At 43.6% G+C, this 72,089-nt stretch overlaps 1 long non-coding RNA gene across 2 annotated transcripts; it reads right to left on the bottom strand.

The window, feature by feature from the left end:
- Positions 1-23,811: 23,811 nt before the first annotated feature.
- On the bottom strand, positions 23,812-41,597 carry LOC137334252 (uncharacterized). Of its 2 annotated transcripts, XR_010966116.1 has the most exons (4): positions 41,529-41,597; positions 37,360-37,470; positions 28,770-28,864; positions 23,812-23,932 (listed from the first exon to the last, which is right to left on the bottom strand). It is a non-coding gene; the product is annotated as an uncharacterized lncRNA (long non-coding RNA). The 2 variants fall into 2 exon arrangements; XR_010966117.1 differs by lacking the exons at positions 37,360-37,470; positions 41,529-41,597 and adding an exon at positions 30,625-31,011.
- Between the last annotated feature and the right edge of the window lie 30,492 nt (positions 41,598-72,089).

Raw genomic sequence — 72,089 nt, forward strand, 5'->3', positions numbered from 1 at the left:
GTTGAAGCAATTTAACTTAAGGGTCATTATTACCGATGCTTGAAGGGTGGGAGAGGTTTTAAAAGGGTCTGCACTTGACTCTTAAACGGGAATTCCCCTTGGGGTGCCAGGGAACATGACAGTACCTCAAGGTATTCCTGTATTTGGCATTTCTTGAAGGGGAGGAAGAGGATTGGTGGGACCAGAAAAATCCAACTGCATCAAAGGAAACTGAGGAGGGTAAGGAGTTATCCAGCCACTAAACTGTACAGAGCAGTACATGAGGAGACTCAGATTCCCAAAAGATGCAGTCCATAAGATATGCAGGATCCTGACCTGAAGCCACCTTCAAGGAATGCCACTGCTTTGCCAATGGAGGAGAAGGTTTCCACTGCATTAACATTTTATGGATCCTTCCAGACTAGTACAGGGGATCTCCACGATATTTCACAGCCAGCAGTCCACTGTTGCATCAGGCAAGTGTTCACTAGAGCTGTCCAGTTCATTTCCTTTCCCATGGATGTGGCTTCTCAATATGAGACGGCATTGAGCTTTTTCAGTGTGGTAGGCTTCCCAAGGGTGAAAAGAATTGTGGACTGCACTCAGGAGGCTATCATTACATCAACAGAAAGGGATACCATTCCTTAAACACGCAGCTTATATCCGACCACAGGTATAAAGATCCTGCATATCTACACGAGGTACCCTGGCAGTTGCCATGATGCATTTATCATGAGGAAGTCTTCTACTTTATTACAAAGCTCTCTTGTCTTTTACCTGTTAGCCTCCTGCCATGCTGTCTTACTTTGGCAGTCTGCAAGCCTTATTAGGTGTCTGGTCTTACCTTGAGTCTTGCCATACTATCCGATGCTTTCTTAATATTGGGACTGAACTGGTTTCCATTGGCTGCCTGCCTCATGCCTTTTTATTTACTCAAGGCTTATCTTGTCCCTACATTACATGTTTGTCAAAGCACATTTACCTTAGTACTCGCCTGTTCCTACGTGACAGCCAACCTGATTGGCAATGCCTTTAAACCTCAAGACTGCCTGTTTCTTGTGGTACCATCTTGTCAAAACTTATTGAATTAATTACCCTCCCATTCTTAATGCTCCTATAAATCTGCTCCCTGTAAATGATTGCCTCATTAATCAGCTTCCCACAAGTAACTCTTCAATAAATCAGATTCCTGTTGTACAACTTTAAAATAGTTTGCCTTTCAATAAATAATTTTGAAATCATTTAAGTTCAAGAAATAAAGTCACATTAAGCTAACTATTCAGGGCAATCAGTTCTTCACCAAAACATACCTAGTTATATCCTCTCAACAAATTGATCCACTTCCAATATTCCTAATAAATTAGAGTCATAGAGTTATACAGCACGGATAGAGGCCCTTCGGCCCATCGTGTCCGCGCTGGCCATCAAGCCCAGTCTAATCTAATCCCATATTCCAGCATTTGGTCCGTAGCCTTGTATGCTATGGCATTTCAAGTGCTCATCCAAATGCTTCTTGAATGTTGTGAGGGTTCCTGCCTCCACAACCCTCTCAGGCAGTGAGTTCCAGACTCCAACCACCCTCTGGGTGAAAAAGTTCTTTCTCAAATCCCCTCTAAACCTCCCGCCTTTTACCTTGAATCTATGCCCCCTTGTTATAGAACCCTCAACGAAGGGAAAAAGCTCCTTAGTATCCATCCTATCTGTGCCCCTCATAATTTTGTAAACCTCAATCATGTCCCCCCTCAGCCTCCTCTGCTCCAAGGAAAACAAACCCAATCTTCCCAGTCTCTCTTCATAGCTGAAGCGCTCCAGCCCTGGTAACATCCTGGTGAATCTCCTCTGCACCCTCTCCAAAGCGATCACATCCTTCCTGTAGTGCGGCGACCAGAACTGCACACAGTACTCCAGCTGTGGCCTAACCAGTGTTTTATACAGCTCCATCATAACCTCCTTGTTCTTATATTCTATGCCTCGGCTAATAAAGGCAAGTATCCCATATGCCTTCTTTACCACCTTATCTACCTGTTCCGCCGCCTTCAGGGATCTGTGAACTTGCACACCAAGATCCCTCTGACCCTCTGTCTTGCCTAGGGTCCTCCCATTCATTGTGTATTCCCTTGCCTTGTTAGTCCCTCCAAAGTGCATCACCTCGCACTTTTCCGGGTTAAATTCCATTTGCCACTGTTCCGCCCATCTGACCAACCCATCTATATCGTCCTGCAGACTGAGGCTATCCTCCTCGCTATTTACCACCCTACCAATTTTTGTATCATCAGCGAACTTACTGATCATACCTTTTACATTCATATCCAAGTCGTTAATGTAGACCACAAACAGCAAGGGCCCCAGCACAGATCCCTGTGGTACCCCACTGGCCACAGGCTTCCAGTCACAAAAACAACCTTCGACCATCACCCTCTGCCTTCCTAACTCCCTTCCTAACAGCATTGTGGGAGAACCGTCACCACACGGACTGCAGCGGTTCAAGAAGGCGGCTCACCACCACCTTCTCGAGGGCAATTAGGGATGGGCAATAAATGCCGGCCTTGCCAGCGACGCCCACATCCCGTGAATGAATAAAAAAAAACAGTAGCCTGGGATACATTTCGTCCGGGCCTGGGGATTTATCCATTTTTAGGCTGCTAAAACCGCCAATACCTCCTCCCGCTCGATGTTAATATGTTCGAGTATATCACAGTCCCCCTGTTGTATTTCTCTGTCTACGTCGTCCTTCTCCATAGTGAAAACAGATGCAAAAAATTCATTTAGAACCCCTCCTACATCTTCCGGCTCCACACACAGATTGCCATTTTTGTCCCTAATGGGCCCTATTTTTTCCCTAGTTATCCTCTTACCCTTAATATACTTATAAAACATCTTAGGATTTTCCTTTATTTTGCTCGCCAGAGTTTTTTCATGGCCCCTCCTTGATCTCCTAATTTCCTTTTTAAGTATCCCCCTGCACTTTTTGTACTCCTCTAGGGCTTCCTCCGTCCTTAGCCTTTTGTATCTGCCAAAAGCCCTCCTTTTTTTCCTAATCCATTCTCGTATATCCCCTGACATCCAAGGTTCCCTGGAGTTCTTGGAACCACCCTTGACCTTTACGGGAACATGTTGCCATTGTATGGTCTCAATCTCCCTTCTGAAAGACTCCCATTGCTCCGATGCGGATTTTCCTACAAGCAGCTGATCCCAGTCCATTTTGCCCAGATCCTGCCTTATCCTATTAAAATCGGCCTTCCCCCAATTTAGAACCTTTATTTCCGGCCCCTCCCTGTCCTTTTCCATGACCACCTTAAATCTCACTGAATTATGGTCACTGTCACCAAAGTGCTCACCTACTAGCACTTCTTCCACTTGGCCGGACTCATTCCCTAGAATTAGGTCCAGTACCGCCCCCTCTCTTGTAGGACTTTCTACATGCTGGCTCAAAAAGCTCTCCTGGATGCACGTTAAGAATTTTGTACCCTCTAAGCCTTTTACACTCTGAGTATCCCAGTTAATATTGGGGAAGTTGAAATCCCCCACTATTATTACCCTATTATTTGCACAATTTTCTGAGATTTGCCTACATATCTGTTCCTCTATCTCCCCCTGACTGTTTGGGGGCCTATAGTACACTCCCATCAAAGTGCTTGCCCCCTTTTTGTTTTTAAGCTCCACTCATATGGCCTCATTTGAGGAACCTGCTAATATATCATCCCTCCTTATGGCAGTAATTGATTCTTTAATTAATATTGCGACCCCCCCCTCCTCTTATACCTCCCCCTCTGTCTCGCCTGAAGATTCTGTACCCCAGAATATTGAGCTGCCAGTCTTGCCCCTCCCTCAACCATGTCTCTGTGACAGCAACAATATCATACTCCCATGTGTTTATCAACACCTTCAGTTCATCCACCTTATTCGCAAGACTCCTTGCATTAAAATAGATGCCATCCAGCCTTGCTCTTACATATTTGCCCTGTCTTCCAAGCTGACTTGTTTTTTTCTCAATATTTGGCTGCACATCACCCCCTATTGTAGCTCCACTCTGTATCCCATCCCCCTGCCAAGTTAGTTTAAACCCCCCCCAACAGTGCTAGCAAACCTCCCCGCAAGGATATTTGTCCCGCTCTGGTTCAGATGCAACCCGTCCGACTTGTACAAGTTCCACCTTCCCCAGAAGCAGGCCCAGTGATCCAGGAAACTGAAACCCTCCCTCCTGCACCAACTCTTTAGCCACGCATTCATCTGTTCTATCCTCCTATTTCTATACTCACTAGCCTGTGGCACTGGGAGTAATCCAGAGATTACAACCTTTGAGGTCCTGCTCTTTAATCTGCTACCTAGCTCCCTAAATTCTTGATGCAGGACCTCATCTCCCTTCCTACCTATGTCGTTGGTCCCAATGTGGACCACGACCTCTGCCTGCTCACCCTCCCCCTTGAGAATGCCCTGAAGCCGCTCAGTGACATCCATGACCCTGGCACCAGGGAAGCAACAAACCATCCTGGAGCCACGTTTACGGCCACAGAAACGCCTGTCTGTTCCCCTTACGATAGAATCCCCTACCACTATAGCTCTTCCACTCTTTTTCCTCCCAGCCTGTGCAGCAGAGCTACCCCTGGTGCCAGGAAGTTGGCTGCTGCTGCCTTCCCCTGATAAGTCATCCCCCTCAACAATATCCAAAGCGGTATATTTGTTTGAGAGGGGGACGGCCACAGAGGACCCCTGCACTGCCTGCCTGCTCCTCTTACTCTGCCTGGAGGTCACCCACTTACTTCCTGCCTGTACAACCTTTACCTGCGGTGTGACCATCTCACTAAACGTGCTGTCCACGTCGTTTTCAGCATCGCGAATGCTCCATAATGAATCCATCCGCATGTCTATAAATTAACTCTCTGAATACATACACAATAAACTGCGTTTCAATAAATTGGTTTAGAAAATTAAAAAGGTTGCAATAAATCAACCAGACATTTGATGCTTTAAAGACTTATTTTATCCTTTTGTCCCATTCGAGCTCCATCCTCTCAAGATTGCTTAATCTTATTGCTGATCTTTCCTTTAAGCCTATCTTTACTTCATTGCTGTTTCTGATCATTGTTTGGTCACTTGATTGCCTGGTCACTTGGATGCTCGTGTCCACATCTCTCCTGTTTCCTCAACGCTTGCTGTCCTTGCTCCAGGGATTCACCTTACAACCCCACTGCATGCTTGCTTCAGGCTGTGTGTCATGTTTGCCCCATTTTCCTGAGATTGTCCCCAGTCGTGGTTCCCCTGGCTCGTCTTTATCAAGTTTTGTTGCATGGTCTTTTCCAAAGTGTGACCCTTTGTTCTCTCTTACAATCCTTCGTTTTAAGACCACTGCATTTCCTGAATGCTTTATTTTAGTGCTTTTCATTTTTGGTGGCGTTGTTTGCACTATTTTTTTTTGCATCTGTTTTCTATTCAATTTACTATTATGCTCTAGACTCTGCATTTCTTTGTGTTTATTACTATTATTATTTTTGCCCTTTAGCCATCTCCCTGTTACTTTACAGGTCTGCCCACAGCCCTTTTTCTTACATTCTGTTATTTGTTTTCCCAGTTCTTTCCCTAACAAGCCACCAAACCCCTTCACACAAATAATCACTCATCAATCAATCAGGTTATTGGGGGAAAACCAGTCTAAACAAATCAAACCTACACTTTCCATAGATTTAAGCACTGCAAGCAGACAATGGCTTCTTTAGCTGTGTTATTAAGTGGCAGGAATATTTCAAGTGAGTGGAGCTATCCTTTTAGTTGTTGGCACTGTGCATGATCAAAGAGGGAACAGGGGAAGGTGGACAGCGAATGATGAAGAATTATCCTTCTGAGAGAATTTACAGGCCAAGAACAATTTGACATTGACAGAGAAGCAACGTCTTTGTTTTTTTCACCTCAGCAAAGATGTATTCACTAACATATGCAAGGTTCATTACATGGTGACCTGGAGCCACTCTCTTTGATAACAAATGCATTACATGCAGCCATGAGCTCCTGCACTATGGGCTCCTTTCAGGCACCAGAGAATAATTACTCTGTATTTCACAGCCCAGAATGCCAAACTGCATCTAAGAGGTCATAGGTCCACTACAAGTGAAGGCTTCAAGATTCATGCACTTTTCTGTAGGTGAGGAGCATACTCTGTGGGCATTTGTCCTTTTTTCCTCTTTTCACCCCATAGGTTCACTTATACCTTCTGTTTTCAGATGCTTCCTCTTCTTCACTAGCAAAGGAATAATTCTGCATTTATGTCTCCTTCTTTTCATTTTCTCTTTTCCTAAAACGTGTGGCCGAGGATAGAAATGTATCCATTCACATCTGAGTTACAATATAAAGCATCATTTACACATACAATATCCAATTAACAACCTGCCCTTTCTTAAGTTATGAGGACAACTGTTATCAGAATCATATTATGGATCTATATTGTGTCCTGTGTGCTAAATGATCTTATGTTCTAATACTAAAATAATGCCACAATATGAACCTCACCTATTTATACATCTGTTTACCGCCTGTGCATATTGTACACAAAAATAAAATGTTAAAGGAATGATGAGTGGCAACTGGTAATGTACACAGCAGTACTTCAATTGAAGTGTATTGTTTACATGAGTTTTGGATCTGGTGGACTTCATGCGCATTGCATTACATGTACAGAAATACAGGAGTCACTGGGATCACTCTGTGAGGTCCAAATCCTGTGCCAGCAGAGTAATAAGCTAACCTTGCTGATGCTGCGTGGCCAGTTCATGAGTTTTGAGCAGCAGCCATTTAAAAGGATCCTGCCACCTAAATGTAAGTGAGTACATATACAGGGATAAAATATTGGATCTTTTTAATGGCTCAAAAATGGTTCACACAAGTTTTCAGTCTTTGTATGGGGACCACAAAATGACAAACAAAGCCAAAAGGATGGACAACCCAAAGTGGAGGAATGAAATAGAGTCTGTGTGTGAATGGCAGAGCAGCGCTGTCTCTGATTCCCCTTTTCATGGCTGGCGAAATGGACATTCTGCTGCATGTGGGCATGCTCCCCAGAGGATGGCAGTGCACAATGCCTTCAAGGAGCTGGTGGAGCTGTCTGTAGTACCTGCATGACCTGAGAGCAGATGTAGGAGAAGACTTTAAGGAATATGGAAAGGAAAGACGAGCCAACAGTATCATGTGCCGAGCAGATGGCAGATGTCACAAAGTATTGCTCGTCAATCTGTTCTAGATTTACTGCTTGCCCATTCCAAGTCATCACACAACCTTACAGCTCTTTCATTGCAGCTCATGTGGAACTGTACCTAGGCAGAGAATACTGTCACGATGCCATGTACAACTGAAAGCTTTGCCAAACTCACATCTTCCAAGGGCTTCACACATTAAACCATTCTAACAGATCACATACTGACAACAACAAGAACAGCAACTTGCATTTGTATGTGTCTTTAACATAGATAAATGACCCAAGATGCTTCACAGAGGAATATGGAAAACTGAGGCCAAACCAAAGAAGGAGAGGGAGAAAATAGGAGGGGTGACCAAATGCTTAGTCAAATAGGTGGATTTTAAGCAGGGTTCTAAAGGAGGAAAGGGAGGTGGAGAGGCGGAGAGATTTAGAGAAGTAACTCAGGAAAGTGGGATGTTGGAGCAAAGGGAGTGGGGCAGGCAGAGTCAGAGAAATGGAGAGTTTGGCATGGGGGTTGTTGTAGGGCTGGAGGAGATTACAGAAATAGGGAGGGGTGAGGCTATCAATGGATTTAAACACATTTGAGGTATTGGGGTACTGGGATCCATTGTAGGTCAGCAAGGATGGGTGAGTGTAACTTGGTATGAGTTAGGACACAGGATGGAAAAGGATGGAAGAGCATTGGAATAGATGAGTGTGGAAGTAACAAAGGCATCAACGAGGGTTTCGGGGGCAGACAGGCTGTGTTAGGGATGGAGGCAGGTGTTGTGACAGAGGTGGAAGTAGGTGGTCTTTGTTGTGGAGAGGATATGAGGTCCAAAACTCAGCTTGGGGTTGAACATTAAGGATGTGAACAATCTTTTTCAGCCTGAGGCAGTGGCTATTGCAGGAGAATGGAGTCGGTGGTAATGGTATGGAGTTTGTAGTGGGGCTGAAGAGGACTTCAGTCTTACCTATCTTTAGCTGGAGGAAATTACGGCTCTTCTGACTAGATGGCGGACAAGTAGTCTGATAACACTGAGGGAGTAGAGAGATTGGTGGAGGGTAGAGCTGGGTGTTATCACCATTCATGTGGAAGCTGACCCCATGTCAGTCGATGATGTCGCCTCAACCAAAAGCAGTAAGACAGACTACATGATCATTACCTCATTGCTGTTGTGAGACTTGCTGTACGCAAACTTCTTTCTTTCTTTCCACATTAGTTGATATTGCAATGCTAGCCAGGAATGAGCCACAGACATAATTATTGAGGGCAGTGGTGATCTTGCCAAATACCAGCAATACCATCCACATGTTGCATGTTGGCTACAGGTGTCCTTGCCAATGTAGTTGGAAAAGCTCTATCCTGCTGAGGCTCGGTCATTGAAAGATACATGTGCCAAGGTCTGCAGGTGTATGGGGCCTGCTGTCTCCTTGGCACGCCATCCTTTATCTTGTACCACTTCAGCCATGAGATAGTAGGGTAGATTTTCTCCTACCCTGTACTTGTGAAATCAGCATTCTCCAGGCCAGGACAGAAGAAAATTTCCCCCATAGACTCCATAAACATTGTTCCTCATACATACACAAGTAAGTCTGATATTTCATATATATGCAGTTGAGAGAGCAATGGTGGGAATAAACAAGCCTTCTATGGCATAACCTCTGTTCCCTCCTCCTTTTTGTTTTCCTCCAAATAGAAAGCGATTCCCTTAGGGACACCGACTGTCCCAAGAAGCAGCTGTAACCAAAAGTGGATGCATCAAAAACAATGGGACAAATCTTAATCACAGGGTTAGCAAAAAAAAGTTCAGAAAACAGCAAAAAGTATCAAAAACAACTTTGAAAATGCAATTGTGAGTTGCAGGCTGTCTCCGAAAATAATTTTATATTCAAAGGTGTAGCCTAGCGACCTAAATGCCCAATTCATATGGCAAAGTTAGAAAGCAGTTTACTGCTGGTGAAAAGGTTAGAAAATGGTATCTATATTTAAATGATTCATAGAATCATAGAAAGGTTACAGCACAGAAGGAGGCCATTCGGCCCATCGAGTCCGTGCCAGCTCTATGCAAGAGCAATCCAGCTAGTCCCACTCCCCCGCCCTATCCCCGGAGCCATGCAAATTTTTTCCTTTCAAGTAGTTATCCAGTTCCCTTTTGAAGGCCACGATTGAATCTGCCTCCACCACTCCCTCGGGCAGTGCATTCCAGATCCTAACCACTCGCTGTGTAAAAAAGTTTTTCCTCATGTCATCTTTGGTCCTTTTGCCAATCACCTTAAATCTATGTCCTCTGGTTCTTGACCCTTCTGCCAATGGGAACAGTTTCTCTCTATCTATTCTATCTAGACCCTTCATGATTTTAAATACCTCCATCAAATCTCCTCTCAATCTTCTCTGTTCCAAGGAGAACAACCCCAGCTTCTCCAGTCTATCCACGTAACTAAAGTCCCTCATCCCTGGAATTATTCTAGTAAATCTCTTCTGCACCCTCTCTAAGGCTTTCACATCTTTCCTAAAGTGCGGCGCCCAGAACTGGACACAATACTTCAGCTGTGGTCGAACCAGTGTTTTTTAAAGGTTCATCATGACTTCCTTCCTTTTATACTCTATGCCTCTATTTATAAAGCCCAGGATCCCGTATGCTTTCTTAACCGTTTTCTCAACCTGCTCTGCCACCTTCATCGATTTGTGCACATATATCCACCGATCTCTCTGTTCCTGTATCCCTTTTAGAATTGTGCCTTCTAGTTTATATTGCCTCTCCTCGTTCTTCCTTCCGAAATGTAACACTTTGCATTTTTCTGCGTTAAATTTTATCTCCCACATGTCCGCCCATTCCACCAGCTTGTCTATAGGTGACTGTCAGGATGTGACTAGTGGAGTCCTGCAGGGATCTGTCTTGGGGCCTCAATTATTCACAATATTTATTAATGACTTGATGAAGGTATAGAAAGTCTTATATCTAAGTTTGCCGATGACACAAAGATTGGTGGCATTGTAAGCAGTGTCGATGAAAACATAGAATTACAAAGCGATATTGATAGATTAGGTGAATGGGCAAAACTGTGGCAAATGGAATTCAATGTAGACAAATGTGAGGTTATCCACTTTGGATCAAAAAAGGATAGAACAGGGTACTTTCTAAATGGTAAAAAGTTAAAAACAGTGGATGTCCAAAGGGACTTAGGGGTTCAGGTACATAGATCATTGAAGTGTCATGAACAAGTGCAGAAATTAATCAATAAGGCTAATGGAATGCTGGCCTTTATATCTAGAGGACTGGAGTACAAGGGGGCAGAAGTTATGCTGCAGCTATACAAAACCCTGGTTAGACCGCACCTGGAGTACTGTGAGCAGTTCTGGGCACCGCACCTTCGGAAGGACATATTGGCCTTGGAGTGAGTGCAGCGCAGGTTTAGTAGAATGATACCCGGACTTCAAGGGTTAAGTTACGAGGAGAGATTACACAAATGTAATCTCTCCTCGGAATCCAGGGTGCCTTGGCACTTTGGATACAAAACTGGCTTAGTGGCAGAAGGCAGAGGGTGATGGTCGAAGGTTGTTTTTGTGACTGGAAGCCTGTGGCCAGTGGGGTACCACAGGGATCGGTGCTGGGTCCCTTGCTGTTTGTGGTCTACATTAATGACTTGGATATGAATGTAAAAGGTATGATCAGTAAGTTCGCTGATGACACAAAAATTGGTAGGGTGGTAAATAGCGAGGAGGATAGCCTCAGTCTGCAGGACGATATAGATGGGTTGGTCAGATGGGCGGAACAGTGGCAAATAGAATTTAACCCGGAAAAGTGCGAGGTGATGCACTTTGGAGGGACTAACAAGGCAAGGGAATACACAATGAATGGGAGGACCCTAGGCAAGACAGAGGGTCAGAGGGATCTTGGTGTGCAAGTTCACAGATCCCTGAAGGCGGCGGAACAGGTAGAGAAGGTGGTAAAGAAGGCATATGGGATACTTGCCTTTATTAGCCGAGGCATAGAATATAAGAGCAAGGAGGTTATGATGGAGCTGTATAAAACACTGGTTAGGCCACAGCTGGAGTACTGTGTGCAGTTCTGGTCGCCACACTACAGGAAGGATGTGATCGCTTTGGAGAGGGTGCAGAGGAGATTCACCAGGATGTTACCAGGGCTGGAGCGCTTCAGCTATGAAGAGAGACTGGGAAGATTGGGTTTGTTTTCCTTGGAGCAGAGGAGGCTGAGGGGGGACATGATTGAGGTGTACAAAATTATGAGGGGCACAGATAGGATGGATACTAAGGAGCTTTTTCCCTTCGTTGAGGGTTCTATAACAAGGGGGCATAGATTCAAGGTAAAAGACGGGAGGTTTAGAGGGGATTTACATAAGAACATAAGAACATAAGAAATTGGAGCAGGAGTAGGCCAATCGGCCCCTCGAGCCTGCTCCGCCATTTAATAAGATCATGGCTGATCTGATCCCAACCACAAATCTAAAGAACACAAGAAGTCGGAGCAGGACCCGGCCACATAGCCCCTGGGCCCTCTCCGCCACCCACAGGGCATTGACCGATCCGAACTCAGCTTCATGTCCAATTTCCTGCCCGCTCCCCATAACCCCTAATTCCCTTTACTTCGAGGAAACTGTCTATTTCTGTTTTAAATTTATCTAATGATGTAGCTTCCACAGCTTCCTGGGGCAGCATATTCCACAGACCTACCACCCTCTGAGTGAAGAAGTTTCTCCTCATCTCAGTTTTGAAAGAGCAGCCCCTTATTCTAAGATTATGCCCCCTAGTTCTAGTTTCACCCATCTTTGGGAACATCCTTACTGCATCCACCCGATCAAGACCCCTCACAATCTTATATGTTTCAATAAGATCGCCTCTCATTCTTCTGAACTCCAATGAGTAGAGTCCCAATCTACTCAACCTCTCCTCATATGTGCGCCCCCTCATCCCCGGGATTAACCGAGTGAACCTTCTTTGTACTGCCTCGAGAGCAAGTATGTCTTTTCTTAAGTATGGAGACCAAAACTGTATGCAGTATTCCAGGTGCGGTCTCACCAATACCTTATATAACTGCAGCAATACCTCCCTGTTTTTATATTCTATCCCCCTAGCAATAAAAGCCAACATTCCGTTGGCTTTCTTGATCACCTGCTGCACCTGCATACCAACTTTTTGATTTTCTTGCACTAGGACCCCCAGATCCCTTTGTACTGCAGTACTTTCCAGTCTCTCGCCATTAAGAAAATAACTTGCTCTCTGCTTTTTCCTGCCAAAGTGCATAACCTCACATTTTCCAATATTATATTGCATCTGCCAAATCTCCGCCCACTCACCCAGCCTGTCTATATCCCCTTGCAGGTTTTTTATGTCCTCCTCACTCTCTACTTTCCCTCCCATCTTTGTATCATCTGCAAATTTTGATATGTTGCACTCGGTCCCCTCCTCCAAATCGTTAATATAGATTGTAAAGAGTTGGGGACCCAGCACCGACCCCTGTGGAACACCACTGGTTACTGGTTGCCAGTCCGAAAATGAACCATTTGAGAAAGAACTTTTTCACCCAGAGGGTGGTTGGAGTCTGGAACTCACTGCCTGAAAGGGTTGTGGAGGCAGGAACCCTCACAACATTCAAGAAGCATTTGGATGAGCACTTGAAATGCCATAGCATACAAGGCTACGGACCAAATGCTGGAATATGGGATTAGATTAGACAGGGCTTGATGGCCGGCGCGGACACTATGGGCCGAAGGGCCTCTATCCGTGCTGTATAACTCTATGACTCTCTATGACTCTAAATTGGGGTTGTATTCCCTAGAGTTTAGAAGGTTAAGGGGTGATCTGATCGAAGTTTATAAGATATTAAGGGAAACAGATAGGGTGGATAGAGAGAAACTATTTCCACTGGTTGGGGATTCTAGGAGCAGGGGGCACAGTCTAAAAATTAGAGCCAGACCTTTCAGGAGTGAGATTAGAAAACATTTCGACACACAAATGGTGGTAGAAGTTTGGAACTCTCTTCCGCAAACGGCAATTGATACTAGCTCAATTGCTAAATTTAAATGTGAGATATATAGCTTTTTGGCAACCAATGGTATTAAGGGATATGGGCCAATGGCAGGTATATGGAGTTAGATCACAGATCAGCCATGATCTTATCAAATGGCGGAGCAGGCACGAGAGGCTGAATGGCCTACTCCTGTTCCTATGTTCCTATATTCTCTTGAAGTCTATCACTCTCCTCCTCACTGTTTACTACACCTCCAAGTTTTGTGTCATCTGCAAATTTGGAAATTGTGCCCTGTACACCCAAGTCCAAGTCATTAACATATATCAAGAAAAGCAGTGGTCCTATTACCGACCCCTGGGAAACACCATTGTACACCTCCCTCCAGTCCAAAAAACAACAGTTCACCACTACTCTCTGCTTCCTGTTACTGAGCCAATTTTGTATCCATGCTGCTACTGCCCCTTTATTCCATGGGCTTCAATCTTGATGACAAGCCTATTATGCGACACTTTATCAAACATCTTTTGAGAGTCCATATATACCACATCAACTGCATTGCCCTCATCTACCCTCTCTGTTACCTCATCAAAAAACTCTATCAAGTTAGTTAAACATGATTTGCCTTTAACAAATCCATGCTGGCTTTCCCTAATCAATCCACAGTTGTCCAAGTGACTGCTAATTCTGTCCCGGATCACTGTTTCTAAAAGTTTCCCCACCACTGAGGTTAAACTGACTGGCCTATAGTTGCTGGGTTTATCCTTACACCCTTTTTTGAACAAGGGTGTAACATTCGCAATTCTCCAGTCCTCTGGCACCACCCCCATATCTAAGGTTGTTTGGATGATTATGGCCAGTACCTCCACAATTTCTACCCTTACTTCCCTCAGCAACCTAGGATGCATCCCATCCGAACCGGGTGACTTATCTACTTTTGGTACAGCCAGCCTTTCTAGTACCTCCTCTTTATCAATTTTTAACCCATCCAGTATCTCAGCTACATCTTCCTTTACTGAGACTCTGGCAACATCTTCTTCCTTGGTAAAAAAGATGCGAAGTACTCATTTAGTACCTCGGCCATGCCCTCTGCCTCCATGAGTCGATCTCTTTTTTGGTCCCTGATCAGCCCCACCCCTCCTCTTATTACCCGTTTACTGTTTACATGCCTATAGAAGACTTTTGGATTCCCTTTCATGTTTGCTGCCAGTCTATTCTCACTCTCTCTTTGCCCCTCTTATTTCCTTTTTCATTTCCCCTCTGAACTTTCTATATTCAGTCTGGTTCTCACTTGTGTTATCAATCTGACATCTGTCATACGCCCCTTTTTCTGCTTCATCTTACTCTCTGTCTCTTTTGTCATCCAGGGAGCTCTGGCTTTAGTTGCCCTTCCTTTCTCCCACGTGGGAATGTACCTAGACTGTACCTGAACCATCTCCTCCTTAAAGGCTGCCCATTATTCAATTACAGTTTTGCCTGCCAACCTCCAATTTACCCGGGCCAGATCTGTTCTCATCCCACTGAAATTGGCCCTCCTCCAATTGAGTATTTTTACTTTAGTGGCCCATGTCTTTTTCCATAGCTATTCTAAACCTTATGATATTATGATCACTGTTCCCTAAATGTTCCCCCACTGACACTTGCTCCACTTGGCCTACCTCATTCCCTAGAACCAAGTCCAGCAATGCCTCCTTCCTCGTTGGGCCGGAAACGTACTGGTCAAGGAAGTTCTCCTGAACACACTTCAAAAATTCCTCCCCCTCTTTGCTCCTTATATTATTACTATCCCAGTCTATATTAGGATAGTTGAAGTCCCCTGTTATCACAATTCTATGGCTTTTGAACCCCTCTGTTCTTTCCCTGCAAATTTGTTCCTCTATCTCCTTCCCACTAGTTGGTGGCCTATAGAATACACCCAGTAATGACACCTCTATTGTTTCTTAACTCCAACTAAATAGATTCTGCCCTTGACCCCTCCAGGACATCCTCTCTCTCCAGCACTGCAATATTCTTCTTAATCAACACTGCCACCCCCTCCTTTCTTCCCTTCCCTATCTTTCCTGAACACCTTGTATCCAGGAATATTTAGTACCCAACCCTGCCCTTTTTTTGAGCCAGGTCTCCGTTATCGCCACCACATCAAATACCCATGTGGCTAATTGCGCCTGCAGCTCTCCAGCCTTGTTTACTAAGCTTCGTGCATTTACACACATGCACTGCAAATCTATTTTAGACTTTCTTGTATTCTCTCTTAGTCTGGTCCCATCTACTACCGTACTATTTCTTGCTCTAGTGCTATCTTTCTCTCCCAATCCTTTGTGCACCTTGTTTCTCCTTTCCAATGCCACATCCTGGTGCCCATCCCCCTGCCAAATTAGTTTAACCCCCCCCCCCCCCACCACCAAACCACAGCACTAGCAAACCTCCCTGCAAGGTTTAATTTTAATTAATCTCTTTAATTCATGAGGCATTAAAGAGATGAAAATCATTTCCGATGACTAAATTTGATTTTTGTTTCTTCCGATTGTATCTGATAACAAAAACTAGTTAAAAGAACACGTTTAGATCCTTGAGCTGCTTAGGAAGAAAATTTTAACTTCAACTATTTCTTATTGTTGTGCTGACTTCACTTCTTGCCTGATTACTCCTAAATTGATTGCAATTTGTTGTCTTCTGAAAAGAATAACTAACATCAAAAGTTCCTTTTAAGTTAGATCTTTCCAACTGTCTTTAAACCTATGGAGCAACCTACTGGCTTTCAAACTTCAAAGCCTATGACTGCTTTGAAAATTCCATCTTAAATTTTATAACATATAATGAAAAATTTGTATGACCCAATACCGCAAGCATTTATATATTTATTCACTATACTGGTCTCATGTTATCCATGAAGAGCATTAAACATCTGTTTGTTAAATGTATTATTTAATTTTATCATTTAACATAGGAAATAGCAATATGAATAGGCCATTCAGCCCATCAAGCCTGTTCTGCCATTCTATTAGATCCTGGCTGATATATACCTCAACTCCATTTATTCACCAGTGCTCCCTATCCCTTTTTACCCTTACCTAACAAAAATCTATCTATCTGTCTTGAAAATTTCAACTGACCCAGCACTCACAGCCTTTTGGTGAAAGAATTCCAGATTTCTACTACATTTTGCATGGAAAAATGCTTCCTGATTTTGAAGATCTGGATTCTTTCCCCTCAGTCTGGTTCAGTAAAATCTGAAGTCGAGTACATTTTAAAGTTCATCACAACTTTAATAGCAGGGTTCTTAGTTTGCAGCATTGATTTGGACTCCTGATAGAGTCCCTCTATGCTGGCAGAGCAAGAACAAAAACATACAGAAATCCACACGTTTTTATACAAATCAATACGGTTGGAACATACTTAACGAGGGTCAACACCAATCATAAGCCGGGCATAGGTTGCCATGCGAGGTTACATTATTTCCGGCCAATCATAAATCGTCCATGTGCTGATCATGCTGCTGTTAGACATCAAAGGGGATACTTCCTCACCTTCCAACTTGGAATGTTCTTCCCTGTTCCTTCTGTTCCTTATCTCCCAACCTGGAATGTCTTTCAACTTTGGCTAAGTTCGTTACCTATATTGATCTGCCATAAACATGGAGACATTCAGACCAGTCCTTGAATCACATCAAAGACTCTACATTGATAAGACAATGCAAACCTGCTGACTACGCAAACATATGGCCCAGCAGGAGGCCAGGCCACCTGTACCAATCTCAGTTACTAACTAATTAACCCTTTCTAACCATTTTGCATTCTGCTTCTTTGCCACGTAGGCATTTTAATATTTTACCGAAAACTGACCACGTAGGGATTCTCAATTTCACTCCTAACTGGCCTAGGTCTAATTTTAATATTGTGCCCCCTTGTTCTGGATTCCCCCACCAGTGAAATTGTTTTTCTGTATCTACCTTATTGAACAAGGGGAATGGAATATAAAAGTAGAGATGTTTTGCTACAGTTGTACAGGGCATTGGTGAGACCACATCTAGAATACTGTGTGCAGTTTTGGTCTCCTTATTTAAGAAAAGACATAATTGCTTTAGAGGCGGTTCAGAGAGGGTTCACTCGACTGATTCCTGGGATGAGGGGATTATCTTATGAGGAAAGGTTGGACAAGTTGGGCCTGTATACACTGGAGTTTAGAAGAATGAGAGGTGATCTTATTGAAACATGTAAGATCCTGAGGGGACTTGAAGGGGTAGATGCTGAGCGGATGTTTCCCCTTGTGAGAGAGACTAGAACTAGGGGCCACAGTTTTAAAATAAGGGGTCTCCCATTTAAGACGGAGACGAGGAGAAATTTTTTCTCTCATGGGGTCGTGAGTCTGTGGAACGCCCTTCCCCAGAGAGCGGTGGAGGCAGGGTCATTGAATATTTTTAAGGCTGAGTTAGATAGATTCCTGATTAACAAGGGAGTCAAAGGTTATAGTAGGAAGACAGGAAAGTAGGGTTGAGGTCACAATCAGATCAGCCAAGATCTTATCAAATGGCAGAGCAGGCTTGAGGGGCCGAATGGCCTACTCCTGCTCTTAATTCATATGTTCGTATGAACCCTTGATCACGTTAAAAACCTCAATTAGATCACCCCTCATCCTTCTAAACTTAAGGGAATGCAAACTGTTTATGCAACCTGTCCTCATAATTTAACTCTTTAAGCCCTGGTATCATTCTGTTGAATCCCCTCCAAGGTCAATATATCCTTCCTGAGGTCTGATGCCCAAAACTGAACACAGTGCTCCAGATGGGGTCTGACCAAGGCTGTAGCCTGACATATATGTGGACTGCCATATTGTAAGTAGCCACTCATGCCAATCAAAGTCGGTTACAGGAGCCCAACACGTCTGCTTGAATACCTTAGTAAACTTACATTGATTCAGTAATCTGTTGCAGAAGCAACACAAAGCTAGTTGGTGGTGAACAGGATTGATAACTAATACAACTGGCCAGAAATGGTCTCAGTCAGCTCTCATTCTGGAGACAAGGCACTTTGCAATAAACTACAATATAAAGCTTTAAAACTATACTTTGCAGCACAAAATATCCATTGGTACGATGTATATTTTTCTTTACATACAAAAGAGCATGGAAGCAGGTAGACGAAGTACGGGGGTGGGGGAAGGAGTCTCGGCGGGCAAAACACTCACCCTCTTAAAAAAAAACTATAATGATAGTCATCAGATGGCGATATTACAAGCTGGAAGAAAGGAACACTTTCTTGCTTGGTACTGTCTCATGTATTCTTTGTGCAACCACAACATAGCAAAATTCGTGCATGTACTTATCATGTGCAGGCGGATGTGAGGGTTAAAGAGTGATCGGCTGCTGCTGAACAGAGGCTCATTATCACAAAGGTCCCGTCGAGTCGCTTTGTAATTCAAAACCTCGCAGGGCCACATAGGACATAAAAGCTACTTCAGGCGCACAAATGGGCGCACTAGTCATTTGCCTCAGCAAGCAGAGGAAGGATGTAAGCGGTTGGTATGCAATCAAGGAATGTCTTGCAGCAAAGGTTCTCTGCTCCATAGCTTGCCCTTGATTAGCATTCAAAATCAGTGCACTTGCAGGGGAGAGCTCAGGCCTGTAGGTGGTAAGATGGTTGCAGCACCCCCTGTGAATACTCTCACTGACGCTCCACAGTCCAAGATACGAAAGGCACTTGGAAGCACAGGAGGGCCAGCCGTTGGGTAGCAGTTTGTGTTGGAGCACATCAGTTGTTGATAATGAGGACTCAGCCTCCAGTAGGGGCATGCTGGCAGAAACACAGGTGAGAGGCTCTCAAACTGCTGCCAGTCACTTGTCTGTAGCTGCCCCTTGAGGTCCTTAAGTACAAGCAGGCCTTCGCAGTCAAAATAAGACAGACTATTGACATGTAGAGGACCATCAGAGTCTGCAACACATAGAGGTAGGCAGCCAGCTGAATCACGAGCATGTCCTCAGCAGACCTCTCAGGAAACCTACAAGCATAATATTTCCAACAATGTACCACATAGGAGTAAAGTAGAATAACCATGTAGGTGTTGTATATGCACCACAAAGGATAAACACAGTGGCACATCACATTAAACACACACTACACCTTCACCATTATTTTCTATTAAGATAAAAGACATCACCATATATTTTGAAATCATTGTTTTCTTTTCAAATTTACATTTTCCATATAAGCTGCAGTAAAAACAAAAGGCCATTTGCGTCCTGGTCCTCATGGCTTGTTGCTGATCCTCAACTATAAAAAGGCACACCGCCTTTCCACATCTATATTGTGCAACACGCAGCACACCACTACTATTCTGCCAATACTGTGTACATTTTGTAATACACCCGCCCAGTAAAATCCAAACACTGGAATAGTTATTTTAGCATGCCAAAAATGTGCTTGATAAGGTCCCTGCCTCTTACCTTTGTTTTATTGCTGGCTGTTTGCTGTGGGTTTCATGAATTTAAGCTATGTTTTTTTGATCAGTTAACCTATATCTCTGAGGAACCAACTGTACAATCTGTTGTCCTCCTGGAATCAGTGGGGTATCCAGTAATTTCTTAAGATAACATTGGCCCTGGAGCGCACATTGGCAGTCAAACGTTGAAATCCGGAAATTGCTGTACCATTTGCCCTGCTCGTTTGAATGCTTCATTTTAAAGAGATCTCGCCGACTGAATGAATGGAACAGCGCGAACTTGCTGCACTGCTCAGCTGGAAATGAACTAATCTCTCCATAAAAAAGGTATCTGGGTTTTTTAGATTTAAACTAACTTTTAACAGCGTGGTAAATATTATTAATGACTGCGAAACAACCTCTCTGGCACTGAAAATTAACATTTAAAAATGTGGAGTCTCATTACTCCCGATATCAATTGTTCCTGGGAACATTTAAAACAAAATTAAATTTTAAATTTTTATTTTTTTACTTATTCTTTCTGTCTCTTTTATTGCTGATTTTTCATCTTACCCTCGCTTTATTTCACTTTCTCTAACTGATTTTATAGTGAATTTACTAATCTATCTGACACTTGCTGGTTCTTAGTCTGCGTGGCTTGTGAAGGATGCTTTCACTTCCTGGTTCTGACACTGCAGCTTCTGAAGGATACTTCCAGCTGATTGGATGAGGGGAGAGAACGAGATCCTTTCCTCGCTCTCATAGCCCAGAGAAGCCCTGGAAAGAACGCTGCACTTCTTGCGGGTCTCTATTGAAGCAAGTTGGCACCTAGAAGCCCACGAAAAGTTTGTGGGTTAGTTACTTACGAGCGGCAGGCGATGTTTGTTCATCACTCAGTGTAATTTCCGGGCCAATGTATTGTGGACAACTCCTTAGAAACTTTGAGACATACAGATGATCACAGACCATTTAGATACTCATGCAGTACTTTCCTTTGCTTTAGATGTTGCACAGATGCTTGAATGGCAGGTGGTTGCAGTCATGGTGCTTTGTACCTTAGGAAACATAGAAAATAGGAGCAGGAGTAGGCCATTCGGCCCTTCGAGCCTGCTCCACCATTCAATATGATCATGGTTGATCCTCTTTCTCAATACCATATTCCTGCTCTCTCCCCATACTCCTTGATGCCTTTTGTGTCGAGAAATCTATCTAGCTCCTTCTTAAATATATTCAATGACTTGGCCTCCACAGCCTTTTGTGGTAGAGAATTCCACAGGTTCACCACCCTCTGAGTGAAGAAATTTCTCCTCATCTCAGTCCTAACTGTCCTACCCTGTATCCTGAGACTGTGACCCCTCGTTCTGGACCGCTCAGCCAGGGGAAACATCCTCCCTGCATCCAGTCCGTCTAGCCCTGTTAGAATTTTATATGTTTCAATGAGATCCCCACTCATTCTTCTAAACTCGAGTGAATACAGGCCGAGTTGACCCAATCTCTCCTCACATGACGGTCCTGCCATCCCAGGGATCAGTCTGGTGAACCTTCGCTGCACTCCCTCTATGGCAAGTATATCCTTTCTTAGGTAAGAAGACCAAAACTGCACACAATACTCCAGGTGTGGTCTCACCAAGACCCTGTATAACTGCAGTAAGGCATCCTTGCTCCTATACTCAAATCCTCTTGCAATGAAGGCCAACATACCATTTGCCTTCCTAACTGCTTGCTGCACCTGCATGTTTGCTTTCAGTGACTCGTGTACAAGGACACCCAGGTCCCTTTGTACATTAACATTCTCCAATCTATCACCATTTAAATAATACTCTGCCTTTCTGTTTTTCCTTCCGAAGTGGATAACTTCACATTTATCCACATCTTACTGCTTCTGCCATGTATTTGCCCACTCATTCAACTTGTCTAAATTGCCTTGAAGCCTCTTTGCATCCTCCTCACAACTCATGATCTCACCTAGTTTTGTGTCGTCAGCAAACTTGGAAATATTACATTTGGTTCCCTCATCCAAATCATTGATATGTATTGTGAATAGCTGGGGCCCAAGCACTGATTCCTGCGGTACTCACTAGTCACTGCCTGCCACCCCGAAAAGAACCATTTATTCCTACTCTCTGTTTCCTGTCTGTTAATCAATTTTCAATCCATGCCAGTATATTATCCCCAATCCCATGTGCTTTAATTTTGCACACTAACCTTTTATGTGGGACTTTATCAAAGGCCTTCTGAAAATCCAAATAAACCACATCCACTGGTTCTCCCTTATCTATTCTACCAGTTACATCCTCAAAAAACTTTAGTAGGTTTGTCAAACACAATTTCCCTTTCATAAATCCATTGTCTAATCCCGTTGATATTTTCTATGTGGCCTGTTATCACATCCTTTATAATAGACTCTAGCATTTACCCTACTACTGATGTTAGGCTAACCGGTCTGTAGTTCCCTGTTTTCTCTCTCCTTTTTTAAATAGTGGGGTTACATTTGCCACCCTCCAATCTGCAGGAACTGTTCCATAATCTATAGAATTTTGGAAGATGACAACTAACGCATCCACTATTTCTGTGGCTACCTCTTTTAGTACTCTGGGATGCAGATTATCAGGTCCTGGGGATTTATTGGCTTTCAGTCCCATTAATTTCTCCAGCGCTTTTTTCACTAATATAATTTCCTTTAATTCCTCCTTCTCACTAGTCCCTTGGTTCCCTAGCATTTCTGGGTAGTTATTTATGTCCTCTTCCATGAAGACAGAACCAAGTATTTGTTTAATTGCTCTGCCATTTCCCTGTTCCCCATTATAAATTCTCCCGTTTCTGACTGTAAGGGACCTACATTTGTCTTCACTAATCTTTTTCTTTTTACATACTTGTAGAAGCTTTTACAGTCCACTTTTATGTTCCTTGCAAGTTTACTCTCATACTCTATTTTTCCCCTCTCAATCAATCTCTTGGTCCATTTTTGCTGAATTCTAAACTGCTCCCAATCCTCAGGTTTGCTACTTTTTCTGGCAACTTTATATGACTCCTCTTTGGATCTAATACTATCCTTAATTTCTTTTGTTAGCCATGGTTGGGCTGCTTTTCCTTTTGTGTTTTTGCACCAGAAAGGAATGTATAATTGTTGCAATTCATGCATTTGTTCCTTAAATGTTAGCCATTGCCTATCCACCATCATGCCTTTTAATGAAGCTTCCCAGTCTATCATAGCCAACTTACTCCTCATACCTTCGTAGTTTCCTTTGTTTAGATTTAGGACCCTAGTTTCGGATTGGACTACTTCACTTTCCATCTTAATGAAGAATTCTATCATGTTATGGTCACTTTTCCCTAAAGGACCCTGCACAACAAGATTATTAATTAACCTCTTCTCATTGCACAATACCCAATCTAGGATAGCCTGTTCCCTGGTTGGCTCCTCAACATACTGGTCTAAAAAAAATCTCGTACACATTCCAGGAATTCATCCTCCACAGTATTATTGCTAATTTGGTTTGGCCAGTCTATATGTAGATTAAAGTCTCCCATGATTACTGTAGTACCCTCGTTATATGCATCTCTAATTTCCTGTTTGATCCCATCCCCTACATTACCACTACTGTTTGGAGGCCTATAGACAACTCCCACCAGTATTTTCTGCCCCTTGGTGCTTCTTAACTCCACCCAGACTGATTCTACATCTTGATTTTCTGAGCCAATATCCTTTCTCACTATTGCTTGATTTCATCCTTTATTAACAACGCCACCCCACCTCCTTTTCCTTTTTGTCTGTCCTTCCTAAATATCGAATACCCTTGGATATTCAGCTCCCAGCCTTGGTCTCCCTGCAGCCATGTCTCTGTAATTGCTATTATATCATATCCATTTACATCTTTTTGCGCTGTTAATTCATCTACCTTATTACGAATGCTTTGTGCATTCAGATACAGTGCTTTTAGTTTTGTCTTTTTAACATTTTTAGACATCTAGGAATGCCACATCTTTCAAAAAACCCTGCAAACCTCTCTGGTCCTGCTGCATCCTGATGCTGAATTTAACGTAATGTAATGTTCGTAATGTAGGTAATGTAAAATAAAGAAGTTGCAATATATCTCCCCATATCACATCCACAGGACATTCCAACATGCTTCACAATGAATAGATTACTTTTGAAGTATAGTTACTATTATTATGTCGGCAAACACCACAGTCAATTTGTACACAAAGAGGTTCCATAAACAGTAAATAAGATGAATGACCATTTAATGGTGATGGTTAGGGGAGGACAGTAGGAGAACTACCAGGACAGTAGGAGAACTCCCTCATCTTCTTTGAATAGTTCCATGGAATTTTTTTCATGCACCTGTGTAGGTAGATGGCTCCTCACCTTTTGATGTCTCATCTGAAAGAAGACAACACAAAAATCCTTCTGAGCTGCACTAAGGTGTCAACCAAGAATACATACCCAAGTCCATAGTGGTGCTTCTTACCAATTGAACCAAGCTAACAATGCAGTCACAGAATGCTGAAACAGAGCATTGATCAAGATTATGCCAATTAGTAAACCACAAACAGGTTCCCTCCCGTTTGCCTCCCCTCCTCCCAGGCCTTACTTGCGGGCCGGCTCTGCTTTGGAACCAGCCGAATTTTCCAGGACGCCAACCGGTTTCCAGAACGAGAAAATTTCCCCAGCCTATGTGGGCAAGTAAGAGCAAATTTGCAAGTTCATCTTTAATTGGTGCTTAACATGCCAAAAATTGATAACACCATGTACGTGTATTTGATGTGCATTAATCTGGATTACTCCCTGACAAAATTCTAATAGCATGGGCAAAAATGGGTTAAATTAATAAATGTTAACACACCAAATTCTTACAAATTCATGCACACTTAGTGTTCGCTTTAGCTCTAATGTACAGAGAATTCCCCCCCCCCCCCCGACTAATCTTAAATCTGGAATGGTCTTGATAAAAGTCAATCGATGTGGTGTTAAAACAGGGAGGAGCTTTACCAAATGTAGCTACAGACATAACATTGGCCTGTTGAGTAAACCTGTCCTTGGTGTTGCAAGGGTTAACTTCTTAATTCTCTGTATTGGTTCACTGAGTGATTCAGTGACACTGTAATCTAAAGCACATGCATCATTGTCATTTTCTAAGGGTTGAAGGGCAGATTTAAAACAGACTGCACGCTTACAAAAGCGATTGCAGCTGGAGTGTTTCCTGAAGATGGGCTGAAAAGTTGTATCCCATCCATATTAGCTAAAGAGATAAAGTTCGCTGAGAGTAAACTTTGGATGTTTCTTCAATGATATCTTTTTTCTGTTGTTAGAGACCTATGAATATAAATGCTGGAAATGCACAATATCTGAAAAGAGAAAAATGTTTTTTGCTTCAGACCCTTCCTCAGAACTGGAAGATAAGCTGCCCTGTTATCGGACTGGACAAAATAAAGGGGGGAGGGGGAAACAACAGGTAAAGGTTAAGCATTAGGATTGCTGAGTCCTATCAGAGAGAGGCAATTTATTGATTAAAAGGTGAGGAAACAGGTTATAATTTTTTTAAAAGATGGAAAGAAGCAAACTAAAAATAGAAAATGCTGGAAGCACTCAGCAGGTCAGGCAGCATCTGTGGAGAGAGAAACAGCTCTGTAATATGTCTCCCCTCCATCCTGATTCTAATGGCTGGGGGACTCGAAAATTGACCGCAGCTCAGCCCGGATAGGCACAATACACTTCAGGTTCCCTGCACCCATCCAGTGCCAGGGTAGAGGGGCCAGGAAAATTGGCTCCTTAGATTTTTTTCCTTTTAACTGCACAATGGAACAATTTCACACGGTGTCAGTGGTGGCTCAGTGGTAGCACACTCGCCTCTGAGTCAGAAAGTTGTGGCTTCAAGTCCACACTCCTGATACTTGAGTTCAAAATCTAGGCTGACACTCCAGTACTGAGGGTGTGCTGCACTGTCAGAGGTGCCGTCTTTCGGGATGAGACGTTGAGCCAAGGTGGACGTAAAAGATCCCATGGTACTATTTCGAAGAAGAGTGGGGGAGTTCTCCCTGGTGACCTGGCCAAAATCCCTCAACCAACATCACTAAAACAGATTATCTGGTCATTCTCACATTGCTGTTTGTGGGACTTCGCTGTGCGTAAATTGGCTGCTGCATTTCCTACATTACAACAGTGACTACGCTTCAAAAGTACTTAATCAGCTGTAAAGCACTGTAAGAATACAGTTTAAAATTAGGAATAGTCAAGTATACCGGCTCGCATAGCACCAGAACATTTTAGCAAGAGGGTGAAAGTTAAAGGAGGGGCGGAGTTCAGCTTCTCTGTGAGAACAAGGACAGCTTACACAGCAGAACATCAGGGAGGCCATAGAATAGATAACATTAACGTTAGAAGGTGGTTTACAACAACAATTTGCATTTATATAGTGCCTTTAATGTAGTAAACATCCCAGGGTGCTTCATAGGAGCATTATCAAACAAAATTTGACACCGAGCCACATAAGGAGATTTTAGGACAGGTGACCAAAAGCTTGGTCAAAGAAGTAGGTTTTAAGGAGTGTCTTAAAGGAGGAGAGGTAGACAGGCGGAGAGGTTTAGGGAGTGGATTCCAGAGCTTAGGGCCTAGGCAGCTCAAGGCATGGCCGCCAATGGTGGAGCAGTTAAAACCGGGGATGTGCAAGAGGAAAGAATTGGAGGAGCACAGAGATCTCGGAGGGTTGTAGGGTTGGAGGAGGCGAGGCCATGGAGGGATTTGAAAACAAGGATAAGAATTTTTAAATTGAGGCGTTCCCGGACCGGGAGCCAATGTAGATCAATGAGCACAGGGGTGATGGGAGAACGGGACTTGGTGCGAGTTAGGATACGGGCAGCAGAGTTTTGGATGAGCTCAAGTGTATAGAGAGTTGAAGATGGGAGGCCAGCTAGGAGAGCATTGGAATAGTCCAGTCCAGAGGTAACAAAGGCATGGATGAGGGTTTCAGCTGCAGATGAGTTGAGGCAGGGGCGGAGACGGGCGATGTTACGGAGGCGGAAGTAGGCGGTCCTGGTGATGGAGCATATATGCGGTCGGAAGCTCATCTCAGGGTCAAATAGGACGTCAAGGTTGCGAACAGTCTGCTTCAGCCACGGACAGTGGCCAGGGAGAGGGTTGGAGTCGATGGCTTACACCAAAACAAGAGATGTGGTTGCTATGAAACCGCCATTGGTGGGGCCGTGCAAGGCCGAATAGGGAGGCTGTACTCAGAGAAGAAAGGCCACGCATTCCTCAAAGGAACAAACATCTTGTAAATAAAGATGAGGGTTGAGGTCATTAGCTACGTTATGTAAAACAGCTTATCTTGAGTTGCTAACGTGGTGTCAGCACAGTGAGATGACCTACGACTAGGAGATAAGACCAGAGATCCTTACGTACAGAACATAGCAGCTGAATAGCATAAAGATAGGGCATGCTCCCTCCGAATGATTAGAGCTCTCAAGAGGACAGTCGGAAGTCCACGGAGGTCCGATCTGATCAATCTGAGTCCGTGGGCAAACCAGGTTGCATTAATTGCTTGTCATTTGATATAATCTAAAGACAGTTGTATTGTGAGTCAATCTATTAAAGCTTGTTGTTTAATAACCACTTGGGCCAAAATCAAGCGGAAGTTATTGTTGAAGGATTAGAAACCCTTTTGTTGTGACGGTAATGGAAAATCCACTATCAAGCACTTTGAAATGCCCTGAGGTTATGAAAGGTGCTATATAAATGCAAGTCTTTCTTTCTTTCCTTTCTAATTCTTCTCCTATTACTGCTTGGTGTCTGTTTCCCATCTGTGAAGCGCCTTGGGATAATTACTACATTAAAGGCGCTGCATAAAGGTAAGTTGTTGTTGTTTAAGGTGCTGACTCATGCTATGTTGTGGCTCTTTATCCTATGATACATCACCCAAGGTGTCACTCTTTATGTGTGAGCCCAGACATTGTATGTTGACAGGCTGTTCAGGAGGCATCACATCGGAGCTGGATCCTGTTTTACCCAATGTCCACACACTGTGCAGTTTCTGGCAGGAGTCACTGCATAATGATCATGACTAGGAGCTCCAGATGATTTCTGTCCTCCCTCCCCAGAAATGTTGAGGCCTAGCACCACCCTGCTGATATCAACTAACTCAAAAACAGACCGGGGATCAAACCTCGGACCTTTCTGGTCTGTATGGCTCAGTTCCACATTGGGCAGTACATTTATTTACTGAGCCACTGGGAACAGAGGTCTGGGTATCAATGTGTCAACTTTGGGAACAGTATGAATAATAAGCAAAGGAAGGGCACTTATCTATGTCTAGGATTGCTTATTTAAACGAATTCTTGGTCAAAGTTTTCCTTTTCAGTGCATATGTGTAACAAATAGAACATTTCACTTTTTTGGAGGTTCATGTATGTTTTTAGTGTATTCTAAATGGTTACAGCAGTTGAACTTTCCATGTCTATTTATGCATAACAGAAAAAGAACTTTAAAACAACTAGCAGAGAAAGAGTTAATATAAGGAGCGGGTGAATCTGGAAACACAGAATCATATACGTTTGAAGGTAGATTCTGAAATTCCTGAATTTAAACATGTTTATTTAAGCAAAACTTTTTAGTAAGACTAACTACTGCTGCAGAGAAATTTGGTAAAGGAGGAAAGTTGCAAATTGTTTTCATCTGTTCTTAAGTTTTATCATTCTTGGTCCTCCTTATAAAAACCCACATCCTAAACAGAAGAGACAGTCTGCCCATTTGATCTTGTACCTGAGAGCTTTGGCCTTCTCTTGATGAAACCACCTGTATTGTTGAATAAAAGAAGTGTTTTAACTACACCCCGAATGACTCGGTGCCTGAGGGAGAGGGCGAGGCAGAGAGAGAAAGAGGAAAAAAAGGAAGGTGATAAAACGGCTGCAGGAACGCAATACAAAATATTCACCTGGAAATGCTTAGTTTGCTGTAGAAAGTGGAAGTGCCTTCTCTTTCCTGTGACACTTGCACACCTGAATGTTTGTAGATTCACTGTTTATTAGGAGTTCTGACTCAGCTGACAGCAATTTGATTTCTTGTGTAACCACTATAATTTGATGAATGCTGCGATAGATATGAGTGGATACTTCCATTACTACCAGGTTCAGAGGAAAATTTCAATTGTCATTGCAAATAGTTTTGCAGCCAGAGAGGTCACATGACCCCTATCAGGGAAATAACTGAGATAAATCCTGCTTACCTAGCCATCAATCAGCCATTTTGAGTGCCTGGGAGTATCAGACATACCGGACCTTCAGCATCAATCTTGACAATAATAATGGGTTTACAGGTTGCCTGCACAGTAATAGATAAAATAAACCAACTTATACCTGTGCACCCAAAGCTTCCATGCTGGTTCAATGTAAAATATCATATCACCTTACTGTGAGTTTGTACGTGCCATGGATAGCAATTGTATAAGACTGCTCGTTTTTGGTGTGCTTTTTCTTTTTTTTTATGTCTTTTTCTTCACCTTGCTCTCCCATGCCACACATCATTCCCAGCCAAGGCAGTAAGACCACAAGCTGCTTCCAGGCCTCTGACAGGCTTCCCTCAATAGCAGTGCATGACTTATATAAATTGACATCCTATCTCCCATTCCTACATGTGGGAAAGCACTTGACTTTCACTCACCTTTTCCCCTCATGGAAAGCTGAGCTCTGGAACTCACTGTTTGAGGAGGCCTGGGCATGAACCTACATCCAGTCACTCTTTGGTCGGCTTGCATTCTAATGCTGGTTACGGCTTTCATTAGTTCCATTCTCAAACAGCAGGTTATCAACATTCAGAGTTATCCCATTTTTAAAAAACGATCCCTTTGTATCACAGGGATATGGAATTTTCTGGGTGTCATTTAATTGCTGCTTAAGTTTGGTAAGTATTTTTTCTGAGAGTGTTGGACAAACATAATTTTTGCATTAGAGCTGTAATAACTCTTTGAATTCTCTGACTCTTTACAGTATTGCCTCCCCCTGGGGGGTAGCACAGCAGCTTGGTGATAATGATTTTGTGTCCTTTAAAGTTCTTTAGATAACAACTAGGCACCCCATGGCTTCTCAAGAACTCAACAGCATGGTCAGATTGCAGGCCAGGGATTCCACTAGCCATTCTTAAAGAAAGGCATCAATCAGATTATTGGTGACATTCTCAAGGACTCGGATGGCTTTGATATTATTGTGCAGGCACCAGTTTTTCAGTTCAATCTTCACGGTACTCTTGGTATTTGATTTAGCTTCTAACTCATGTTTTATCACCCCTGTCCTCGAGGGACCAGTTCCCACTGGTCCAAAAGTGTGGTCTGCGATTAAACAGTTTAACAATTCATGCAGCTCTTACTTATTGCTTAAAAAGTCATCCTTGCAAAAGTTAACTGGTGGTTTTGATGGACCTCATTTCCATTAAGAAAATGGCTAAGTGCAAGAATTTACCATTTTCTTAGTATGATGTGATTTGATTACTAACACTGTACAGCCGTTGCAGGAGAGAGTCATTATGGGAAGTTGAAGCCGTAAGAATGAACAAAGCAAGTAACTGGATTCCAGGAGCTGTAGTTCATAAATTCAGCATGGTAATAACCTCTTTAAAACTCACAGGCTACAGTGTACATTGAGCTGGGTATTGATTTTTTTTTTTATCTTCACCACACAGCTGCAATCGGAATGGCATTTTATAAACATCTTTCCAGTTTGCAGGGCGAGTACATGCCACAGCCATAGGACCAGTCCTCAGAATACTGAAAGAATATTCCTTTCTTTCCTTATTTTTTAAGCATTTCCTTTCTACCATCACAGTTTTCTAAAAACTTCTAGTGAATGCTGCAAAGTGGGATTACCCAAGTATACGAAGCACAAATTGTTTTTTAGTTTATAGACTCCCTCAAATAAATGAATTGAAATCTTGTTAATGTTTTGATTTTGATGTTTAAGTTCTACTATCATCCTCCGTTAGTCAATTAGTTGGGAATCCAATCTTTTAAATTTTGCCTCTCCCTTCTGATCTCAGTGCTAAAAACATTTCTATAACTGCAGTTGCAAAGTGAATTATGCTTCACTTACCGAAATTCTTTATTCCCCTTATCTCCAGCCATTACTACAGCTGCACCAAATTTGCTGGTTGATATTGTCCCAGATTTTCTTTATTCTGTTTTCAAGCTGATCAGCATCATCCCCATTTCTAGACATTGGCTCGCCACTGATCACTCCCTTCCCGTGGCACTTGCTGATTGTTCTTATACTGTAGTTGACTTTAGCAGAATAATCTCAAACTATAAATTGGTGCCTGGTCGTTAGTGACAAAAATAAACAGAGTGAGGAAGTTCAATGAATCCAAATAGTGAAAAATTGATGGATGGGAGTGTGGCTGACAATATTACATAGAATTTACAGCACAGAAATAGGTCATTCAGCCCAACAGCCCTATGCTGGTGCTTATGCTCCACACCAGCCTCCCCCCACCCTACTTTATCTAACCATATCAGCATAACCTTCTATTTCATTCACCCTCATGTAATTATCTAGCTTCCCCTTAAATGCATCTACACTATCCGCCTCAGCTACTCCACAGCTATACAAAGCCCTGGTTCAGCTCTGGGCACCACATCTTAGGAAGGATATATTGGCCTTGGAGGGAGTTCAGCGTAGATTTACTAGAATGATACTTGGACTCAAGGGTTAAATTACAAGGATTCCTGTGGATTTGGGTCTCCTCGTACATGAAACACAAATGTTAGCATACAGGTGCAGCAGGTAATGGGAAGGCAAATGGAATATTGGCCTTTATTTCAAGGGGGATGGAGTATAAAAGCAGGGAAGTCTTGCTACAACTGTACAGAGTGCTGATAAGACCACTCCTAGAGAACTGCGTACAGTTTTGGTCCCCTTATTTAAGGAAGGATATACTTACATTGGAGATGGTTCAGAGAAGGTTCACTAGGTTGATTCCAGGTATGGAAGGGTTTTCTTATGAGGAAAGATTGAGCAGATTGGGCCTATATTCACTGGAGTTTAGAAGAATGAGAGGAGATCTTATTGAAACATTTAAGATCCTGAGGAGACTTGAAGGGGTCTAGAATTAGGGGGCATAGTCTCAGAATAAGGGGTCGTCCATTTAAGATGGAGATGGGGAGAAATTTCTTCTCTCAGAGGGTTGTGAACCTTTGGAATTCTTTGCCCCAAAGAGCGGTGGAGGCTGAGTCATTGAATACATTCAAGGCTGAGTTAGACAAATTTTTGATCAGCAATGGAGTCAAAGGATATGGGGAACAGGTGGGAAAGTGGAGTTGAGGCCAGAATCAGATCAGCCATGATCTCATTGAAAGGTGGAGCAGGCTCGAAGGGCCAAATGGCCTACTCCTGCTCCTATCTCATGTTCTTATATGTTCTTCTGAGAGATTACACAAACTGGGGTTGTATTCCCTGATGTTTTGAAGATTGAGGGGTGATTTGATTGAAGTTTTCAAGATATTAAGGGGAATTGATAGGGTAGATGGAGAGAGACTGTTTCAGCTGGTGGGGGAGTCTAGGACTAGGGGACATAGCCTAAAAATTAAAGCCAGGACTTTCAGGAGTGAAGTTAGGAAACACTTCTACACGCAAAAGGTGGTAGAAGTTTGGAACTCCTTTCCGCAAACGGCAGTTGATGCTAGCTCAATTGTTAATTTTAAATCTGAGATTGATAGATTTTTGTTAGCCCCATATCCCTTCATACCTTTGGTTAAGGCGGGTATATGGAGTTAGGTCACAGATCACCCATGATCTCATTGAATGGCGGAGACAGGTTTGAGGGGCTAAATAGCCTACTCCTGTTCCTATGTTCCATGTGGTAGCAAGTTCCACATTCTAACCACTGTCTGGGTAAAGACATTTCTCCTGAATTCCTTATTGGATTTATTAGTGACTATCTTATATTTATGGCCCCTAGTTTTGTATGCCTCCACAATCGGAAATGTCTTCTCTACGTCTACCTTCATAATTTTAAAGACCTCTATTAGGCCACCTAAAGGCTGGAGTTTTCTCTTTTCTAGAGAAAAGAGCCCCAGCCCGTTCAGTCTTTCCTGATAGTTGTAACCTCTCGGTTTTGCAATCATCTTTGTAAATCTTTATTGCATCTTCTCCAGTACCTCTATATCCATTTTGTAATATGGAGACCAAGGTTCTATACAAGTTTAACATAACGTCTCTGCTTTGCAATTCTATTCCTCTAGAAATGAACCCCTGTGCTTTGTTTGCATTTTTATGTAGAAGAAAACTACACGACAAGAATGAACACCATGTGGTGGGTGGCAAGAAACCATGGCATGAGAACTTATACCTTGGCATTTATACATCACCATAACGTAGTAGCATGGGAGATGTTGTGAGATACCACAGGATGAGGGTGATCAGCATGAGACCAGTATTAAGAATCTGCGGAACTAGATAAAATTGAAAAAGAAAACGTGCAGAAACCACAAAATAAATGGTTCAGGAGCAATGAAACTATCTGAGGTTCATGAGCTGGGTAAAGTCATTATATAGAGAAACATTATGGAGGAAATTTTAACACCCCCCTCCCCCGCCCAACCTGGCAGAAATCGGATGGGCAGGCAGTTAAATGCCCCGTGTGACTTAACCCTTCTGATACCACTGTCCTCCCGAAGATCACAATATTATTCATATTAAGTATGAAAATTAAAGTTTCAACTCATTTAACCATCATTCATGCATGTTAGGCACAGCATGTTTAGGAACCCACAATTGGGGAAGCTTTTCAATTTTTAATGTGACTTACACTGATGCCTTAAAAATGCATTCAAAGAAACAGAAAATACAGTGCAGGTCTCAGTGAGGATAATTTTTTTTTAAATGCTCATAAAATTGCAATGAAACACTGGAAGAATTACTTTGTTTGCTACTGCTCCTGAAAATCTGGTCGTAATTTAAAGAGAGCCGCTGAGCAAGCCCAATTGTAGGAAACCTGCGTATAAGGCTCCGTAACTTGGGGGTTGGGGCCATTATTATGCGAGGAGATGCGTTCGCGGGGAGGAATCGATAGGCGATCATAAAAGATCAAGGAGATTTGTGTGTACTGTACTTATGTGAGTAATTCATGCCCAAAATTCCGCAATCTGTTAGACCGTGTATTTGCTTTACACCCTGATTGTGCGTGTCTCTGGGCACAAATATGCATGAAATTCCAGGCCTGAGTTCCTAAGCATCTATCAATGCCACTTTTGAACTGGACACTGGTAGCTCCCTGACAGCAGTCTATGGTGATATTCTTAGATTGTTCTCTCTCCCCCTCTCTTTCTACTTTAGAAGCATCCCCCCACCCTGTGGCGTGACCAAGATCTTGAACTTGCCTTCAAGGAAATCCTAAACATGAACCTGGTTCCTACTACTCTGTGGCACACCACATTGAAAAGCCAGTGCATATTGTCCCTGGGCCATGTAACAATAATATTCTTATAATAATTTGTCTACTGGAATTTTTTTTCATTTACATGAATATGGACTTTTCTCTTGAGAACAAAAGCCAATTAGGATAGAACAAAGTAGCGCTCTTTAATAATATAATGCTATACCTCATTAAGTTGCTCAAAGAAATAAATGGAAATATCACTGCTAATACAGCTTACCAATAATATTTTAAAGGAGAATTGTCACCATTTTGGGGAAAGAAAGTAATATCCATCATAACAATGTCATATGGAAGAGATCCAGTGCTGTTTTCATGACACAAATTACTTCGCTGCGTCATGCTTGCAGAATGGGCGTGTAAATGGCAAATTAATTTCAATATAGATAAGTGTGAGTTGGTCCATTTTGGTAGGAGGAATAAGGGGATCTCATACCCCTTGGAAAGTAAGAGTCTAAATGGGGTTGAGGTGCAAAGGGATCTGGGAGTACAGGTACACAAATCATTAAAAGTAGCCACGCAGGTTAACAAAGGCATAAAAAGTGCAAACAAAGCCCTGGAGTTCGTTTCTAGAGGAATAGAATTCAAAAGCAAAGAAATTATATTAAACTAGAGAACCTAGGTTAGACCACACTTAGCATACTGCGTACAGCTCTGTTGCCATATTACGATAAAGATACAGAAGCACTGGAGAAAGTGCAAAAAAGAGTTACAAGGATGATACCAGAACCGAGAGGTTATAACTATCAGGAAAGATTAAATAGGCTGGGGTTCTTCTCCTCTAGAAAAGAGAAGTCTGAGGGGTGATCTGATAGAGGTTTTTAAGATTATGAAAGGGTTAGATAAGGTGACATAGAGAGGATGTTTCCACTTGTGGGGGAGTCCAAAACTAAAGGCCATAAGTATGATAGTCACTAATAAATCCAATAAGGCATTCAGGAATTCATAATTTTTCAGGGGCAAGGAAACTCTTTTAAGCACAGCCTTAGTATATGGGCTATTGGTGGTTTCTTCTGGCTTTATTAACTGCTTTTTATTTTCATATGATTTCCAACACCCTCCCATATATATATAAACATAATTTAATAGGACAAAGTCAGCATGGCTTTACGAAGGGGAAGTCATGTCTGACAAATTTGCTTGAGTTCTTTGAGGACATAACGTACAGGGTGGATAAAGGGGAACCAGTGGACGTAGTGTATTTAGACTTCCAGAAGGCATTCGACAAGGTGCCACATAAAAGATTATTGCTCAAGATAAAGAATCATTGGATTGGGGGTAATATTCTGGCATGGGTGGAGGATTCGTTATCTAACAGGAAGCAGAGAGTTGGGATAAATGGTTCATTCTCGGACTGGCAACCAGTAGCCAGTGGTGTTCCGCAGGGGTCAGTGCTGGGTCCCCAACTCTTTACAATCTATATTAATGATTTGGAGGAGGGGACCGAGTGTAACGTATCAAAGTTTGCAGATGATACAAAGATTGGAGGGAAAGTGGAGAGTGAGGAGGACATAAAAAACCTACAGGGGGACATAGACAGGCTGGGTGAGTGGGCACAGATTTGGCAGATGCAGTACAATATTGGAAAATGTGAGGTTATGCACTTTGGCAGGAAAAATCAGAGAGCAAGTTATTATCTTAAAGGCGAGAAACTGGAAAGTACTGCAGTACAAAGGGATCTGGGGGTCCTAGTGCAAGAAGATCAAAAAGTTAGTATGCAGGTGCAGCAGGTGATCAAGAAGGCCAACGGAATGTTGGCTTTTATTGCTCGGGGGATAGAATATAAAAACAGGGAGGTATTGCTGCAGTTATATAAGGTATTGGTGAGACCGCACCTGGAATACTGCATACAGTTTTGGTGTCCATACTTAAGAAAAGACATACTTGCTCTCGAGGCAGTACAAAGAAGGTTCACTCGGTTAATCCCGGGGATGAGGGGGCGGACATATGAGGAGAGGTTGAGTAGATTGGGACTCTACTCATTGGAGTTCAGAAGAATGAGAGGTGATCTTATTGAAACATATAAGATTGTGAAGGGGCTTGATCGGGTGGATGCGGTAAGGATGTTCCCAAGGATGGATGAAACTAGAACTAGGGGTGAGGTGCCTGAAGATTGGAGGGTAGCAAATGTTGTGCCTTTGTTTAAGAAGGGCGGCAGGGAAAAGCCTGGGAACTACAGACCGGTGAGCCTGACATCTGTAGTGGGTAAGTTGTTAGAGGGTATTCTGAGGGACAGGATCTACAGGCATTTGGAGAGGCAGGGACTGATTAGGAACAGTCAGCATGGTTTTGTGAGAGGAAAATCATGTCTCATGAATTTGATTGAGTTTTTTGAAGGGGTAACCAAGAAGATAGATGAGGGCTGTGCAGTAGACGTGGTCTACATGGACTTTAGCAAAGCCTTTGACAAGGTACCGCATGGTAGGTTGTTACATAAGGTTAAATCTCACGGGATCCAAGGTGAGGTAGCCAATTGGATACAAAATTGGCTTGACGACAGAAGACAGAGGGTGGTTGTAGAGGGTTGTTTTTCAAACTGGAGGCCTGTGTCCAGCAGTGTGCCTCAGGGATTGGTGCTGGGTCCGCTGTTATTTGTTATTTATATTAATGATTTGGATGAGAATTTAGGAGGCATGGTTAGTAAGTTTGCAGATGACACCAAGATTGGTGGCATTGTGGACAGTGAAGAAGGTTATCTAGGATTGCAACAGGATCTTGATAAATTCAGATGTTGAAGCAACTCATTGTTTTTGTATTCTTTTTAACATGCAGCACATTTGTCCGGTACATAATATACTGTATCTTTTCAGATGCACATTAAAGGAGACGAGAGTTGTAAAACCTGCTCTTTTCAAGTTTGATAATTGAATTGCACTAGGCGCCAGTTAAGTTGAAAAGGGGCTGGGTACTGATTTGGCAAACTGCCAACAAGTTAGAGCAAAGACGCCAGCCAGACAAATAAATCTCAAATGAGCATTACCTTCAGTGACTCTCTAGAAACAAATCAGCCAATGACAAGATAGTATTTGAGCAGGCTGGTTGCAGGAGTAATTATAACCTACTGAACACCGAACCTGGTTATACGATACAACCTTTGGTTGTTTTACTCCTTGTACATAATGGTTTGGCATTATTCGCCAAAAATTGCACATATTACAAAGGAATGTTAATACAAAATGCAGTGAAACAATTACACTGTTGTGTCTAGATTGGCTGAACATGGCATCTTAAATTTAAATATTTTCATACCAGGTGCACATCTGTTATCATGTTGCTCCATCTGTCTTTACAAATGTCACAATAACTCAGGGTTCTAAAATGTGATTCTTTTTAACTGTGAGGCACCTGACTCAACCCTTTATGGAAATAATAGGATACATTGAAGTTGTTCTTACACCCTCCAGACAAGGATTTACCAGCCGCCTTTTTAATGGTCTTCTTGGTGTCACTCTCTGTCGCTCACAGCCATTAGCTTTTCGTCAAGATGAAACCAGTGAGTTTGATCTCTAAGGATTACAAAAAATCCATTGGATAAACCTTCAAGCAGACTTCAATCCAGGATAAATCACTTTATGCACAAATTACATCCATCATATATTTTGCAAATGATAACTGCTAAAAAAAAATGCTCAGCAGCCTGCTTGTCACTGCCAGTCATGTTGTTTAAGAAGTGAAATGTACTTCTTGTGAAATGTAGCAGCAAGGATCATGTATAAAGATCAAGCAGCTGTAAATATAGAACTACTGTTTCCATGGAAGTATGTCACAAAGTAAGACAATTGTCAGGCTCAAATGATGTCATAAAGTTTTGACAGCAAAGCAAATTTAACACTGTTTTACAGCCTTCCATCACACTTCAAGTAGTTCATTCAATACATAACCCTATGTTCTTACGTTGCCTTCCCATAATAGTGAGTTCCTTGACATGCTGGGTTAATAAGTATGTGCTGTAATTGTTGGAAACAAATAATATTTGGCTGTAGTATTGTGGGAAAAGAACTGAGCTGTGTTGAAAGTACGACAGAATTTCATATAAATAATGCTCAGGAAATTGTGCGGGGTAAGTTGCTACTTGCTGTTGTTCAGGCTGAGGTTCTTGGGTGCCCACACTTCGAGGTTCTTTGATGCGTTCCTGCAGTGATGATCAAGCAATGTTTTTGTAGTGGCAATGCAGAAGAGCAGTGCAGGGATAGATTGTAGGTCTAGTTAAAAAAGCATCCTTGAGGAAGACACCCAGTGGGGAAGGGGGAGAAATTCCTCTTATACCGAAAATGGGAGAAGGATGACTGTTTTTCCCCAGAATTAATGAACTGATCCCGTCAGTTTCTCGCTGGGAGGGTTAGGTTAAAATTACATCCAGAATTAATTGACACAGCATCAGCTGCTTTGGACGAAACTGATTCCACAAATACAAAGGTAACTGTATAAAGAAACTGATAGCTGTGGTTTAATAATCAATGGGTAATACAAATTTGTTCCTTCACTAGGTGTGGGATTCTAAAGAAAATAATTTAAGTTTACCTTTTGTCAGAGTTGAAGAAGTGGCTACATTTTAAATCTTTTTGGATGACTCACTGAGAACAGCTATTATATTTCGTGACTGATTAATGAATAACAATTTCTATACTTTGACTTTTGAGAACAGAGAGCTGTAAATTTTGACAGTCACTATCAGTTGACTGAGTCATTGCAAATGCTGTATTTTTTAGATGAGTCATTGAAACAGATACTGCACTGCATCCATACTGCAAAAAACTACCGCCCCATCTCCAACCTCCCTTTACTTTCCAAAGCCCTTGAACGTGTTGTCGTCTCCCAAATCCGTGCTCATCTTCTCCACAATTCCATGTTTGAACCCCTCCAATCAGATTTCTGCCCCTGCTACAGCACTGAAACGGCCTTTATCAAAGTCACAAATATCTTCCTATGTGACTGTGACTGTTGTAAATTATTCTTCCTCATCCTTCTCGACCTGTCTGCAGCCTTTGACATTGTTGACCTGCCATCCTCCTCCAATGCCTCTCTTCCTTTGTCCAGCTGGGCGTGACTGCCCTCGCTTGGTTCCATTCCTATCTATCCAGTCATAGCCAAAGAATCACCAGCAACGGCTTCTCTTCCCGCTCCCCCACCATTACCTCTGGAATCCCCTAAGGAGCTATCCTTAGCCCCCTCCTATTTCTCATCTACATGCTGCCCCTCAGCTACATCATCTGAAAATACATTGTCAGATTCCACATGTACACTGTCGACACCCAGCTCTACCTCACCACCACCTCCATCGACCCCTTCGCTGCCTCTGATTTGACACGCTGCTTGTTCATCACCCAGTATTGGATGAGCAGAAATTTCTCCAATTAAATATTGGAAAGACTGAAGCCATTGTCTCCGGTCCCCGCCACAAACTCTGTTCCTTAGCTACTGGCTCCACCCATCTCCCCGGCCACATTTGGAGCCTGACATTGTGGGCTCTATTTTAGTACCCGCGATCGGGTGCGTTCCTGGCAGGGGGCTCCGAAAATCGGGGATTCCCGGGGCGCAGCCCCCGCATGTGGGACTCCCGCCGGCAATTAAAGCCGGCGGGGTGCCACTTAAGGTATTTATTTTGGTATTTCAGGTCGTTTGCACACCTGATTAACGAGATATTTTAGGAGGGTTGGGATTTTTCAAACAACTAGGACTGTTTCCCGTACTAGGGGAAACACTCCCAGTTGAAACAGACGTGTTGCAGCCATCAGCCTGTGGCAGCTGCAAAGGTCCATTTGACAGGTTGTGGGGGGGAGACCCTCACTCATTGCAGGAGGCCACTCTGTCACTTTGGACAAAGTTTGGCCTCCACCACCCTCCTCCTAACAATAAAATTCACCAACTTGCACACTTACCCTGGTGTCCAGACACATGTACCTACCTTGCAGACCCCCTCAGATGTACATCTTCTGGATGGGGGCCGCCGTAGCTGCAGTCATGACCTCCTCGGAGGGCGAACAGCATCACCAGCCTCGCCGGCCACGCCGTCCACCTCTGACACGTGGAGCTCCACAACAGAGTGCTGTGACACATCCACCTGCACAGCAGGAGGGAGGGCAACCGCAGAGAGAGATGAGTCGCAGAGGGCACTACCCTCGCCACAGGGTCCACAGACCGAGGCTCAGCTTCCTGGACCTCTCTGAGCAGCAGTGCACATGGAGGCTCAGAGTCACTCGACATGTAGTCGTGGACATCTGCAGCCTCCTTCATGCTGAGCTGCTCCCGGTTGGCCCGAGCACCATCTTCTTACCTGTCGCTGTCAAAGTCACCACTGTCCTCAACAATTTCTCCTCCGCATCCTTCCAGGGTGCCACCGGGGACGTTGCCGACGTCTCTCAGTCGTCTGCACAAAAGAGCCCTGCAAATACACCTACACCCACTCTGCAGTGACACAATGGGTGGCATCAGTTTGCAACTGGCTTCCATAAGGTCATCAGCCTTTTCGAATTTGATGGACCCTGGTTTATATCCTAACAAACCATCTGAATTTTGGAGCCAGAGTCCCCAAAATATACAAACGTATGATAAAGATCAGGTAAAGACTAGCTGTTCTGTCAAGTCTGTCCTATAGAATCACAGAATGATACAGCAGAGAAGGAGGCCATTTGGCCCATCGTGTCTGTGCCATGGTGTCATAGTGTTACTTCGACACAACATCACTCCATCCGTTCTCCACCACCCACCAGTCACGCAGTCTTCTGGGAGAGGCAAAAGACCAGAGGAAAAATTTAGGCCAATTTAAGAAACAACTTTGGGAAATAGCTCTCTAACTTTCAAAGGCAATCAAACAAATACCAGGAGATGACGGTGACTGAGAGACACATCCCACCTACCTTCTATATGCACTTATGATGGCCATACTCAGGAGCTCATCCGACTATCTTTTGAATGTTTGTAGCGAGTCCACAGTCACTGCACGTGCTGGTAACTTGTTCCAGAGATCGAGGACTCGCTGCGAGAAGAAGTACCTCCTAACATCTAATCTAGTTCTATGCTTACATAACTTATAGCTATGTCCCCTGGTCCTCCCTAACCTATCTAGCTCAATAGCCTATTCGCATTGGACCTTTCATTTAAAGACCTCAATCAAATCTATGCTTTTCGAGAGTAAAAAGTCACAGTTCTCTAAACCTATTGTGAGTCTTTAAACTGTCATTCTAATGGCCTGCCTTCTGAACCTTTTTCAGGGCTGAGGGGCGTTGACATTCTCAGCAGCTAAAATGAAAGAAAGGGACAAGGGTTAGCTTGTGGTGTGAGGGAGAGCAGAGAGAAACAAATGAGTGTTGCAGCTTGTTATGCAGAGCGTGTGGAAATTGAAGAATGTGGCTGTCATGGTGGAATAGCTGATAGTGTGCGAGATGTGAATTGTGGTTAAGTGAGGGTTGTAATAGTGGTGAGTGTGCGAGCATGAGGAGAAAGATGTTTAATAATGGTGCAGTGATTGCAGGGTAGTGGCGGAGGGCAGTGTTGTGAGTGTTGTAATTAATGAGGCTGTGAGTGGTGCAGCTGTGATGAGAAAGTATTTTAGCAGTCTTCTTACCTTAACAACTCTAGTTAAATCACTGAACTGGGCAATGCTCCTGGCATTGACGTTCTCAGCAATCTCTTCCCACTGCCTTCTGAGTAAGTGGCTGGAGGGTTTCCTGCAAGGGGGGAGGGGGGATGTCCCTCCTCCTCTCCACTGACTGCATCGCTCGCTCCCTCCTTCAGCCATTTCTTAATCAGATTGTTGCACAGTCTTTTGTAACCGGAATGCACCTCCCCTTTAAGAGGTGCTGGCTGCCTGGTAGCATCCTGGACTTCAGACTCCCCCCCCCCCCCACCCCTGATAGGTGTGCAGCCAATGAATAGCTGCTGGGTAGCGCTGGCTACACTCACAAATTGTTTTAATTAGCAGGCAGCACAAATATTGCGTGACTGGCATGGGTTGTCGGCCCCCCGCCCCACCATCCCACCCCACTTTTGGGCGCAATCTGATTTTTATGACCTGATTTCCAAAATGATAACTTCTGGGGAGTTCAACTGAGTGGGCCTAATTTCAAAAGCACATATAATCCCGCTTTACTTTAATATTCTCGATGTTTCTCATTATTCTTTATTTAGTAAAGGGTGGTGTTAAGGGAGTACAGTCATGCTGTTCCAGAAAGCAAATCTATTAAACTCTACTGGATGTGTTTCAGCACATTAACATCAGGGGATACAAATAAGCCTCTGCAAACAAGAAGAGCATTTGATGCCATGCACAGATATAGAGTTTTGCTGACAGTGTTATACATAGAAATGCACCTTTCATTCAGATATACAATTCTCTCTAAAGAGGAAATCATAGCACAAAACACTTCTTTTACAATCAATATCTAATTGAAAACCTTATGCTTTTTGGAATTCATTTAACAGACACGGTTCAATGCCATTCCTGACGAAGGATGACGCCAAATATAACACATCTGCATCCTCGAATTTAGTTTAAAAGAAAAGAATGTGCAATAAGCTACCAAATTCATGAAAAACCACTAAACCTCTAGATAAACAGTGGATGTTGAGCAGGAGGGAAAACAACAATAAGGGAAAAAATGAGGGCACTGTGGCTGAAAGCAAAACTGAAGAAAAGGGTTTCAGGAGTAATTTGAACGATGGAGGGAGGTGATGAGGCAAAGGGATCTGAAGAGGAAGTTCCAACGGCAGGAGCTTAGTGGCTGAAACAGTGATGTCTAATGGTAAGGTGGAAGGACCAGAGAAAGAGGAGTAAACTGGTGTCAGGAGCACAGGGTGTGTGTGGAGGAGATTACTTAGAGAAGGTGGAGCAGAGCAGTGGAAGCATTTTCTTCTAGAAAATAATTCTAAACACGCCTATGTCCCTGAGAGTGTTGCAATGACAAAGCAGTGTTAAATATATTATGAATATAATATTCTAGATCAGATTATACCTCACTAGAAAAAAAAACCAAGAAGACCCAAAGGTAATCCAGTGAACTTGGTTCTAATGCATCAGAACATCACTTTTAAAGTGTTTAATATATTGTGTTCTTAATCAAATATAATTTCAATAAAAGTAAATGGTTAAAATGATGATAGGTACGCAATTTTCTTTCCACAAAATAAGCCACTGATGTCCTTGCAATCACTACAGTTTACAACCAACATGTTTTTCTCTTTGGCTTTTGTGCAACAGATGCCAGACTTATGTTTGTAGATTCAGTGGAAGTGAATACATGGCAACCTTTGGTGGCCATTTTATGTTTTACAGTGTGTTGCAATTTTTATTTACATAAAGTTCAGATTTATCTTTAATTGGAAGATCAAACTAATTGGTTCACTTCTTGATTAAATTAGCACCTGCATTCTTTTGATCAAAAAAAGCTTGTTTGTTCCATTATGTAGATCTGTTCATTTGACACTGATGCGTATGTTGTTTTTATCTCCCATGAGATAATCTGGAAAGTTGTTATATTTGTGATGTTAGCTCTCCTATTGGTAATCGGAGAGACATATATATTTAGAGTAATGTTGGGTTTGCTTGGAACCTCTACATCGAGGAGTTAATAGAAGTGTTAGTTTGACACGTAAGAGCTTAAAACCTAGAGGTTTGAACCAGCACAAGAATTCTTTCAAAAGCCATTATTTGATCAGAACATGAGTCTCAGTATCACTCCCCATTTGAGCTGATCCAGGAGGTTTGTGAGAGAGCAAACTGACTGAATTGGCTGTGCCTTAACATGAACTTTGTTCTTTAGGTAACATAGATTCTAGAAGGCCATCAAAAGGTGTTCTTACAAACTGTAATTAACCCATTACAAACTTTCTCATTGTATTTATACTTATCAAAATTGTACTTGTAGTATTTGCAGATTATTGTGCTTCATATTAATATTATTTTTGAATAAAGGTATTGGTTGATTCAGTCTGTAAACCTCCGTCTGTCTGATGATATCTCACATTTCAAGGAGAATTAGTATTGTGATGTAATTGTGTATGTAGCTGTGTAAGGGCAGCTCTTGCAGATTGTGGGGGCAAAGATCCCTAATGGGAACAGTCATCCTACTGCTGAAAGAGACAACAGCAATAAAAACCCCAAATTGTAACATCATAGGTAGCGTGAGTGAATGAATCATATAAGAAGTTAAACATTTAGTTTTCTTTTATTTGAATGTTTATGTGAGTGGAAGTCCTTTTTACAAGGCAAAAGTCACTAAGTGAAAGAGAGATAAGTGCACCTTTTATACACGTTTATCTTTGTCTATTTTTCTGTTTTGACAGTTGATAAATGTGTTAACCAATCTGATAAATTCATGTATCGAACTCAACTGCTCAAGAAGTAAACTCCAAGACATCAACTTCTCAATGAAGCCAATTGAAAGCTTTGAAGTGCTGAGGACGCAGCCCTAAGCTTTTGGTGGCTATCAAGACTTGGGTACGGTAGCATAGTGGTTGTGTTACTGGACTAGTAATCCAGAGGCCTGGACTAATAATCTGGAGTCATGAATTCAAATCCTGCCATGGCAGCTGGGGAATTTAAATTCAATTAATTAAATTCAATTAATTAAATAAAAAATCTGGAATTAAATACTAGTATCAGTAATGATGGCCATGAAACTACCGGATTGTCGTAAAAACCCATCTGGTTCACTAATGTCCTTTAGGGAAGGAAACCTGCCGTCCTTACCCGGTCTGGCCTATCTGTGACTCCAGATCCACAGCAATGTGGTTGATTCTTAATTGCACTCTGAAATGACCTAGCAAGCCACTCAGTTGTAAAATCTCGCTAAAAAAAGTCACAATAAGAATAAAACCGGACGGACCACCCGGCATCGGACCACTAGGCACCGGACACGACAATGGGAAACCAAGCCCAGTCGACCCTGCAAAGTCCCCCTCACTAACATCTGGGGACTTGTGCCAAAATTGGGAGAGCTGTCCCACAGACCAGTCAAGCAACAGCCTGACATAGCCATACTCACAGAATCATACCTTTCAGCCAATGTCACAGACTCTTCCATCACCATCCCTGCGTATGTCCTGTCCCACCAGCAGGACAAATCCACTAGAGGTGGCGGTACAGTGATATACAATCAGGAGGGAGTGGCCCTGGGAGTCCTCAACATTGACTCTGGACCCCATGAAATCTCATGGCATCAGGTCAAACATGGGCAAGGAAACCTCCTGCTGATTACCAGCTCCCTCAGCTGATGAATCAGTCCTTCTCCATGTTGGGAAGCACTGAGGGTAGCAAGGGCACAAAATGTACTCTGGGTGGGGGACTTCAATGTCCATCACCAAGAGTGGCTCGGTAGCACCACTACTGACCTAGCTGGCCGAGTCCTGAAGGACATAGCTGCTAGACTGGGCCTGCGGCAGGTGGTGAGCGAACCAACACGAGGGAAAAACTTACTTGACTTTGTCCTCACCAATCTACCTGTCGCAAATGCATCTGTCCATGACAGTATTGGTAGGAGTGACCACCGCACAGTCCTCGTGGAGATGAAGTCCCGTCTTCGCACTGAGGACACCATCCAACGTGTTGTGTGGCACTACCACCGTGCTAAATGGGATAGATTCAGAACAGATCTAGCAGCACAAAATTGGGCATCCATGAGGCACTGTGGGCCATCAGCAGCAGCAGAATTGTATTCCAGCACAATCTGTAACCTCATGGCCCGGCATATTCCTCACTCCACCATTACCAACAAACCAGGGGATCAACCCTGGTTCAATGAGGAGTGTAGAAGAGCATGCCAGGAGCAGCAGGCGTACCTAAAAATGAGGTGCCAACCTGGTGAAGCTACAACTCAGGACTACATGCATGCTAAACAGCGGAAGCAACATGCTACAGACAGAGCTAAGCGATTCCACAACCAACAGATCAGATCAAAGCTCTGCAGTCCTGCCACATCCAGTCGTGAATGGTGGTGGACAATTAAACAACTAACGGGAGGAGGAGGCTCTGCAAACATCCCCATCTTCAATAATGGCGGAGTCCAGCACGTGAGTGCAAAATACAAGGCTGAAGCGTTTGCAACCATCTTCAGCCAGAAGTGCAGAGTGGATGATCCATCTTGGCTGCCTCCCGATATCCCCACCATCACAGAAGCCAGTCTTCAGCCAATTCGATTCACGCCACGTGATATCAAGAAACGGCTGAGTGCACTGGATACAGCAAAGGCTATGGGCCCCGACAACATCCCGGCTGTAGTGCTGAAGACTTGAGCTCCAGAACTAGCTGTGCCTCCAGCCAAGCTGTTCCAGTACAGCTACAACACTGGCATCTACCCGACAATGTGGAAAATTGCCCAGGTATGTCCTGTCCACAAAAAGCAGGACAAATCCAATCCGGTCAATTACCGCCCCATCAGTCTACTCTCAATCATCAGCAAAGTGATGGAAGGTGTCGTCGACAGTGCTATCAAGTGGCACTTACTCACCAATAACCTGCTCACCGATGCTCAGTTTGGGTTCCGCCAGGACCACTCGGCTCCAGACCTCATTACAGCCTTGGTCCAAACATGGACAAAAGAGCTGAATTCCAGAGGTGAGGTGAGAGTGACTGCCCTTGACATGAAGGCAGCATTTGACCGAGTGTGGCACCAAGGAGCCTTAGTAAAATTGAATTCAATGGGAATCAGGGGGAAAACTCTCCAGTGGCTAGAGTCATACCTAGCACAAAGGAAGATGGTAGTGGTTGTTGGAGGCCAAGCATCTCAGCCCCAGGGCATTGCTGCAGGAGTTCCTCAGGGCAGTGTCCTAGGCCCAACCATCTTCAGCTGCTTCATCAATGACCTTCCCTCCATCATAAGGTCAGAAATGGGGATGTTCGCTGATGATTGCACAGTGTTCAGTTCCATTCGCAACCTCTCAAATAATGAAGCAGTCTGAGCCCGCATGCAGCAAGACCTGGACAACATCCAGGCTTGGGCTCATAAGTGGCAAGTAACATTCGTGCCAGATAAGTGCTAGGCAATGACCAACTCCAACAAGAGAGAGTCTAACCACCTCCCTCTGACATTCAACGGCATTATCATCGCCGAATCCCCCAACATCAACATCCTGGGGGTCACCATTGACCAGAAACTTAACTGGACCAGCCATATAAATACTGTGGCTACGAGAGCAGGTCAGAGGCTGGGTATTCTGCGGTGAGTGACTCACCTCCTGACTCCCCAAAGCCTTTCCACCATCTACATGGCACAAGTCAGGAGTGTGATGGAATACTCTCCACTTGCTTGGATGAGTGCAGCTCCAACAACACTCAAGAAGCTCGACACCATCCAGGACAAAGCAGCCCACTTGATTGGCACCCCATCCACCACCCTAAACATTCACTCCCTTCACCACCGGCGCACAGTGGCTGCAGTGTGTACCATCCACAGGATGCACTGCAGCAACTCGCCAAGGCTTCTTCGACAGCTCCTCCCAAACCCGCGACCTCTACCACCTAGAAGGACAAGAGCAGCAGGCACATGGGAACAACACCACCTGCACGTTCCCCTCCAAGTCACACACCATCCCGACTTGGAAATATATCGCCGTTCCTTCATTGTCGCTGGGTCAAAATCCTGGAACTCCCTTCCTAACAGCATTGTGGGAGAACCGTCACCACACGGACTGCAGTGGTTCAAGAAGGCAGCTCACCACCACCTTCTCAAGGGCATTTGCCTGAGGAAGGAGAAAATCTCCGAAAGCTTGTGAATTTAAAATAAAATTGCTGGACTATAACTTGGTGTTGTAAAATTGTTTACAATTCTCAAGGGCAATTAGGGATGGGCAATAAATGCTGGCCTCGCCAGCGACGCCCACATCCCATGAACGAATAAAAAAAAAGGAAATCATTAAGTTTGAGAATATCACAGTTTGACCTGTTTGTTCTGATATCTGTAGGGAAATGAGGATATTAATGGGTATGAATACAAATTCACTGATAGCGTGTTCCCAGCATAGAAACTCACTCGTAGGGAATCTGGATTGACGATTGGCCTACAACGCTCCAGTGCCAATTCTCCAACTCACGCTACCTTCAAGCATGGCTCTTCATTGGGGTTACCAGATCGGTGAATTTAACCTATTGAGACAAGGCAAGGAATTGGGATTAAAGAGATGGAGTAGAGCAGGTTGAATGGCCTCCCGTGTTCCTATGTTCCGTCTTTCTAAACTGAGAGGCCATGTCTATCTGCTCAGATGGGTGTAAATACTCCTCTGGCAACATACAAAGAAGAGCAGATGTCCTGACCAACATTCATCCCTCAACCAACACTACCAAAAAGAAGATGATCTGGTCACTTATTTGTTTGCTGTGCACAAATTATATGCTGCATTTGCCTACATAACAACAGTGACCATACTTCAAAATGTAATGAATTGGCTACGAAGCACTTTGGGGATGTGAAAGACACTATATAAATGCAAGTTCTTTTTCTTAAGCCAGTGTGGTGAGCAGAAAGCAAGGTTTTATTTTAATTGAGATGTTGCAACAGCTTATATAACTCTGTATGTTTTCCATATATTTTTGTTTTCCATATATTTTTGAGGTGATCATTTGTTAGGATGCTGGTCTATAGTTACTAAAGTCTGGACTGGTGGACAGCCTCAGTATCGGTTGGTTATACTCAAATGGGATGACATTGGCTGAGAGGGATAACTGAAACTGACAGCAGAAAAAGTTGAGAGGAGATTTGATAGAAGTGTTCAAAATCATGAAGGGTTTAGATAAAGTAAATAAAGAGAAACTGTTCCCATTGGCAGAAGGGTTGAAAACCAAAGGACACAGATTTAAGGTGATTGACGAAAGAACCAAAGGTGACCTGAGGAAAAACACAGCGAGTGGTTCTGATCTGGAATGCGCTGCCTGAAAGGGTGGTGGAAGCAGATTCAATCGTGGCTTTCAAAAAGGAATTGGATAAATACTTGAAGGGAAAAAAATTGCAGGGCTACGGGGAAAGAGTGGGTGAATGGAACTAACTGGATTGCTTTTACAAAGAGCCATCAAGGGCTCAATGGGCTGAATGGCCTCCTTCTGTGCTGTAACAATTCTATGATTCTATGATTCTATAACCCTTTATGCACTTACCTAACAAAAATCTATTCATTTCAGTTTTGAAATTTTCAATTGACCCAGCCTCAGCAGCTTTTTGGGGAGAGAGTTCCAGATTTCCACTACACTTTGTGTGAAAAAATGCTTTCTCACAACACCCTTGAACGGCCTAGCTCTAATTTTAAGGTTATGCCCCCCTTTTCCAGAGGAAATAGTTTCTCTTTATCTACCCTATCACATCCTTTAATCATCTTAAACACCTCAATTAGATCACCCCATAATCTCCAATATTCAATCGAATACAAGCCTAGACTATGCAATACGTCCTCATAATTTAACCCTTTTAGCCCCGGCATTATTCTGGTGGATCTGCACTGCACCCCCTCCGCGGCCAATATCTCCTTCCTGAGGTGCGCTGCCCAGAACTGAATGTGATACTCCAGATGGTATTTAACCAGAGTTCTGTACAGCTGTAACATAACTTCCACCCCTTTGTATTCCAGCCCTCTTGAGATAAAGGCCAACATTCCATTAGCCTTTTAAATTATTTTTTGGACCTGTCCACTAGCTTTTAGTGATTTCTGTACTTGGATCCCTAAATCTCTCTGCTCATCCACAGTTCCAAGCTTCTCGCCATTTGGAAAATACTCTGATCTATCTTTCTTAGGTCCAAAAGGAATGATCTCACACTTTCCCACATTGAACTCCATCTGCCACAGTTTCGCCCATTCACTTAATCTATCAATGTCCCTTCGCAACAACAGCCCAACAGCATCCCCTATTTTATATAAATGGGTGGAGACTAATTTGCTGGCCACATGAACTCAGGGCTATATAAATAATAGTACCCAGCTTGATTTTATTTTGGTTGCAGCAAAAACATCTGAGCCTAAACTGTCTACTAAAATAAAACTAAATAGCCATGTTTGATAAATTGAATGATATGGATTTGTTGGAAAACATTTTGCACCTTAATTTTGCAGTCTCATTTTTCTGAGGAACTCACCCACTCCATATCGGAATGCAGTGCCTGTAATTTTTGATTATGCAAGTTTCCTCACCACTGGTACATATTTGGAAAGTACGACTTATCCTAAAAGTGAACTGATTTGGAGGGTTCTGGTGTGGATCAGATTTTTAAGGGATATTTCCTTGGGATCAACACCAATGCTCAGCCAAGCATCTACGCCAACATGTAAACAGATAAGTCTTCCCCTCTTTGTCATCCAGCTCAAGGTTAGATGTACACAAAGGACGTCACTGAGAAATCTGAAAAACAGATTATTTAAACATTGAATACGTGCACATGAGAAATAGAGCAGGTTAGAGAAGAGAGAGCAAGATTTAACAATACAAACAAATTATGCCAGGCCTTGTTTTCCTCCCATGAGGTAAAATCTAAAGACAGAAGGCTTTATCAATCTGTCAATCAAATTTTTCCAAGATCGCCCCTCCCCCACACTGACTTTTTTTTAAAGTACATCACCATGCTGATGGGGAGAGGGGGAAATCCAAGTCCAAGGGTAACTCTAAGGGGTAAAAATTCCTCAGTTTGTTATTTTAACAAAATTATTAACCTGTTTAAAATAAATAGATCAATGACCTTGTTTTAAAAAAAATGCACAGTGGAACTTTTACCCCTAAGGCATTAATTAGGTAGAAGACAGCTAGTTTCCTCTTTATCCTAACTGCCAATTATGTCATGACATATTTAGCAAGTTGTTATTTAAAGTATTTCACGTAAAGAATAAAGAAAGCTGAGGGAGAGAACTTTAAGTACAGAGAACTCCCACATGTGTGTAATTTCTTTTTTAAAAAAGTCAAGAATGTAACTTTGATTTATTGAATCCTTTTGGATCCAGTGGAGACACCAAATAATGACTCATCAGAAGGGAATTGACTCCTTATATTAAAGTTATAGTAGGTGATACATTTTTATTATGCATATGGCTTGTACCTTGTACTCAAAATATTCTGCCATGCCTTCATTCTGCTTTCTTTCCTCAATGACTTAAATATTAACCAGCAGTACGCATGCTTTCCAGAGAAGAACAGCAAATCATATGAAGTAGCCTTTGATTAGATAATATAATGATGTGAAAATATCAAAATAATTGCAGAATTTACTTTTTCATTTGCAAATTATGTATATCACAACACCCATGTGAAAACTAAGAAGCAAAGAAACTGAAAAATGTATTTATCTTCCTTTAGCATGGTTTTGCCTTCATCCTTTGAATGGAGGTCATTCTTCACATTAAGCCGACTCATCCAATATGAAAAATCACAGGAAATGAGGAGTTTGAAACAAGATGATCTCAAATGGAACTCCACTGGAGGCATTTTCCTCTCCTTTGCGCTCGGTGAAGACTCATCTGCCAGGCATAAGGTATGAGAAAAAATAGGCGGAGTCCCGTGACGCCAAGGCTCCATTCCCTTTAAATTGCCCAAGATTTCCTGAAGGGGTGAAGCAGCAACACTCCAAGAAGGCAGCCATGCAAATGAGGTGCGAAGGACAGTTATAAGTGATTGCAATCTTGATAGTTGGGGTACGGTAGCATAGTGGTTATGTTACTGGGCTAGTAATCCAGAGGCCTGGACTAAAATCCAGAGTCATGAGTTCAAATCCTGCCACGGCAGCTGGTGAATTTAAATTCAATTAATTAATTAAATTCAATTAATTAAATAAAAATCTGGAATTAAAATACTAGTATCAGTGATGATGGCCATGAAACTACCGGATTGTCGTAAAAACCCAACTGGTTCACTAATGTCCTTCAGCGAAGGAAGCCTGCCGTCCTTACCCGGTCTGGCCTATATGTGACTCCAGACCCACAGCAATGTGGTTGATTCTTAATTGCCCTCTGAAATGGCCGAGCAAGCCACTCAGTTGTAAAATCTCGCTACGAAAAGTCATAATAAGAATAAAACCGGACGGACCACCCGGCATCGGACACGACAACGGCAAAACACCAAGCCCAGTCGACCCTGCAAGGTCCTCCTTACTAACATCTGGGGACTTGTGCCAAAATTGGGAGAGCTGTCCCACTGACGAGTCAAGCAACAGCCTGACATAGCCATACTCACAGAATCATATCTTTCAGCCAACGTCCCAGACTCTTCCATCACCATCCCTGGGTATGTCCTGTCCCACCGGCAGGACAGACCCACCAGAGGTGGCGGTACAGTGATATACAATCAGGAGGGAGTGGCCCTGGGAGTCCTCAACATTGACTCTGGACCCCATGAAATCTCATGGCATCAGGTCAAACATGGGCAAGGAAACCTCCTGCTGATTACCACCTACCGTCCTCCCCCAGCTGATGAATCAGTCCTCCTCCATGTTGAACACCACTTGGAGGAAGCACTGAGGGTAGCAAGGGCACAAAATGTACTCTGGGTGGGGGACTTCAATGTCCATTACCAAGAGTGGCTCAGGAGCACCACTACTGACCGAGCTGGCCGAGTCCTGAAGGACATAGCTGCTAGACTGGGCCTGCGGCAGGTGGTGAGCGAACCAACACGAGGGAAAAACTTACTTGACCTCGTCCTCACCAATCTACCTGTCGCAAATGCACCTGTCCATGACAGTATTGGTAGGAGTGACCACCGCACAGTCCTCGTGGAGATGAAGTCCCGTCTTCGCACTGAGGACACCATCCAACGTGTTGTGTGGCACTACCACCGTGCTAAATGGGATAGATTCAGAACAGATCTAGCAGCTCAAAACTGGGCATCCATGAGGCGCTGTGGGCCGTCAGCAGCAGCAGAATTGTATTCCAGCACAATCTGTAACCTCATGGCCCGGCATATTCCTCACTCTACCATTACCAACAAGCCAGGGGATCAACCCTGGTTCAATGAGGAGTGTAGAAGAGCATGCCAGGAGCAGCACCAGGCGTACCTAAAAATGAGGTGCCAACCTGGTGAAGCTACTACTCAGGACTACATGCATGCTAAACAGCGGAAGCAACATGCTATAGACAGAGCTAAGCGATTCCACAACCAACGGATCAGATCAAAGCTCTGCAGTCCTGCCACATCCAGTCGTGAATGGTGGTGGACAATTAAACAACTAACGGGAGGAGGAGGCTCTGCAAACATCCCCATTCTCAATGATGGCGGAGTCCAGCACGTGAGTGCAAAAGACAAGGCTGAAGGGTTTGCAACCATCTTCAGCCAGAAGTGCCAAGTGGATAATCCATCTCAGCCTCCTCCCGATATCCCCACCATCATGGAAGCCAGTCTTCGGCCAATTCGATTCACTCCATGTGATATCAAGAAACGGCTGAGTGCACTGGATACAGCAAAGGCTATGGGCCCCGACAACATCCCGGCTATAGTGCTGAAGACTTGTGCTCCAGAACAAGCTGTTCCAGTACAGCTACAACACTGGCATCCACCCGACAATGTGGAAAATTGCCCAGGTATGTCCCGTCCACAAAAAGCAGGACAAATCCAATCCGGCCAATTACCGCCCCATCAGTCTACTCTCAATCATCAGCAAAGTGATGGAAGGTGTCGTCGACAGTGCTATCAAGCGGCACTTACTCACCAATAACCTGCTCACCGATGCTCAGTTTGGGTTCCGCCAGGACCACTCGGCTCCAGACCTCATTACAGCCTTGGTCCAAACATGGACAAAAGAGCTGAATTCCGGAGGTGAGGTGAGAGTGACTGCCCTTGACATCAAGGCAGCATTTGACCGAGTGTGGCACCAAGGAGCCCTAGTAAAATTGAAGTCAATGGGAATCAGGGGGAAAACTCTCCAGTGGCTGGAGTCATACCTAGCACAAAGGAAGATGGTAGTGGTTGTTGGAGGCCAATCATCTCAGCCCCAGGGCATTGCTGCAGGAGTTCCTCAGGGCAGTGTCCTAGGCCCAACCATCTTCAGCTGCTTCATCAATGACCTTCCCTCCATCATAAGGTCAGAAATGGGGATGTTCGCTGATGACTGCACAGTGTTCAGTTCCATTCGCAACCCCTCAGATAATGAAGCAGTCCGAGCCCGCATGCAGCAAGACCTGGACAACATCCAGGCTTGGGCTGATAAGTGGCAAGTAACATTCGCGCCAGATAAGTGCCAGGCAATGACCATCTCCAACAAGAGAGAGTCTAACCACCTCCCCTTGACATTCAACGGCATTACCATCACCGAATCCCCCACCATCAACATCCTGGGGGTCACCATTGACCAGAAACTTAACTGGACCAGCCATATAAATACTGTGTACCATCCAAGATAAAGCAGCCCGCTTGATTGGCACCCCATCCACCACCCTAAACATTCACTCCCTTCACCACCGGCGCACTGTGGCTGCAGTGTGCACCATCCACAGGATGCACTGCAGCAACTCGCCAAGGCTTCTTCGACAGCACCTCCCAAACCCGCGACCTCTACCACCTAGAAGGACAAGGGCAGCAGGCGCATGGGAACAACACCACCTGCACGTTCCCCTCCAAGTTACACACCATCCCGACTTGGAAATATATCGCCGTTCCTTCATTGTCGCTGGGTCAAAATCCTGGAACTCCCTTCCTAACAGCACTGTGGGAGAACCGTCACCACACGGACTGCAGCGGTTCAAGAAGGCGGCTCACCACCACCTTCTCAAGGGCAATTAGGGATGGGCAATAAATGCCGGCCTTGCCAGCGACGCCCACATCCCGTGAACGAATAAAAAAAATTTTTTTAAAAGTTGGTTGTCTGCAAGGCTCTAAATCTGCCTGAGACAGCCTTCTCTAATCTGTCACCTAGTTTATCCCAGACAGTCCGGTAACACAGGACGCTGTGCTCTACGGACTGTTCCCCGGGACGCATACCGAGGCAGATATCACCTGCGGCTGGAAGACCATCAACTCGGTGAAGGAGGCCCTTTGGTCCGCCCGAAACACGCTGGTCTTCCAGCTGAAGGCGCCGTCCACGACCGAGTGTTGCCGACTGGCACACTCCAAGGTCCAGGAGTATGTGCCGTGGGACGCACTGAAGCGAGGCATTTATTGCCCACCCCTAGTTGCCCTGAGAAGGTGGTGATGGTGGCCCTTCTCTTTGATATAACTGTATAGCTTGCTAGGTCACTTCAGCAGGCTGTTAAGAGTCAACCACATTGGTGTGGGACTGGTGATACATGTAAACCAAATCAGGTAGTGACGGCAGGTTTCCTTCCCTAAAGGACATTAGTGAACCAGGTAGGGTTTTAAGATACTCCGACAGCTTCATGGTCACTTTTTTACTGATCAGCTTTTTTTAAATTCCAGATTTTTGAAAACTGAAATCAAATTCTGAAACTACCATGGCAAGATTTGAACTCACATTCTCTGGATTATTAATCTTGGTATCAGTATTGTTCCCTCAATGTCTTAAGTCCAAATCTTTCATAATGAATAAGAATGGCCCCAACACAGACCTCTGTGAATTCACCACATCTTTCCAGTCAGAGAAGTTTTACTCTTACTTTTACTTTTACTCTTACCCATCGCTTTTTGTCCTCCAACCATCTCTCTATCCATCTGGCTCTATTCCCCTTATTTCATGTACCATTGTCATTGCCATAAGTCCCTTCTATAGTACCTCATCAAATGTTTTTTTTAAAAATCCACATAAACCTCATCCACTGCATATCCTTTCTCTATCTTTTACTTCTTCAAAGCTTTCGATGAATTTTGTCAAGCACAACCTGCCTTTTAGAAATCCGTGCCGACTGGCCCTAACCCATCTTTTGCCAAGTGATTAGTAAATTCATTCCATATTTTAGATTCTAGAGGGGTTATGCCACACCTCCGTGCTGCTGGCAGGGAGCCTCACCCCATGGCAGTGCAAGTTGATAATTTGGGTGTGCGCTGCTCGCAATTTTTCAACCATTAATTTTAGGGTGTTCCTGAAATAACAGTTGCTGTCTGCATGGGTTTTCTGCCAAATCTTAAAATAAGAGGCAATGAAGAGAATGAATAAACAGCTGTTCCCTTTCAGGAGACTCAGATACTGATGGCAGCTCCCATTCTCTCAAAACTGTGCAGCAGAACCTCACCAGCGAGGGCATCCATTCCTGCTATCTCTTAGTGTGGATTGTGAAGTTGATGGTTTCGGTGGAGTCCATTGTTATGGATACATTTCTTCCCCACTTAGGGGGTCCATCACCACATCCTGCATTCTTACAAGAACATGAAATGCTGGTACACATGGCACCACTTCCACAACTGAAGTACACGGACAAAAAGAGGACAGACCTTGTTGTGTTGTTTGTCCAGAGAAACATAAAACAGTAGCAGATTCGGTCCTGGAACAATTGAAACAGCAACCACACAGCTTAAAGTCACAGCTGTAAAAATGGCAGCTGGTCTGTGACTGGGTCTGAGTACACTGTGATAGGCACTATGTGAAAGTGATATCTGTCTCCAGAATGAGTAATGATGCAGAGATTGTAACTTGAATCCACATAAAATGTATCTGTCTTAGGACAACCAATTCAGAACTGGTCTTACATTTCAGGGCAGTGAAGTATATTTGAAAAACAATTGAGTAAAAAGCTTAATTTAAAAGGAGGCGGATAGTAACAAACTTTAGGAGGGCATCGACAGACTGATGAAAGGGGCAGACACATTGCAGATGAAATTTAATGCAGAGAAGTGTGCATTTTGGGAGGAAGAATGGGGAGAGGCAATATAAACTAAATGGAACAATTTTAATGGTGGTGGGGGGGAAAGGAACAAGCCCTCAGATAATGAAGCAGTCCGAGCCCCCACACAGCAAGACCTGGACAATATCCAGGCTTGGGCTGATAAGTGGCAAGTAACATTCGCACCAGACAAGTGCCAGGCAATGACCATCTCCAACAAGAGAGAGTCTAACCACTTCCCTTGACATTCAACAGCATTACCATCGCTGAATCCCCCACCATCAACATCCTGGGGGTCACCATTGACCAGAAACTTAACTGGACCAGCCACATAAATACTGTGGCTACTAGAGCAGGTCAGAGGCTGGGTATTCTGCAGCGAGTGACTCACCTCCTGACTCCCCAAAGCCTTTCCACCATCTACAGGGCACAGGTCAGGAGTGTGATGGAATACTTTCCACTTGCCTGGATGAGTGCAGCTCCAACAACACTCAAGAAGCTCGACACCATCCAGGACAAAGCAGCCTGCTTGATTGGCACCCCATCCACCACCATAAACATTCACTCCCTTCACCATTGGCACACCTTGGCTGCAGTGTGTACCATCCACAGGATGCACTGCAGCAACTCGCCAAGGCTTCTTCGACAGCACCTCGCAAACCCGCGACCTCTACCACCTAGAAGGACAAGGGGGCAGCAGGCATATGAGAACAACACCACCTGCATGTTCCCCTCCAAGTCACACACCATCCCGACTTGGAAATATATCACTGTTCCTTCATTGTTGTTGGGTCAAAATCCTGGAACTCCCTACCTAACAGCAGTGTGGGAGAACCGTCACCACACGGACTGCAGCGGTTCAAGAAGGCAGCTCACCACCACCTTCTCAAGGGCAATTAGGGATGGGCAATAAATGCTGGCCTTGCCAGCGACACCCACATCCCACGAATGAATAAAAAAAAGACCTGGGGGTTCACATACACAAATCTTTGAAGGTGGCAGGATAAATTGATAAGGTTGTTAAAAAAGCATATGGGATCCTTGGCTTTATAAATAGAGTACAAAAGCAAGGAAGCTAAACATTTATAAATCACTGGTTAGGCTTCAGCTAAAGTATTGTGTCCAATTCTGGGCACACACTTTAGCAAGAATGTCAAGGCCTTGGAGAGGGTGCAGATGAGATTTACTAGAATGGTACCAGGGGTGAGGGACTTCAGTTATGTGGAGAGACTAGAAAAGCTGGGATTGTTCTCCTTGGAGCAGAGAAGATTATGGGGAGAATTATTAGAGGTGTTCAAAGTTGTGAAGGGTTTTGATAGAGTAGATAAGTAGAAACTCTTTCCACTGGCAAGAGGGTCGATAACCATTTAAGATAATTGCAAAAGAGCCAGAGGGGAGATGAGGCAAAATCTTTTTACGTAGCAAATTGCTATGATCTGAAATGAAGTGCCTGAAACGGTGGTGGAAGCAGATTCAATAGTAACTTTGAAAATGGAATTGAATATATGCTTGAAAAGGAAAAATTTGCAGGGCTAGATGGAAAGACCAGGGGAGTGGGACTAATTGAATAGCTCTTTCAAAGCACAGGCCCAGGCATGATGCTGCAAGGTTCTACAGCCTCGATATTAACTTCCCCACAACAGTAGGGAGAGGGTCGGGTGGGGGGGGGGCGGGGGGTGGTTAAAATGTGAAATGCGCGGAACATGACCCCAATCCGCTGTGCACGCGCCCACCGCTGTTTTTACGCCGGCGGATATCGGGCTGTCTGAGTGTCCTGTCGTGGAGAAGCAAGACGCTTAATTAGCATATTTAAATCAAGCTCTGACAGTGCAATTGGGTGCCCGATTTGAAATTTATTGCCAGTGCATGGGTTTCCCAGGGGTCGGGAAACTCGACAGTGAAAGGGAGACGGGAGCTGCCGGCTCCCCAAAGTAAGTGGCTGTCTCCTTGTGAGTGCTCCCCCCCCCAGACTCCATAAGGAAGCCTCAGGCTCCCCCAGCTCCAATCGCTAGCCTCCCCCGCACCACCCCAGCTCTGATCTCCAGCCTCCCACAGCATCTGAGTAACTTCAGCAGACTCTTCATCTTGTTGACATAAGGGAACCTTTATAGCCTTTGAAGCTGGAATGTCCCTGCTAAGAACACTTGGATTCATTCAAGAAAATGACTTGAGAAAAATCTATTGACGTCAAGATAGCTGAGTGTGTTGTTTGGTGCCAATTGAACTAAAGTATCTAATGGGAGTCAGCAAAGTTCAATGTTGCAGGAGCTGGGCTAGAACCAAGATTTGGGAAAACAGACTTTGAATAATTACAAACGTCAACAGAATTATTGCAACTTAACTAAAAGCAGAAGGGATATGGTTTTATCCAAGGGCGTATCAGAACCTTCGGATGCTAAAGCATCTTTGCTTCTTTCAGGAAAAGATTAAGTACTTCAATGACAGTGGAGGCCAGAACGGGAAGGAAGGTGGTGTTTGACAAACCTGTTGTAGAGTTCTTTGAAGAGGTGACAGATATGGTGTACAAATGAAGCATAACTTCCTCCCCTTATTATTCCAACCCTCTTGAGATAAAGGCCAACATTCCATTAGTCTTTTTGATTACTTTTTGTACCTGTCCACCAGCTTTTAGTGATTTGTGTACCTGGACACCAAATCTCTTTGCTCTGCAGGAACAGAGAGACCTATGCACAAATCGTTGAAGGTGGCAGGGCAGGTTGAGAAAGCGGTTAAGAAAGGGATCCTGGGCTTTATAAATAGAGGCATAGAGTACAAAAGCAAGGAGGTTAAGATGAATCTTTATAAAACACTGGTTCGGCCACAACTGAAGTATTGTATCCAGTTCTCGGCACAGCATTTTAGGAAGGATGTGAAGGCCTTAGAGAAGGTGCAGAAGAGATTTATTAGAATGATTCCAGGGATGAGGGACTTCAGTTACATGTATCGACTGGAGAAGCTGGGGTTGTTCTCCTTAGAGCAGAGAAGGTTGAGAGGAGATTTGTTAGAGGTGTTCAAAATCATGAAGGGTCTAGACAGAGTAGAAAGAGAGAAACTGTTCCCATTGGCGGAGGGATCAAGAACAAGAGGATATAGATCTAAGGTCATTGGCAAAAGAACCAACGGCGACATGAGAATAAACTTTTTTACACAATGAGTGGTTGTGATTTGGGATGCACTGCCTGAGGGGGTGATGGAGACAGATTTAATCATAGCTTTCAAAAGGGAATTGGATAAGTACTTGAAGGGAAAAAATTTGCATGGCTACAGGGATAGGGCAGGGGTGTGGACTAACTGGATTGCTTTTGCAGAGAGCTGGCACGGACTCGAAGGGCCGAATGGCTTCCTTCCGTGCTGTAACAATTTTATGATTCCTCCACAGTTTCTAGTCTCTCACCATTAAGAAAATATTCCAATTTGTCATTCTTGGATCCAAAGTGGATTACCTCACACCTTCCCACATTGACCTCCTTTTCTTCCTAACTTAGTGTCATCTACAAACTTGGATATACAACTCTCTATTCCTTCATCCAAGTCATTGATATATATGTGGTGATAAGATGAGGTGCCTGGGAAATACCACTTATTATATTCCACTATTCAGAGTACATTCCCTTTAACCATACTTTCTGTCTCCTACCTCCCAATCTATTATCAACCCATGTCCCAAGGTTACCTCCAATTTCACATGCTCTCATTTTTGCTAATAATCTCTTGTGCAGAACCTTATTAAGTGCCTTCCGGAAGTCCATATAGACAATATGCATAGACACTCCCCTGTCCACCTTGTTAGTGACCTCCTCAAAAAATTTAACTAGATTAATCAAACACGACCTACTCTTAATAATCCATGCTGACTCTCTTTGATCAGCTTATACTTGTTTAAATGCTCAGCCACTTTGTCCCTGATGATGGATTCCAGTAACTTCCCAGCAACTGACGCTAAACTGACAGGTCTATAGTTTTCTGGTTTCTCCCTCCCTCCTGTCTTAAATAACGGAGTGACATGTTCAATTTTCTAATCCAAAGGCACAATTCCTGAATCTAGAGAGCTTTAGAAAATTATAACAAACGGATCTGCAATTTCCCCATCTATTTCTTTTAATACCCAAGGTAGAAACCATCAGGTCATGGAGATTTGTCTACCTTAAGTCCCATTATTTTTTCCATTACCATTTTTTAGTTATATTAAATCCACTAAGTTCCTCCTCTTGATTTATTTTTAGGTTCCCTTGTACTGCTGGAATTTTGTTCTTTCCCTATACTGTGAAAACGATACAAAGTATTCAACAAGTCTGCCTTTTCTTATAATCTATTATAGTCTCACCTGCATGGGTCTTTAATGGGCCCATATTCCCCTTAACCACTCTCTTTTTCTAAATATATTTATAAAAACTTTTACTGTTGGCTTTAATATCTCTTGCAAGTTTTTGTTCATATTCCCTTTTTGCACCTCTTGTTAATTTCTTTGTATCTGTTTGTTTTTCTTATAGCTATCCTGTCAGCTGGAACAATCTAGAACAAGGGAACATAGATATAAGATCAAATGGAACATTTACAACGGAGAGCAGAAGAACCTTTTTTTACACAGAGCGTTGAGAGGTTGCGGAATGCACCACTCGAGTTAACGATTGAAGCAGAGACCATGTCAATATTTCAGAATAGGTTAGTTAGATGGTTGAAGGAAAAGGGGAATAAAGGAATATGGAAACAGAGCCGACACATGGGATTAGGACTGCTGCTTGTATGGAGGATAAACACCAACACAGATTGGTTGGGCCAAACAGCCGGTTGTGATTTCCATGTAATTAATTATCTCCAATGTCTGGATAAGAAATTTTCAACACACCCTGAATGTTGATGCCTTTAAAACCAATGCCAATTAAGATGCATCAAACAGCACCAGAACATCAGGCGTATGTCAGCCAAAACCCCTTTAGGATGTTGCAATGGCGCAGACAGAATTAATATTAATGCGGTGGTCTGGCACTGCTTATGGTTAATGTTACTTTCTGGCTGTGTCCACTGCAATTCACAGAACTCAGTGGACACTAGAGAATTGACAGCGTACATGAGAATTAAAAGTGAAAAAATCCTTGCCATGCCTAATGCAAAAAGTTCCTTATATGGTTTAAAAAGAGTTTAATCTCTCCCTTCACCCAGCATTTAGAGAGTCTCATGTGAAGTTATTTCCTCCCGATACCAAAGTGGAATTCCAGTATTAGGAAACATTTTGGGGAAAGATTTGAACTAAGGTGATTAATATTTTTTCAACTATTTTTCAACACTCTCAGTAACTGTTTCCCCGATGTACTGGTTGTATTAAAAATAGCTATCTATACAACAATCAATGCTCTTTTCAGAATCAGCACATGAAATAATAGATAGCCGTAGAAATTCTTTCATATTAAAATAAGTATCTCGGTACATCAAGGTCATGGGCCAGATTTTCCTTTTTAGCACCTGGATGTTAAATACTTGCCAAGGTGGAGCACATAGAGGAAAGTTTGGCTAGAGGAATGCACACCAGTAACGGGGACCACCCAATTTTCATCCATAATGGGTGGATTCTATAACAATAGTGCAAGGAGATCCAATTGTCCTCTCCAGAGAACAGCCTAGAAATTCGATGGCACCATGCCCGTTTTACAGGCCCAAAACGAATGCCTAAGCATCCAATATGGTGGGTGGAGCAGCGTGCTCATTACACACCGGAGGTACGCCACTCACCATATTGGTAAAGGCAGAAAAAGAGATGTCCAGGGTCCTGAGCAGAAGTTAGGCCCCTTTATATATGTAAATATGCGGCCCAATGTCTATTTGAGGCCCGCTTTGCAAACTTTGGTCAACGTGCAGAGCTAACTAGTGGTTCCTAAAGGGAACATTGGAAGTGCCATTGAAACGTTTTTTTTTTAAATACTTCCCTGAATGTGGAACTAGGAGGATCAGGGGGGATCCTCCCGATTGCCTCCCTACTCTTTTTCACTTGCCCCTTTCCCTCCCGCTCATCTGCCCACCTTCACCCAGTCGCCCCCCCACCCCCCACCCTCCAGATCGTTTTGCCCCCTTCCTCCCGATCACTTCCTTGCTTCTCCCGAGACCTACCTGAGAGCAGCTTCTGGCAACGCAGTGGCCCAAAACTGAACTCCTCTTCTCCACTGAGCTACCTGGGGACACCCAGTAAAGGTCCGTAGCTCATGTAAATGAGGCCCGAGGCCCCATATCGGCCTACCTGTTCTGGCACAGTTCATGCCGGCAGGTCGGTGCTATCAAATTTCTAGGCCAGTCAATCCAACTGCCCAACTGTTCAATTCCTCAACTATCAGGAAACATGTCTTTTTACACCTGGAAATGTGTAGGCCAGAGGCTTCATCTGATATGAATAGCTAGCATCCCAGATTCAACAAAGAACAGTCAGTAAAATAAAAACTGAACCACTTCAGAAGTCCGTTTATATTTGAAAACTAAGTCAGTGATTCCCTCTAAAACTTGTTGCCAGGGACAACACTCTTTGCAAAATAGTATCAGGTAGCTGCAGCTGGCTGCTAGCTTCCTTTCCATAGGGACTGAGTTTGGAATTCATACATACCAACCCACAAAACTTGGAAAACCTAAAGAACAGCTTCTCAGAAGCTGATACAACGCCAAGAAAGAACATACAATTGACTGAAGGTCCATAACCATAACCACGGCTTCCAGGCAACTAAATAAAATCCCATTTTATTACATTGCATTTCTGGATTTTTATTAGTGTTTTGAGATCATGTTCAGCAATTCAGTTTGTTTTTCATTGAAAACTGAAACCCTATAGCCTCGCGTATGGCATATGAAAAAAAATAGTTACAATGGGAGTACAGTGGGACATGAACTTGTCATGATTTAAGCTGCAATCATACCTAATATTCCATCAGTTATAATATAGGGGATAAACTAATGTACAAAAAAGCGTAATTTTTAGAGTGGTGAATTTAGAAACTTTTGAAAGGAGAAATAAGCTCTGGTGATGCAAAATTTATTTTCTAGGGTCTCTGTGACAAGCACCCTTCAAAACAAATTGAGTTTTCATTTTTTTGGCGCATCTCCAGCATTTTTGAAGTGTACTGTAGCTCTTTGCCACCATACTGCCTTTGATTCCTTCCATCATTTGCCTTAACTAACCATAAACTGGCAGTGTTTTTTACAGGATAGATCAGGGATTGTCTGGGGCGAAATTAGTTTTAGCTAAAAACACGAAACAGGTGAACGCCCTATTTTTCTTTTCCATTGATGAAAGTGGAATGGTCAGTGTGCTGCTCATCTACCCATGTTACCATTCCTCTCTCCTCAGAACAATGGCTAAAAATGGCAATCCATGTGTACATGATGAAAGTTTCTTTTCGAGTGTGAAAAAAGATGTAATAACACCTTCTGAAATGTTGTTAATAAAAAGGAGAATGAAGGATAAACTCAGTTCAACAGACCAGAATTACATATTACATCGAATCTACAGCAAAGAAACAAGTCATTCGGCTCAACTGGTCTGTGCCAGTGTTTATACTCCACATGAGCCTCTTCCCACCCTGCCGCTATATCCCGTTGTAGAAGAATAGGAAGCCTATATGGATGTGAGACCATACACAGGTTTTTTTTTGTTTACTTGAGCAGCAGCAACATTTTATGGAAGAAGACTCCAAGATGGGATTCATAAAAGTCTTATTCAAGATTATAATTCTTATTTAATTAAAAATACATGAAAATCTAAGCAAAATGATTTTTACAAAAATGTTTATTTTCCTATTATTACACTACTGGGTGTATTCTACAGGCCACCAACTGGTGGGAATGATATAGAGGAGCAAATTTGCAGGGAAATTACAGAGAGGTGCAAGAACTTTAGAGCAGTGATAATGGGTGACTTCAACTATCCTAATATAGACTGGGATAGTAATAGTGCAAAGGGCAAAGAGGGGGAGGAATTTCTGAAGTGTGTTCAGGAGAACTTTCTTGATCAGTATGTTTCCAACCTAGAGAAAGGAGGCATCGCTGGATCTGGTTCTGGGGAATGAGGTGGGTCAAGTGGAGCAAGTGTGAGTGGGGGAACATTTAGGGGATAGTGATCATAGTATCATAAGGTTTAGATTAGTTATGCAAAAGGACAAGGAGCAATCCAGAGTAAAAATACTTAATTGGAGGAGGGCCAATTTCAGTGGGTTGAGAACGGATCTGGCCCGGGTAAATTGGAATCAAAAATTGGCAGGCAAAACTGAAATCGAACAATGGGGGGCCTTTAAAGAATCATAGAATCATAGAATCATAGAAGTTACAACATGGAAACAGGCCCTTCGGCCCAACATGTCCATGTCGCCCAGTTTATACCACAAAGCTAGTCCCAATTGCCTGCACTTGGCCCATATCCCTCTATACCCATCTTACCCATGTAACTGTCCAAATGCTTTTTAAAAGACAAAATTGTACCCGCCTCTACTACTGCCTCTGGCAGCTCGTTCCAGATACTCACCACCCTTTGAGTGAAAAAATTGCCCCTCTGGACCCTTTTGTATCTCTCCCCTCTCACCTTAAATCTATGCCTCCTCGTTATAGACTCCCCTACCTTTGGGAAAAGATTTTGACTATCTACCTTATCTATGCCCCTCATTATTTTATAGACTTCTATAAGATCACCCCTTAACCTCCTACTCTCCAGGGAAAAAAGTCCCAGTCTATCTAACCTCTCCCTATAAGTCAAACCATCAAGTCCCGGTAGCATCCTAGTAAATCTTTTCTGCACTCTTTCTAGTTTAATAATATCCTTTCTATAATAGGGTGACCAGAACTGTACACAGTATTCCAAGTGCGGCCTTACTAATGTCTTGTACAACTTCAACAAGACATCCCAACTCCTGTATTCAATGTTCTAACCAATGAAACCAAGCATGCCGAATGCCTTCTTCACCACCCTATCCACCTGTGACTCCACTTTCAAGGAGCTATGAACCTGTACTCCGAGATCTCTTTGTTCTATAACTCTCCCCAACGCCCTACCATTAACGGAGTAGGTCCTGGCCCGATTCGATCTACCAAAATGCATCACCTCACATTTATCTAAATTAAACTCCATCTGCCATTCATCGGCCCACTGGCCCAATTTATCAAGATCCCGTTGCAATCCTAGATAACCTTCTTCACTGTCCACAATGCCACCAATCTTGGTATCATCTGCAAACTTACTAACCATTCCTCCTAAATTCTCATCCAAATCATTAATATAAATAACAAATAACAGCGGACCCAGCACCGATCCCTGAGGCACACCGCTGGACACAGGCATCCAGTTTGAAAAACAACCCTCTACAACCACCCTCTGTCTTCTGTCGTCAAGCCAATTTTGTATCCAATTGGCTACCTCACCTTGGATCCCGTGAGATTTAACCTTATGTAACAACCTATCATGCGGTACCTTGTCACAGGCTTTGCTGAAGTCCATGTAGACCACGTCTACTGCACAGCCCTCATCCATCTTCTTGGTTACCCCTTCAAAAAACTCAATCAAATTCGTGAGACATGATTTTCCTCTCACAAAACCATGCTGACTGTTCCTAATCAGTCCCTGCCTCTCCAAATGCCTGTAGATCCTGTCCCTCAGAATACCCTCTAACAACTTACCCACTACAGATGTCAGGCTCACCGGTCTGTAGTTCCCAGGCTTTTCCCTGCCGCCCTTCTTAAACAAAGGCACAACATTTGCTACCCTCCAATCTTCAGGAACCTCACCTGTAGCTGTCGATGATTCAAATATCTCTGCTAGGGGACCCGCAATTTCCTCCCTAACCTCCCATAACGTCCTGGGATATATTTCATCAGGTCCCGAAGATTTATCTACCTTGATGCGCGTTAAGACTTCCAGCACCTCCCTCTCTGTAATATGTACACTCCTCAAGACATCACTATTTATTTCCCCAAGTTCCCTAACATCCATGCCATTCTCAACCGTAAATACCGATGTGAAATATTCATTCAGGATCTCACCCATCTCTTGTGATTCCGCACATAGATGACCTTGTTGATCCTTAAGAGGCCCTACTCTCTCCCTCGTTACTCTTTTGCCCTTTATGTATTTGTAGAAGCTCTTTGGATTCTCCTTTGCCTTATCTGCCAAAGCAATCTCATGTCCCCTTTTTGCCCTCCTGATTTCTCTCTTAACTCTACTCCGGCAATCTCTATACTCTTCAAGGGATCCACTTGATCCCAGCTGTCTATGCATGTCATATGCCTCCTTCTTTTTTTTGACTAGGGCCTCAATCTCCCGAGTCATCCAAGATTCCCTACTTCTACCAGCCTTGCCCTTCACTTTATAAGGAATGTGCTTACCCTGAACCCTGGTTAACACACTTTTGAAAGCCTCCCACTTACCAGACGTCCCTTTGCCTGCCAACAGACTCTCCCAATCAACTTCTGAAAGTTCCTGTCTAATACCATCAAAATTGGCCTTTCCCCAATTTAGAATTTTAACTTTTGGGCCAGACCTATCCTTCTCCATAGCTATCTTAAAACTAATGGAATTATGATCACTGGTCACAAAGTGATCCCTCACTAACACTTCTGTCACCTGCCCTTCCTTATTTCCCAAGAGGAGGTCAAGTTTTGCCCCCTCTCTAGTCGGGCCATCCACATACTGAATGAGAAATTCCTCCTGAATACACTCAACAAATTTCTCTCCATCCAAGCCCCTAATGCTATGGCTGTCCCAGTCAATGTTGGGAAAGTTAAAGTCCCCTACTATTACCACCCTATTTTTCTTGCAGCTGTCTGTAATCTCCTTACATATTTGCTCCTCAATTTCCCGTTGACTATTTGGGGGTCTGTAGTACAATCCTATCAAAGTGATCTCTCCCTTCTTATTTTTCAGTTCTACCCATATAGACTCAGTGGGCGAACCCTCGGATATATCCCCTCTCACTACTGCCGTGATGTTCTCCCTAATCAAGAACGCAACTCCCCCTCCTCTCTTACCTCCTGCTCTATCTTTCCTATAGCATCTGTACCCTGGAACATTGAGCTGCCAGTCCTGCCCCTCCCTTAGCCATGTTTCAGTAATAGCTATAACATCCCAGTCCCATGTACCCATCCATGCCCTGAGTTCATCTGCCTTGCCCATCAGACTTCTTGCATTGAAATAAATGCAGTTTAATCTAGACTTCCCTTGGTCTTTGCCCTGCTTTCTCAGACCATCTGTCCGGTCATGTTCTGTACACTCTCCCTTACTGCCTTTTGTTTCTGTCACCACTTTATTTCCCACTGACTTCCTGCATCGGTTCCCATCCCCCTGCCACATTAGTTTAAACCCTCCCCAACAGCACTAGCAAACACTCCCCCTAGGACATTGGTTCCAGTCCTGCCCAGATGCAGACCGTCCAATTTGTACTGGTCCCATCTCCCCCAGAACCGGTTCCAATGGCCCAGGAATTTGAATCCCTCCCTCTCTTGCACCATCTCTCAAGCCACATATTCATCCTAGCTATCCTGTCATTCCTACTCTGACTAGCCCGTGGCACTGGTAGCAATCCTGAGATTACTACCTTTGAGGTCCTACTCTTTATTTTAACTCCTAACTTCCTAAATTCAGCTTGTAGGACCTCATCCCGTTTTTTACCTATATCGTTGGTGCCTATATGCACCACGACAACTGGCTGTTCACCCTCCCCCTCCAGAATGTCCTGCAGCCGCTCCGAGACATCCCTGACCCTTGCACCAGGGAGGCAACATACCATCCTGGAGTCTCGGTTGTGTCCGCAGAAACGCCTGTCTATTCCCCTTACAATCGAGTCCCCTATCACTATAGCTCTGCCACTCTTTTTCCTGCCCTCCTGTGCAGCAGAGCCAGCCACGGTGCCATGAACCTGGCCGCTGCCACCTTCCCCTGGTGAGCCATCTCCCCCAACAGTATCCAAAACGGTATACCTGTTTTGGAGGGAGATGACCGCAGGGGACCCCTGCACTGCCTTCCTACTCTTCCTCTGTCTGTTGGTCACCCATTCACTATCTCCCTCAGTAATTTTTATCTGCGGTGTGACCAACTCACTGAACGTGCTATCCACGACTTTCTCAGCATCGCGGATGCTCCAAAGTGAGTCCATCCGCAGCTCCAGAGCCGTCAAGCGGTCAAACAGTAGCTGCAGCTGGACACACTTCCCGCAGGTGAAGGAATCAGGGACACAGGAAGGATCCCTGAATTCCCACATCCCACAAGAGGAACATGACACAGCCCTGGGATCTCCTGCCATGACTTAACCCTTAAGTTAGCTCAACAACAACTACACTGTCAAGAGAAAAAAAAAGGAAAGAAAAACTACTTACCATTCCCTTTAAGGAGTTTACTCCTTTAAATTATTCTTAATTTAGAGAATGTTAACTACACTAGGGACCTTGATTCACTAAAAAAACGCTACTTCCTATAAGACCTGCAGACCTTACCTTTCTTTTTACTTTAGTTACTGTAGATAAGTAGAAATACTCACCTGAACTTACTCACCAATCAGGTGCCTCCCCTGTGTCGCGTCCCTTTCTGATTCCTGACGTCACTTCGAACTCCGTCGCAGCTCCCTCTGCTCCGATCCGCTTCTCCCAGCTGTTCTCAGCGCTCTGAAATCCCGCCTTTTTATGCGATGCTCCCTCTGCTCCGATCCGCTCCTCTCAGCTGTTCTCAGCTCTCTGAAAGAAGAGAAGGTTCGGATACAGTCTAGGTAAATTCTCATGAGGGGGAAAGGTAGGGCAACTAAAGCCAGAGCTCCCTGGATGACCAAAGAGATAGAGGGTAAGATGAAGCAGAAAAAGGAGGCATGTGGCAGATGGCAGGTTGATAATACAAGTGAGAAGTGAAAAAGGTAATAAGAGAGGCAAAGAAAGAGTATGAGAATAGACTGACAGCTAACATAAAAGGGAATCCAAAAGTCTCCTATAGGCATATAAATCGTAAACGGGTAGTAAGAGGATGGATGGAGCTGATTAGGGACCAAAAAGGAGATCTACTCATAGAGGCAAAGGGAATGGCTGAGGTACTAAATGAGTACTTTGCATCTGTATTTACCAAGGAAGAAGATTCTGTCAAAGTCACAGTAAAAGAGGAGGTCGTTGAGATACTGGTTGGACTAAAAATTGATAAAGGTGAGATACTAGAAAGGCTGGCTGCACTTAAAGTAGATAAGTCACCCTTACTTCCCTCAGCAACCTAGGATGCATGCTAGGTTGCTGAGGGAAGTAAGGGTGGAAATTGCAGAGGTACTGGCCACAATCTTCCAATCCTCCTTAGATAAGGGAGTGGTGCCAGAAGACTGGAGAATTGCATATGTTGCACCCTTGTTCAAAAAAGGGTGTAAGGATAAACCCGGCAACTACAGGAGAGTCAGTTTAACCTCGGTGGTGGGAAAGCTTTTAGAAACAATAATCCGGGACAAAGTTAACAGTCACTTGGACAAGTGTGGATTAATAAAGGAAAGCCAGCATGGATTTGTTAAAGGCAAATCATATTTAACTAACTTGATTGAGTTTTTTGATGAGCTAACAGAGAAGGTTGATGAGGGCAATGTGGTTGATGTGGTGTTTATGGACTTTTAAAAGGCGTTTGATAAAGTGCCACCTAATAGGCTTGTCAGCAAAATTGAAGCCCATGGAATAAAAGGGGCAGTGGCAGCATGGACACAAAATTGGCTAAGAGAGTCGTGGTGAATGGTTGTTTTTCAGACTGGAGGAAGGTATATTGTGATGTTCCCCAGGGGTCGGTACTAGGACCACTGCTTTTTTTGATAGATATTAATGAATTGGACTTGGGTGTACAGAGCACAATTTCAAAATTTGCAGATGACACAAAACTTGGAAGTGTAATAAAGAGTGAGGAGAATAGTAATAACCTTCAAGAGGACATAGACAGGCTGCTGGAATAGGCGGATACATGGCAGATGAAATTTAATGCAGAGAAGTGCAAAGTGATACATTTTGGCAGGAAGAACGAGGCGAGGCAATATAAACTAAATGGTACAGTTCTAAAGGGGGTGCAGGAACAGAGAGACCTGGGGGTATATGTGCACAAATCTTTGAAGGTGGCAGGCAGGTTGAGAAAGCGGTTTAAAAAACATATGGGATCCTGGGCTTTATAGATAGAGGTATAAAGCACAAAAGCAAGGAAGTTATATTGAACCTTTATAAGACACCGGTTCGGCCACAACTAGAGTATAGTGTCCAATTCTGGGCACCACACTTTAGGAAGGATGCAAAGGCCTTAGAGAGGGTGCAGAAAGGATTTACTGGAATGGTTCCAGGGATGAGGGACTTCAGTTACGTGGATAGACTGGAGAAGCTGGGGTTGTTCTCCTTAGAGCAGAGAAGGTTGAGAGGAGATTTGATAGACGTGTTCAAAATCATGAAGGATTTAGATAAAGTAAATAAAGAAAAACTGTTCCCATTGGCAGAAGGGTTGAGAACCAGAGGACATAGATTTAAGGTGATTGGCAGAAGAACCAAAGGTGGCATGAGGAAAAACTCAGCAAGTGGTTATGATCTGGAATGTGCTGCCTGAAAGGGTGGGTGGAAGTAGATTCAATCGTGGCTTTCAAAAAGGAATTGGATAAATACTTGAAGGGAAAAATTTGCAGGGCTACAGGGAAAGAGCGGGGGAATGGGACTAACTGGATTGCTCTTACAAAAAGCCAGCACAGGCTTGATGGGCCGAATGTCCTCCTTCTATGCTGTATCCATTCTATGATTCTGGATTTCACCAATTTCACAGTCTCGGGGGTCAATTTTAACCCCGCCGCCCCCCCGATGTCGGCCAAGTCTCCCACTGCAGGTAGGTGTAGGCCTAATTTATGTCTAAAAGTCACTGCCCAATGATGGTATTGGTAGTGAGATGTAATTTTTACAATGACTCAGGGAGCTGCCTGCCCGGTGTCAAATACACCAGAGAAATCTAGTGGGATGCAGCAGAGTGGTCAGAAGAGGCTAAGGTAAGTTACATTTTAATTCTTCGGTTGGATTCCTCAGGGGCCAGGAGGAGCAAGTGGGCTTTTACCTTATGTCAGGGACCGTTCCCTCAGGTCCCCGGTGGCAACCAGCTCCTGTCCCAATTCCCACTCTTGCCCACTGGCCTTAACGTCATTACCATGACTTCGGTCAAAAGACTAATTTTGAATATTAAAATGAGGCCCGGTGTTTAAAATAGGCCGGGCCTCGCTTCATTCAGAACTTCTGGGTGCACCGTCCGCTTGGGCCTCCCATGCGCTGATCCCACCCTCCCATTTAAATCTCCCCCTTGAAGATGTCCTCATTTTGTTACTTTGTGCATATGACTGTGAAGAAGAATTTTGTCTGGCTTCCAGTAACTAAATGTACATATTGAGGTTTCACAACTTGTTGAGTAGGCTAACTCTATGGTTCTTTTATTCGAAACATCTGTCCCTGATTGGGGCAGGTGGGCTAGGGTTCAAAGATGAAGTTA

The sequence above is a fragment of the Heptranchias perlo genome, chromosome 2 (genome assembly GCF_035084215.1).
Source record: "Heptranchias perlo isolate sHepPer1 chromosome 2, sHepPer1.hap1, whole genome shotgun sequence".
NCBI classification, from domain to species: domain Eukaryota; kingdom Metazoa; phylum Chordata; class Chondrichthyes; order Hexanchiformes; family Hexanchidae; genus Heptranchias; species Heptranchias perlo.